The sequence below is a fragment of the Hyperolius riggenbachi genome, chromosome 1, assembly GCF_040937935.1.
Source record: "Hyperolius riggenbachi isolate aHypRig1 chromosome 1, aHypRig1.pri, whole genome shotgun sequence".
Classification (NCBI taxonomy): Eukaryota; Metazoa; Chordata; class Amphibia; order Anura; family Hyperoliidae; genus Hyperolius; species Hyperolius riggenbachi.
The window spans coordinates 656,143,945-656,216,033 of record NC_090646.1 but is presented as its reverse complement, the minus strand read 5'-3'; positions in this window follow the sequence as shown (position 1 = coordinate 656,216,033).

Here is a 72,089-nt window from a genome sequence, read left to right as displayed (position 1 = left end):
GGTCCACAAGGTATTTTCCCAAAAGTCTTGCCAATCATTGAGATGTTTTTTTAGCAAAATTGAGACAAGCCTTAATGTTCTTTTTGCTTAAAAGTGGTTTGCACCTTGGGTATCTGCCATGCAGACCATTTTTGCCCAGTCTCTTTCTTATGGTGGAGTCATGAACAATGACCTTAATTGAGGCAAGTGAGGCCTGCAGTTCTTTAGATGTTGTCCTGGGGTCTTTTGTGGCCTCTCGGATGAGTTTTCTCTGCGCTCTTGGGGTAATTTTGGTCGGCCAGCCACTCCTGGGAAGGTTCATCACTGTTCCATGTTTTTGCCATTTGTGGATAATGGCTCTCACTGTGGTTCGCTGGAGTCCCAATGCTTTAGAAATGGCTTTATAACCTCTACCAGACTGATAGATCTCAATTACAGTACTTTGCTCTCATTTGTTCCTGAATTTCTTTGGATCTTGGCATGATGTCTAGCTTTTGAGGTGCTTTTGGTCTACTTTTCTGTGTCAGATAGCTCCTATTTAAGTGATTTCTTGATTGAAACAGGTGTGGCAGTAATCAGGTCTAGGGGTGACTACAGAAATTGAACTCAGGTGTGATAAACCACAGTTAAGTTATTTTTTTAACAAGGGGGGCAATTTCTTTTTCACACAGGGCCATGTAGGTTTTGAGTTTTTTTTCTCACTAAATAATAAAAACCATCATTTAAAACTGCATTTTGTGTTCAATTATGTTATCTTTGACTAATAGTTAATGGTTTTTGATGAGCAGAAACATTTAAGTGTGACAAACATGCAAAAGAATAAGAAATCAGGAAGGGGGCAAATAGTTTTTCACACCACTGTACTTACCTCTCTGTTGCCGAACCTAGCCTGCCTGACCACTCTACTCACCAGTGGGCCCTCGCCACTGGTGAGGTATTGATTACACCAGCTCCTCTGGTGCAACTGTTTGCTAAACTGTCATTCAGCCTATTACCTGCTCTTATAGGGCATCTGTCATTAAAGTTATATTGTATCTCCTTGACTTCTTTCCAGTCTGGGTCACCCGCCTCTCAGGTGTCCTCGTGCCTGCAGTAGTATCTGAATCACCCGCTCCCCGGGAGATTCAGCCTTTTCGTTACTGTACTTTCCAGCCCGCTGGAACTTACGCTAGAGCACGTACAGTGTACTGATAGTTCCTTACCAGCCCTCTGGTGAGGTCGGATGTTCGCAGTTACTGTTGCACCAAACACTTACACCTGTTACGTGTCCAGAGGTTAGTCTTACTTGCATTATTGGTGATTCTGCAGATCATTGATAATCAGGTATACGTCTGTATTATTGGTGATACTGCAGATCACCAGTAATCAGACACTCTCTGTGTGCAGACACCCATCATTACACTTTCCACTGAAAAGGAAAGTGCTGTGTTAAACAGTGTGCGTGCTGTTCTGCTACCTTTTCTTGTGGAAGTAGGTTTTATGCTGTAGAGCAAATTCTGAGTTTCATACCAAAAAATCTAAAATTGCCTCCAGGAACACTTCACGCACCTTCACTCACCTCCTTCAATTGCAACTTCAGTGTATCAGGATCTTCCTGAACTGTGCATCTGTCTTTTTAAATCAGGTCATCAGCACCTTGGAGATTCTCATCAGTGATGAACAGGCACTCCTCGGCTTATCTGCAATTTGGTTTCTCCTTCTTAATTCTTGTTTGCTTAAAGAGACACTGAAGCGAGACTAAATCTCGCTTCAGCTCTCATATATAGCAGGGGTACGTGTGCCCCTGCTAAAACGCCGCTATCCCGCGGCTAAACGGGGGTCCCTTCACCCCCAAACCACCCCCCGCAAACCTTGGTCGGAAAATGGTCGCTGGTTGTCTCTTCCTGGAGGCAAGGGCTAACGGCTGCAGCCCTGCCTCCCAGCGCGTCTATCAGACGCGCATCGCCGCCTCTCCCCCGCCCCTCTCAGTGAAGGAAGACTGAGAGGGGCGGAGGAGAGGCGGAGATACGCGCTGACAGACGCGCGTGGGGCAGGGCTGCGGCGGTTAGCCCTGCCCCAACCAGGAAGCGCTCCCCCGCATTACGGAGGGGGTTTGGGGGGACAGGGACCCCCGTTAAGCCGCGGGATAGCTGCGTTTTAGCAGGGGCACACGTGCCCCTGCTATATATGAGGTCTGAAGCGAGATCTATTCTCGCTTCAGACTCTCTTTAAGCCCTTGCATTTCTTAAAGTATCCCTAAAGGGGAGAAAAAATTGTGGATCAAACCCATGATGAACTAGATTACCTGCTGCTGACGTTGTTAGTTGTGCTCATTGTCCTCAAAGTCCTTACTGTTCCCTGGTCCTTTAGCATTCGACTGACTAGTCAGTTAAATAAGCTGGTGTAAGTGCCTGTGAATGAGGGAATCTGAACTGGGCATGTGCAAGTTTCGAACTGCACATGCCCAGTAAAAGGAAGCGGTCACGCATGAAAGAAAGAGGGTGTGTACAAACACTTTCTTTCACTGGGCTTGCTTAATTTGGATCTCACTCAGTTCAGAATCTCCAGAGTGCACAAAGACTACCAAAAATATTAATGCCTGGGTGTATTACAGAAGGCAGCTTTTTTACAAAATCTGGGGTTCATGGCTCAATAGAACATCCTTTCTAATGATGGGAACCTCTAGGCTCTCTGGTCTATTGATTTTGCAGGTCCTCTAAATTTCTATCTCCTTTGTTATTGTCATTCCTCTATTACTGACAATTGTCTGCAATAACATTTGAGGTTTCCTTTTTGTTTTGGACTGGAACTTCCTGGAACATTCTGATCTGTTTGAGCTATTGTTGATTTATTTGTTTAATTTGTGGCTGGTCAATGTAATGGTTAAGAGCACTGCCTCTGACACAGGAGATCTAGGTTTGAATCTTCCTATTCAGTAAGCCAGCACCTTTTCAGTTTTAGGAGACCTTGGGCAAGACACCCTAAAGGTGGCCACACACCATACAATTAAAAGATCATTTTTTTTGCCAATTATGATCAGTTTTCCCGAAAAATTGAGAGCTGTTCTTTGTTTTCGATTGATAAATCCGATCGGATTTCCCCTTTTTTTGATTTTTGGAGATTGGACATGTTGGAAATTTCAGACCAACTTTATCAATAATTGTATCAATTACTTGATGTACAGTTCCACTCAATTTTTTCTGAGCTTTCAATTATTTTATTCATGATTGGGGAAAAATTGAACCTAGGTGTGTGTGGTACATTGGTCAGATTTTTGAATTGTTACAATCAGTCAGAAAAAAATGATTGTTATTCTTGAATTGAAGAGATATTTAAAAAACTGTATGGTGTGTGGCCACTTTTACACTTCTACTGCCTACTTATCGCTCCCATGTGGCTACAGCTCTGGCTCTTCGATTCCGCCAGGAGAAAAGCGCACTGTTATTGTTCCTTGTCATATTCTTCAGGTTTTTTTTACATTTTTATATTTACGTTTCAGCAAACTATGTGATTATATTGCAAGCTTTGTCAATAAAGACGTTTTTGAAACTAGAATCTCCTGAGAAATGTTTGAGCTGTTTGAGAAAGCAAATTGAACAGGGGATGGGAAGACCCCCCAAAAAAACCAAGCACCACTAATAAGGTCCACAGCAGAGAACGTAGCCCACCAAGGGTTTAATACAGAAGCTTTTTTTTATCACTTCTAGTGTACTTTAAGTTCAATTACAGCAGCTCCATGAACATTGCCTCTGAAGAAGTGATACATATCGCGATTCGCGAAACAGCTATCAGGCATTCCTGTACCCCCTGATTAATGTGTATACACCCACACTGCAATAAAGGGTTTTTAAGGTAGCCTCGCTGTTCTCTTTTCATATTTCTTTCACCAGAAATTCAATGACAGCTCTTTGTTTAGCCTTAATAATAATAAATATAACATTTCTATAGTTCATAGTTCTAATCATGGCCGGATTTCAGGCAAGGCCACATAGGCCATGGCCTAGGGCACCAGGAAGCCAGGGGCGGGCTGCCGCCTGGCACACTCATGCAGTCAACCTGCCAACATGTGAACTGCAGCAGGTGGGCAAGTGTCTGGAACTCAGGGAGGGAAGGAGCAGCAAACATGGGCAGCTTATTGTCTGTGACCTGAGCTGTCACTCATCACGAGTACAACTCCGCCCTCCACCATCTTCAACCTATCAGAGCTGAAACTATTGATTTGGCCCATAAATGGAATAAAAATTATTAATCATTCCGATCATTTCAGATATAATCGATCCACAAAACAGACCGATGAAACAATTGACAGTTGGTCGTTTGTAGTCAATTGGCGCCATCAACACTGTGCAGTCCAATCAATCGGAAGGTTGATCAATCAGTAAAATTACATCGTTAATAAGCATCTTTAAATACATTGATTACTGGGATCAATAAAAGTGTGTATGTGTGGTAGGACGCTAGCTGTTCGTCAGGGAGTGGCTCATGATCGTGGCCTTGGGCGGTAAAAAGTACAAATCCGGCCCTGGTTCTAATTACCCTATCTAAAAATGAAAAAAAAAACATACATTAGTAGGGCAATACTATCCATAAATACTAGGGATGACTAAATCTAACAAGAACAGACTTGCAGACTACCACATGTTCGACAAAGTTGCAAAATCTGAAAGTGACTACATGGCTTTTCCCCCCACAAAACATTACAGTAACACCTATTTATGCACAAATGTGCACAGTTTTAAAGAGACTCTGAAGTGAGTCTAAATTTAGCACAATAGCTAGTGCTAAAATGCTGCATCCCCGTGGCAAAACGAGGGGTTTATACCCCCGAAATCCCCTGTGCAAAATACACGACTTTCTTGGTCGTGGATTTTGCTGCCCCGGGAGGCAGAGCTTTGAGCTGTAGCTCTGCCTTCATGCGCATCAATCTTCTCCGCCTCTCCCCGCCCCTCTCTGTGAAGGAAGATTGAGAGGGGCGGGGATAGGCAGCGATCAGCGGGAATTGACGCGCGAAGAGGCAGAGCTACAGCCCTAAGCTCTGCTTCAAGCAGGAAGTGCTCCCCGGACTTAGCAGAGCGGATTTGGGGGGTATAAGCCAGATACTTTGTAAAGATAGGAGTGGCTGGCCACATCCAGTTAAAAAAAAGCCTTTATTGTAAATACATTAAAAACAATGCATAGTGTGCAACAGCAACAGTTTACCAGGAGAGAGAGGGACAAGCATGCAAAGAATGTCGACAGCTGTTTCGCACTCAGCTAAGGAGTGCTTCCTCAGGACCCTGTCTCTCCTGGTAAACTGTTGCTGTTGCACATTATGCAATGTTTTTAATGTATTTAGAATAAAGGCCTTTCTTTATCTGAATGTGCCCAGCCGTTCCTATCTTTACAAAGTATCTGGCTTGGTGGAACTGTTTTGGGCTTGGAGCACTAGTCCGGAGAAGCCTAGTGAAGTGGTCCTGTGCATCTTTCTCCTTACTATTGTGGGATTTGGGGGTATAAACCCTCATTTTGCCGCGGTGATGCGGCGGTTTAGCACTAGCTATAGTGCTTAACATTAACGAAAGTTAAAAACATGGATTTAGACTCGCTTCAGAGTCTCTTTAACCATTACATTATCAGTAGCAATGCATATTTATGTACAATAGTAGCAGTAGAGTATTGTACCTGTTAGCCATCAGTAAAAGCAAGACGTTTTAAATCAGGATGATACCATTTATTGGCTAACTTAAAAGCCAGGAAAGTGCTGTATATTGTGGATAGAGATGCGGATTCAGTGGAACGGATTCAGTGGAATTGAAAAACGGAAACCGGAATTCAAAAACAGAAATCGGAATTCCGCGGAAATCCAATTTATCGCAACTCTGTAATTTTAGCCCAATCACTGAAACATTCTTCAAAAATCGGAAATTGGAAAAACAGAAAAACGGAAATTTGGAAATCGGAAATCAGAAAAACAAAAAATTAGAAATCGGAATTTCCACGAAATCGGCAATTGGCATTTCCAACCATCCCTATCTTTAACCTCCCTGGCGTTCTATTAAAATCGCCAGGGAGGCTGCGGGAGGGTTTTTTTTAAATTAAAAAAAAACTATTTCATGCAGCCAACTGAAAGTTGGCTGCATGAAAGCCCACTAGAGGGCGCTCCGGAAGCGTACTTTCGATCGCCTCCGGCAATCGAAAGTAACAAGATAGGCCGCAATGAGCGGCCTATCTTGTTTCGCTTTCCTCGTCGCCATGGCGACGAGCGGAGTGACGTCATGGACGTCAGTCGACGTCCTGACGTCAGAGCCGCCCGATCCAGCCCCTAGCGCCGGCCGGAACTGTTTGTTCCGGCTGCACTGGGCTCGGGCGGCTGGGGGGACCCTCTTTCGCCGCTGCACGCGGCGGATCGCCGCGGAGCGGCGGCGATCGGGCAGCACACGCGGCTGGCAAAGTGCCGGCTGCGTGTGCTGCTTTTTTCAGATTGAAAATCGGCCCAGCAGGGCCTGAGCGGCGACCTCCGGCGGCATACCCCGAGCTCAGCTCGGGATTACCGCCAAGGGGGTTAAGCCTCTTGCACACTGCAAATCTCAAATCCAATTTTCAATTCCAATGTGTGATTCTGATTTTCCCTGGATACTATCAACACGAGAAGAAAAATGCAGAAAAAAATGCAGCATGCAGTACTGATGAAAAAAATTTGCAAATTGGAATTGCATGTAAAATTGCGTCAAAATCGGAATCGCATGTAGTGTGCAAGAGCCCTACAGCATGGTAGTAGTAGAGTATTGCACCGTGTTTTAATAAATGGTATCATCCTGACTCAAAACTTTTTAATTATGTGCAAATGTGCATAGTATTATTTTTTAGAACAATGGTAACACACAATAATGTGTAAATGTGCACAATATTAACCTTTTCTTTACAATAATAACTAAAATAATCAAATGCACACATTAATATATCAGCAATAGCAGACATAGGGCTTGATTCACAAAATGGTGCTAACTGTTAGCACGGCTGTTAGCATGGCTTTTCGAGCGTTTTCATGCGATAAAAATGTTTTTTTGCGTGAAGAACGATTTTCGTGCGCAAAAATTGGCATTCGCTTGTTCACGCAATTTTTTGTGCATTAATGTTCTGCATGAACGTGACCGTTAACACTCGGAAAATTTGCGTTAACGCGTAAATGCAAATATTTGCACGCGAAAACCGGTATCACGCGAAATTTTGCACAAAGCACTTTTCCCAGCTTGCTAACAGTTAGCACCGTTTTGTGAATCAAGCTGACTGCCTATGCATGTGTAGCCTGTGCACAGCTTCCCTTCACACTGACTGACTGTCAGTTTAGTGCAACTCCCACTGTATCTCTCTTTCCCTTCAGCCAGAGTGCAAGCAGGACTGTCAGTGATAGACTGTCGGCTATCACTGTGAAAGTACTGTGATGAAATTATAGCTAGACTTTCATTTGCAGAGTCTTAAAGAGGAGCTGTCAGTCATACTACCTCAGAAAAACACACACACACATATATAAGTAGGTAAATACTTGCTCTACTTACATAACATATGTATTGCACTGTCCATGTTTTTATTTTAGTGATTTTTGTACAGTAAAAAAAAGAGACAATCCTTCTTAGCATTTCCCATATTAGCTGTGGCTACTTTGAATCCAATCCTGATGTCATTTCCTCCCTTAATCTCCTCTGCCTGATTTGCCCACCCTTCACTATAGAAAGTCCATTGCCCAAACACCTATTAGCAACCATGACTATAGTTTGAAACAACCCAGGTAAGAGTGACATGCAGAATAATAATAATAATAATTATAAGAAGAAGAACAATTACAAAAACAACAACCACAACCACCACCACCAACAACAACAACAACAACAATAATAATAAAACAATAATAATATCCAGCTATTACAGCTGTTAGCTGACCTCTCCAGAACAAACAACACAAATACTATGCAAGGATTTGTAAGGGGTTCCAGATCAAGTCCCCTTTTAATCCCTTTTCATTAAATAAATGTTCCCAACTATTTTTTATTGACACTCAAAATTCTATTTTTACTAAGAAACAAATGAACAAATCCAAAACAACCACAAAAATAAAATATCCCATTCTGTAGGCCCGGTATAGATGGCTTCCAGGAAGTAATCTAAGTTTGAGCCTCCAATATCTCTGATGGCTTTCAGAAGATTATCTTCATATCTCTACGAGGACTTAGCTGAGAGGATGTAAAGAATAAGGAATCTCTACTAAGCCAAGCAGTTCCACTTACAGTATAGATAGACCATAAGGTAGAGAGAGTATCTTGGCTTACTATACTGGCCTAAGTGACTAATAGAAGTAAGTTACAACTAAAATATAATTACCATTGTAGTGTTACAGACATCAAAAACAATTTCGAGAAGATACTGCAGTTTTGGAGCAGGTGCAGAGACGAGCAACAAAATTGATACGTGGGATGGAAGGTCTCACTTACCAAGAAAGGTTAGATAAACTGGGTTTATCTAGTTTAGAAAAAAGACACCTTAGAGGGGATCTAATTAATATGTATAAATACATCAGAGGGCAATATAAAAGCTTGGCAGAGGAGCTTTTTGTCCCTAGGCCTTCTCAAAGGACTAGAGGACATGATCTGCGCATGGAGGAAAAACGTTTTAGCCATTTATTTAGGAAAGGGTTCTTTACAGTAAGAGTGATTAAGATGTGGAATGCATTGCCACAGGAAGTAGTTATGGTAAATTATCTACCTTTATTTAAAGGGGCTTAGATGCTTTCCTTGCATTGAAAGACATCCATGGCTACAATTACTAGGTAATGCCCAGTGATGTTGATCCAGGGATTTTATCTGATTGCCATCTGGAGTCGGGAAGGATTTTTTTCCCTTTTGGGGCTAATTGGACCATGCCTTGTAAGGGTTTTTCGCCTTCCTCTGGATCAACAGGGATATGCGAGGGAACAGGCTGGTGTTGTACTTTGTTCTCTGGTTGAACTTGATGGACATATGTCTTTTTTCAACCCAAATAATTATGTAACTATATCAGAAATAGCAGGAACTTTCATGAGCCTTATTTGTCACGTGCCTTATTTCTTACTATACCAGTTATCAGTGCTTACTAATACTCTGTAGAACAGGTAAAAAGGTCCCACTTCCCTTTCCTAGGTTTACTGGAGCTTCTCTGTGATGCATTATGGAAGCCAAGGAAGTAATTGCAGGGGAAGAGCCCCTGCAACCACGGGGTGGCCCAAGAGCCCCAACTACTACTTCACTCCTTCCGATATAGGGGTCCATCTTTTAGATTAGGTGTTTTTGTGGCTACACTTGTTATGGGTATGAAGATTTGTGATGTCCACACTTGTTTTATGACCCTTGTGAGATGGGCCCCCAGGCTGTGAAGGTCACAAAGAGGTTGGCAAGGGAAAGGGTGTGAACATTGGGAGGCCCCATCAAAGTTTCGCTCGGGGGCCCCATGTTCTATAGTTATGCCCCTAATGGGAGCTATGTATTGTCATTGTAAACTGAATATTTCACATGCTGACCATATGGAGACCATAGCCATGTATTCCACAGATGTAAGGAACGGAAAAAAAGGGCAACAAAATCAAATGTTCAACTTAATACACTTTATTGTTTTATGAAATGCCCAGACATTAGGACCGTTACAATAACAGGCACAAGAACAGTCCCTACTCTAAGCTGCAACCCCCCTGCCTCTCATTTTCCCTTTCTCTTTCCCTGCATCCCTCCATTTATTTCTCACCAAGCTGCTTTCATAGCCATGTATTGGGCCATTTTATTATATAGGATACATGCCATATTTTTCAGAATATAAGATGCTCTGGACCATAAGATGCACCTAGGTTTAGCGACAGGGGGGACAAAAAACTAAACTTGGTATGTCCATGGTCCAGGAGCGTAGATGTTCTCCGCCAATTATTTTGTCCCTCCTTGTACCTCTTGTGTCCTCCTGTGTCCCCATGTGTCCTCCTGTGTCCTCATGTCTTCCCCTCTGCCCCTCATGTCTTTTGTCTCCCTAAATCCTCCTCCGCTCCCCTCGTGTTCTGCTCCACTTCCCCCGAGTCCTCTGATTGCCATGGGCTCCAATGGATTTGGTAAGAGATGCGCTGCCGCTGCTTTGATCTGTTCAGGGGTAGAGATGGAGAACACAGGGACAAAACAGGGAGTCCCCGACATCATGGTGGGGTGACGGTTTGTATCAGTAGGTGTTCGTAAGTCATGGGCTCCCTGTATTTGGAATATAAGACACATAAACAAAAGAGAGGGAGCACCGTTTCCAAAAAAGAGTATGCAGCATGCCCAAGGTCTCTCCCCAGTGCCTCCTGGGAAGTGCAGTCCAGATAAAACAGAAAGGACCGGCACCGCTGTCTTGTATCAAAGCTCTTTTAATAGCACCAAAGTGGCAGCAGTGACAGACTGCTGTTTCGGTTTACACCTTTATCAAACTGCTCAAAGCCATAAAAATTGTGACAAGACAAACACATTTAAATACCCCCTTCCTGTATGGGAGGGGCCCCACAGCGGACCTGAGAGGGAACTTCAATGGTAATATGCAAATATGCTCATGTTTCATGCACACTGAAAAAAAAAGAGTAATACCTGAATTAGCTTGTACACCACACCCCCAAGCTGGGATGGATGGATGATCACTTCCAAAAAAGGGAAACACTTTCTCCTCCTGTCCCTCCTCCAGCCAGCCACTCACAGCTGTGCAGGCAGTGCTCTGACAACTTCCAGGTCAACCCGGAAGTAGTCAACACATTATGGTCATTGGAGTGATCAGGTTGCAGTATTACCAAAAGTGGCCACAAGATGGCTCACTAAAGGTCGGTGCGACATTAAAGTTGCACCCTGCAGTAAAAAATGAAAAGTTCAAGATTAAGCCACAAGATGTCAGTGTGTGCAAAAATTCTAATGCAGTCAATAATTCGCATAGACAATGAGTTTAAGTATATTTTAAGTGCGACAAAAACGTTGCATCAAGAATACAAAAAGCAGTGTTGTTCTCCTACCCGGTTCGCTGAGGGTGGACATTAAAAGCAAAATCTGGAAAAAGAGCATAAAATAAACATATGAAAACGTGATTAACTCCGGAGGTTCTGATGTCACTAGATACAAAAACTAAGATCATATTCGCGGTTTAAACCACCCACTCCAAAAGTATTCAGTTTCCTGATCCAAAAGGCCTCCTTTTTAAGTAAGGCCTTGTCCCTATCCGAGCCCCTCCAAGTATCCGGTAGTGTTGGGCGAACAGTGTTCGCCACTGTTCGGGTTCTGCAGAACATCACCCTGTTCGGGTGATGTTCGAGTTCGGCCGAACACCTGACGGTGCTCGGCCAAACCGTTCGGCCATATGGCCGAACTAAGAGCGCATGGCCGAACGTTCCCCGAACGTTCGGCTAGCGCTGTGATTGGCCGAACGGGTCACGTGGTTCGGACCCGAACGCGCTCTGATTGGCCGAACTGTCACGTGGTTCGGGTAAATAAATACCCGAACCACGTCATATCTCCGCCATTTGTCTGTGGGTTTAGCTTTGGGTAGGCAGGCAGGGTAGTTCGCGCTCCAGCCACGCTAGCCAGGGTCCCCCCTGTCATTGTGTCACTGCTGGGAACAGTAGTACACCGCTTGCTCAGCCACACTATATAGCATTCTGTTTACTGCCACTCTGTGTACCTCGCTCAGCCACACTATATAGCATTCTGTTTACTGCCACTCTGTGTCTGCTGGGAATAGTAGTACACCGCTTGCTCAGCCACACTATATAGCATTCTGTTTACTGCCACTCTGTGTACCTCGCTCAGCCACACTATATAGCATTCTGTTTACTGCCACTCTGTGTCTGCTGGGAATAGTGGTACACCGCTCGCTCAGCCACACTATATAGCATTCTGTTCACTGTTCTGTGTCTGCTTGGAATAGTGGTACACCGCTCGCTCAGCCACACTATATAGCATTCTGTTTACTGTTCTGTGTCTGCTGGGAATAGTGGTACACCGCTCGCTCAGCCACACTATATAGCATTCTGTTTACTGTTCTGTGTCTGCTGGGAATAGTGGTACACCGCTCGCTCAGCCACACTATATAGCATTCTGTTCACTGTTCTGTGTCTGCTGGGAATAGTGGTACACCGCTCGCTCAGCCACACTATATAGCATTCTGTTCACTGTTCTGTGTCTGCTGGGAATAGTGGTACACCGCTCGCTCAGCCACACTATATAGCATTCTGTTTACTGTTCTGTGTCTGCTGGGAATAGTGGTACACCGCTCGCTCATCCACACTATATAGCATTCTGTTCACTGTTCTGTGTCTGCTGGGAATAGTGGTACACCGCTCGCTCAGCCACACTATATAGCATTCTGTTCACTGTTCTGTGTCTGCTGGGAATAGTGGTACACCGCTCGCTCAGCCACACTATATAGCATTCTGTTCACTGTTCTGTGTCTGCTGGGAATAGTGGTACACCGCTCACTCAGCCACACTATATAGCATTCTGTTTACTGTTCTGTGTCTGCTGGGAATAGTGGTACACCGCTCGCTCAGCCACACTATATAGCATTCTGTTTACTGTTCTGTGTCTGCTGGGAACAGTAGTACACCGCTCGCTCAGCCAGAGTATATAGCATTGTGTTTACTGCCACTCTGTGTACACCGCTCAGCCAGACTATATACCATTGTTTACCGACACTCTGTGTACACCGCTCAGCCAGACTATATACCATTGTTTACTGACACTCTGTGTACACCGCTCAGCCAGACTATATACCATTGTTTACTGCCACTCTGATTCTGCTGGGAACAGTAGTACACCGCTCGCTAAGCCAGACTATATACCATTGTTTACTGACACTCTGTGTACACCGCTCAGCCAGACTATATACCATTGTTTACTGCCACTCTGATTCTGCTGGGAACAGTAGTACACCGCTCGCTCAGCCAGACTATATACCATTGTTTACTGACACTATATAGCAGACTATATAGCATTGTGTGTACACCGCTCAGCCAGACTATATACCATTGTTTACTGACACTCTGTGTACACCGCTCAGCCAGACTATATACCATTGTTTACTGCCACTCTGATTCTGCTGGGAACAGTAGTACACCGCTCGCTCAGCCAGACTATATACCATTGTTTACTGACACTCTGTGTACACCGCTCAGCCAGACTATATACCATTGTTTACTGCCACTCTGATTCTGCTGGGAACAGTAGTACACCGCTCGCTCAGCCAGACTATATAGCATTGTGTTTACTGCCACTCTGTGTACACCCCTCAGCCACACTATATAGCATTGCGTACTCTGCCAGTCAGTGTGTATATTGCTGGGATCAGTAATACTCCACTCACCGTCAACCACTATATGAGCTCAACATGAGTTCCCCAGAGACCTCCGCTGTGAGCAGCACTCCCAACAACAGCAACAGCCAACGCCCCAGGCAAGCTATAACATCCACCCCAGCAGCCAGTGGTCAGCAGCAGCCCTCCCCGGAGGAGAACGTTGTGTCCATCAGTCCGTCGCCAGAGCGATTAATGAGGGCTGCCATTGAGGAGATGATGGGGCCTGATGTGGAGGAGGAGGTCTGGCTCAGGCCAGCATCCCAAGTTAATGTTGAGGACGATGAGGGGTCTGTGTCTGGGGATGTTGGGGTGGCAGAGGTGGTGGGTGGGTCAGACTCAGGAGAAGAGTTGTATGATGAGGATGATGATCGGGACCATCTGTATGTGCCTCAGAGTCCGACCCCGGAAAACATGTTGTATCGTGTGTTTAGGTACTAAAATCTGCGTTCCCTCCCAGTAGTGTTGGGCGAACAGTGTTTGCCACTGTTCGGGTTCTGCAGAACATCACCCTGTTCGGGGTGACTATATAGCAGACTATATAGCATTGTGTTTAATGCCACTCTGTGTACACGGCTCAGCCACACTATATAGCATTGTGTTTACTTCCACTCTGTGTCTGCTGGGAACAGTAGTACACCGCTCACCCGCCACTGTATAGCATTGTGCTCTGTGTCACTGCTGACAATAGTGGTACACCGCTCACCCACCACTGTATAGCATTTCTGTACTGCCACTGTACTGCTGCCAGTCAGCGTGTACTTTAAGGATAAGTGAAATGAGGAAGAAATCCGGTGAAAGAGGGAGGGGCAAGGGAAGAGGTGTTTCCCCTGACGGTTCACGTACAGGCCACAGGGGAGCACCCAAGAAAACCCACTCAATACTGCCCATGTTGTCCAGGACAACAACCCTCACAGATCCAAAAGAACAGGACCAGATAATTACTTGGATGACCTCTCAAGCGTCCAGCAGTGGGTTAAGCAGCACCAGCACATCACGCACGAGGTCCGAGTCCTCAGCCAGTTAAAGTCTGGGCTTTCTTTGAAGACTGCACTGAGGATGTTACCATGGCGATTTGCAAGGTGTGCAAGACCCGCCTGAGCAGGGGGAAAAGTATTAACAACCTCTCCACCACCAGCATGAGCCGCCACATTCTATCCAAACATCCCACTCTGTGGGCAAACGCGGCAGGACAGGGTACCACCAGCAACACTGCCTCCCTTGGGTTCACCAGACTCACCACCAGACCCGCCTCAGCAGCAGCAGTAGCCCAGCCATTGCGTGGTTCACAACATTCACAAACATCAGACGATGCTGACACTGTCACTTTCCGGACTAGTGCTCTTGAGGTCTCCCAGTGTTCATCAAACACAACAACCAACAGCCCTTCGGTGTGCAGCGCTACGGTTGAGTTGTCTGTCTCTGAGATGTTTGAGCACAAGAGGAAATTGCCAGCAAATGACCCCCGGGCCGTGGCAGTAACAGCCAGCCAGCATAGCCAAGCTTCTGGCCTGCGAAATGCTGCCATATCGAGTGGTGGAGACAAACAGCTTCAAGGGCATGATGTCAGTGGCCATCCCACGTTACGTGGTTCCCAGCCGCTACCACTTTGCGCGCTCTGCAGTGCCTGAGTTGCATGAGCACGTGGTCAGCTAAATAACCCGAAGCTTGAAGAATGCCGTTGCCTGCAAGGTTCACCTCACCACTGACACCTGGACGAGTGCGTTCGGCCAGGGTCGATACATCTCCCTTACCGCGCACTGGGTGAACCTTGTGGAGCCTGGCAGCGATTCCTCACCTGCTACGGCGCGGGTGTTGCCCACGCCGCAAACAGCTGGATAACAACAGCAGCACCTACCTCTCTGACTCCTTCTCCTCCAACGCATCTCAAAGCTGTACCTCATCCGGAAATGCTAACCCAGCACCAGCAGCAGTAGGATCGTGGAAGCAGTGCAGCACAGCTGTTGGCATGCGTCAGCAAGCGTTGCTGAAGCTGATCTGCCTTGGGGATAAGCAGCACACAGGGGAAGAAATTTGGAGGGGAATAAAGGAACAGACGGATTTGTGGCTGGCACCGCTGGACCTGAAACCGGGCATGAAGCTAGACACCTGGCACGAACTGGCAATGTACGCAATAGAGGTGCTGGCTTGCCCGGCAGCCAGCGTTATGTCGGAACGCTGTTTCAGTGCTGCCGGAGGCATCATCACAGATCGGCGTATCCGCCTCTCCACAGAAAATGCAGACCGTCTGACTCAAATTAAAATGAATCAATCCTGGATTGGAAACGACTACGCAACACTCCTGGACCCCAACCAAGTAACATGACCGATGAACATCTGGGATGTTTTAGCGTTTCCGGTCCCTGTTTATTGAACCTCTCATCTGTATTACATTTATGACTGCATGGCGGCAAAAAGCATTGCTGCTATATCCGCACGCTTTTTGTCCTCATGCAAGGCCTGGGTTGTTGTGTCTCACAAAGCGTGGCCTTCTCCTCCTGCGCCTCCTCCTGTTCCATCACGTGTGCTGCTGCTGCTGCTGCTGCTGCTGGGTTACCGTTGCCGGTCCCTGTTTATGGAACCTCTTATCTTTATTACATTTATGACTACATGGCGGTACAAAGCATGCTATCCGCACGCTTTTTGTCCTCATGCAAGGCCTGGGTTGTTGTGTCTCACAAAGCGTGGCCTTCTCCTCCTGCGCCTCCTCCTGTTCCATCACGTGTGCTGCTGCTGCTGCTGCTGCTGCTGGGTTACCGTTGCCGGTCCCTGTTTATGGAACCTCTTATCTTTATTACATTTATGACTACATGGCGGTACAAAGCATGCTATCCGCACGCTTTTTGTCCTCATGCAAGGCCTGGGTTGTTGTGTCTCACAAAGCGTGGCCTTCTCCTCCTGCGCCTCCTCCTGTTCCATCACGTGTGCTGCTGCTGCTGCTGCTGCTGCTGCTGGGTTACCGTTGCCGGTCCCTGTTTATGGAACCTCTTATCTTTATTACATTTATGACTACATGGCGGTACAAAGCATGCTATCCGCACGCTTTTTGTCCTCATGCAAGGCCTGGGTTGTTGTGTCTCACAAAGCGTGGCCTTCTCCTCCTGCGCCTCCTCCTGTTCCATCACGTGTGCTGCTGCTGGGTTAGCGTTGCCGCGTGGTCCCTGTTTATTGAACCACTTATCTTTATTACATTTATGACTGCATGGTGGTACAAAGCATGCTATCCGCACGCTTCTTGTCCTCATGCAAGGCCTGGGTTGTTGTGTCTCAAAGCGTGGCCTTCTCCTCCTGCGCCACCCTCCTCCTGTTCCATCACGTGTGCTGCTGCTGGGTTAGCATTACCGGTCCCTTTTCCTGGAACCTCTTATATGTATTACATTTATGACTGCATGCCGACAAAAAGCATGTTACCTGTGCAAAGAAAACAGACATTTCCCGCATTTAAAAGACAGTTTTCCCTTTGAAACTTTAAAATCGATTTTCTCAAAAACTATAAGCTCTTTTTGCAAAATTTTTTTTCCTCTTGTACCCACTCCCAAGGTGCACATACCCTGTAAATTTGGGGTATGTAGCATGTAAGGAGGCTTTACAAACCACAAAAGTTCGGGTCCCCATTGACTTCCATTATGTTCGGAGTTCGGGTCGAACACCCGAACATCGCGGCCATGTTCGGCCTGTTCGGCCCGAACCCGAACATCTAGATGTTCGCCCAACACTAGTATCCGGGACCCCATCGATTGCCATTATGCGCAATTGTGACACTGCGTGTTTATGCAAATGAAAATGTTGCGCTACCGCCAAAGTGCAATTCGGGTCGCGTATATTCGATTTATGCGACGAGAAACGCTCCTCAAGTCGTTGAGTGGTTTTGCCTACATAGCCAAAACCACATGGGCATTTAATCATATATACGACGTACCGAGAGTTACAATCGTATCGGCCACGTATTTTAAAGGGGACACCCGTTGAGGGATGGCAGAAAGTTTCCCCCTGATAACATGTCCACACATGTGGCATGATAAACAAGGGTACATGCCCCTTCTGCCCATGTCCCCAACAGGGCCCCCACTCCTAGTAATTTTGTCCCGAACTGTTGGTGCCCTTTTAAAGGACATCAACGGGGGATATCGTAGTTCTGGAATCGATGGGAATCCTTCACTCAAAATGTGCCAATGTTTGCGAATGATTAAATGCCCATGTGGTTTTGGCCATGTAGGCAAAACCACTCAGCGACTTAAGGAGCGTTTCTCGTCGCATAAATCCCAGGCGTACTACTCTGGGACATAGCGACCCGCAAGTAGTACAGGTCCCAGAGAGATTCGCCCGGCGAACGGTTCGGGACATCTCTATCACACACCTGCAACAAGCATGCAGACAGTGGAGTCACCCCAGAGCCACAACATCCGATCTGCTGCTTATTCTGGGCCAGTGACTTTTAATATAACAGGCAGAGCTTCAGCACAGCAGAAAGGCAACCGGCATTGTTTTTTAGAAAATGAAGATGGCAGCCTCCGTACTCCTCTCACTTCTGGTTACCGTTAAAGTGCACCTGAGATGAGGCCTTAAAAAGAAAATATACATACCTGGGGCTTCCTCCAGCCCCCTCTGGCCTGATCGTTCCCTCATCGTCCTCAGTTGCCTCCTAGTTCACCTGTCACTGGCCCCGGTAAGTTGTCCAGTCGGGGCCAGTCAGTGTAGGCACAGTCTGGCAGAGCCCACTCCGCTGCAGCGCTCTTGTTACTGGGAGTATTCAGCGCCTGCAGGCACAGAATGCTCCAGGCAATGGGAGTGTGGCTGGAGTGCACATGTGGCTGCAGTGCGCATGCACAGTTGCCCCTGGACCGGAGGGCTTTCAGGAGCCAATTGCTGTAGAATGAGTAGGAGGAGGAGCACAAAGAGAGAGTGATCAGGTTGAAAGGGGCTGGAGGAAGTCCTGGGAATGTGTATTTTCTTTTTAAGGCCCCATCTCAGGTACACTTCGAGGCCTTGTTCACATTATAAATCGCAAGCGCTGGCGATTTAAAGGGCGATTTTGTCAGCACTTTTTGAAGCGCTTATGGAGCAATTTTTGCTTAGAAAAGCGCTTTTGTTGAGCGATGATTTTTGACTGATGTCAGGAAGTGAACTCTTTGACCCGGAAATATATAAACACAATGTATTTATTCATAAAAGTGCTTGGGAAATCGCAATTCAAAGCAATTTTTCAAACGCTTTGCGCTTTCTCTATACTTTCTAATGACAAACGTTCAGAAAATGGTACAGGAGCCGGATTTGCAATTCTATAGAAAGCGCATTGCTCATGTAAGAACACTCACATTGAGCATCATGGCACTAACGCTTTTAAAGGGGCACTACAGCGAAAAACTGTAAAATTTAAAATATGTGCAAACATACACAAATAAGAAATACATTTTTTCCAGAGTAAAATGAGCCATACATTACTTTTCTCCTATGTTGCTGTCACTTACAGTAGGTTGCAGAAATCTGACAGAAATGACAGGTTTTGGACTAGTCCATCTCTTTGTAGGGAATTCTCAGGGATATATTTATTTTCAAAAGCACTTAGTGAATGGCAGTTGCTCTGTCCAACTGCCAAACAACTGTGTAGAGAGCAGGGAAGCTGGCCAGCATCTTTGTATAAATCATTTTCAGGGAATATCTTTATAAAGAATAAAAGCCTTGCTAAGAATCCCCTATGAAGAGATGTACTAGTCCAAAACCTGTCACTTCTGTCAGATTTCTACAACCTACTGTAAGTGACAGCAACATAGGAGAAAAGTAATGTATGGCTCATTTTACTCTGGAAAAAATGTACTTCTTATTTGTATGTGTTTGCACATATTTTAAATGTTACAGTTTTTTGCTGTAGTGCCCCTTTAAGGTGATTTTTTAAAATCGCCAGCACTTAAAGAGACACTGAAGCGAAAAAAATATATGATATAGTGAATTGGTTGTGTACTATGAATAATTACTAGAAGATTAGCAGCAAAGAAAATATTCTCATACTTTTATTTTCAGGTATATAGTGTTTTTTCTAACATTGCATCATTCTATAATATGTGCAGATTACACAACACTCAGCATTCAAAATGAGTCTTTCAGAGCAGTCTGTGAAGTAATGACCTCTCCTCTAGCAGAGGAAAAGTAAACAGTTCACTTACAGTTGAGATAATAAAAGTCAGATAACAGCCCTCTCCACGACTAAGTTAGTCGTAGAGCTTAATGGCTTTTTTGCATAGAGATAACAACTGGAGTTTCTCAACTCTTCCTGCACTGGAAATAATTACACTGATGTATCTGATCTTAATGTTGTATTTCTTAGCTGTACTACACATACAAATCATAATATCATCATTTTTTTTTTCGCTTCAGTGTCTCTTTAACACCCTTGGCGTTATAATTATTTCTGGATTTTAGGGTCTAAAACCAGTGCAATTTTCTTGCATGCTTTTAGATCCTAAAACCTGGAAAAAATCATGCTGCCCGGGAGTTCTGCAGCAGCCCAGCCCTCACTTACCTCCTTGGGATCCAGCCCTGCAGTTTTCCCTTCGTCCTCCGGGTAGCACTGTAACACTATAGTGAGATTGCCATCTGTCTTCATGACAACAGCTGGCGATCTCACCGGGGGGGAAGCAGAGCCTCGGAGGAGAGGAAAAAGAATGGCAGCCGACGTCGGAATCCCCCGGGAGGTGAGTTAAAACGCCTGCTGTAACCTCCCGGCGGCTACCACGAGTTCAGGTTGGGAATATCGCTCCTCTCTCATTTTATCCACCCCGAGCTGAACTCGTGATTACTGCTAAGGAGGTTAAAAAAGAGCGAAACACTCTTAGGGCTCGATTTACAAAACGGTGCTAACTTTAGCACTGGCCCTTAGCACGTCTAAACTCAGTTGAAATGTGAGAAGTAGTGATCGTGCGCAAAGTGCGCGCGCACTGCACAGAGCGCAGGGCGCTCCGCACGAAGTACCCACTAAAGCCTATGGGACTTAGCGCGCACATAGGATCTGATCGAGAAAACCGGTGCTAACCTACTTAGCACCCTGGTTAGCACGCCTAAAGACTTTAGACGTGCTAAGTAGGTTAGCACCGCTTAGTAAATCAAGCCCTTAATGTGAACAAGCCCTAGGTGTAGGAAAGGCGAACTCAGGTTTGCTCCAATAGTGTATGGCACATAGGGGACCCCTATTGTCCTATCTATAAGTCCCCCTTGTAATGCAGTCTTGGCTTTGGCATTGAGGACCTTCTCCTGTTTCTGATGAAGTCTCACGGAGAATATTCTTTTCTGTATGTTCTTCTATCTTCACAAAACAGCCTGAACAGAAACATTCCCATACATATAGCACATTTGTTGCTTATCTGCAGGCTTTGCATGGCATCCTCTTTTAAACATTCTCTCCTAAACATGCTGCAGCATTGTGTCGCAAAGATGCAGTTCCACCTTCTTCTGCTGTGTGGCGCCACTGCCTTTGAAATGAAAGCTAGCTGCCTAGCTCGGAATTTTTGCAAATAGTGTATTTTTTTTCTTTACTAGAAAGGACTTTGAGAATCGAGCAGAAGGAAGATTTTAGAAATGGTGAACGTGGCTATTTTTCAGCACAGAATAAATAATAAAGTTTATACAAGGACGCTGTATTATTATTATTTTTTTTAAAGATGTATTTTTGTCTACAAGGGCATACGCTCCTCTTCAAAGGGTGGTATGGCGACGAGCCAGGGGAGAGCTGAGTGAGTGGAAAGCAATAAAAATAAATGAAATTCAGAACAAATATAGTGAAAGGGTTTCATTTTTTACATCTGTTTAATTCACAAGAATTTGAAATAACATAATAAGTCAGATCAGCTATTCTGATTGATTTATAGGAGTTCTGTGGCATAGCAATAGGGAATGCAGAGGGCCCCTGGACCAGAATGTACCAGGGCCCCTGGACCAGAAGTAGAAAGCTGTCCCCAGTATAGGTAACAAGGTGCCTTAAGTATAGGTAACAAAGTGCCCCCAGTATAGGCAACAAGGTGCCCCCAGTATAGGTAGAAAGTTGCCCCCAATATAGGTAACAAGGTGCCCCCAGTATAGGTAGAAAGTTGCCCCCCAGTATAGGTAACTATTTGCCCTCAGTACTTTGTAACAAGGTGCCCAGTATAGATAGCAAGGTGCCCCCAGTACAGGTAACAATTTGCCCTCCGTACTTTGTAACAAGGTGCCCAGTATAGGTAACAAGGGGCCCACAGTATAGGTAACAAAGTGCCCTCAGTATAGGTAACAAGGTGTCCTCAGTATAGGTAACAAGGTGCCCCCAGTATAGGCTGCTAGGTGCGTGCTCCCAGTATAGATCACAATGTGCCCCCAGTATAGTTAACAAGGTGTCCTCAGTATAGATAACAAGGTGCCCCCAGTATAGGCTGCTAGGTGCTCCCAGTATAGATCACAATGTGCCCCCAGTATAGTTAACAAGTTGTCCTCAGTATAGGTAACAAGGTGCCCTCAGTATAGGTAACAAGGTGCCCCCAGTATAGGTAACAAGGTGCCCTCAGTATAGGTAACAAGGTTCCCCCAGTAGAGATAACAAGGTGCCCTCAGTATAGGTAACAAGGTGCCCCAGTATAGGTAACAAGGTGCTCCCAATATAGGTAACAAGGTGTCTCCAGTATAGGTAGAAAGTTGCCTCCAGTATAGGTAACAAGGTGCCCCCAGTAAAGGTAACTCACCTTTCCGCCACCCTTCAGACCTCCAGATCAGCGAAAAATTAGACCTTGTGCAAGACCTGAGCAACACACAGCAGTCGCGCACATCACTTCAAATGCAGGAAGTGATGATGATCTGATCTCCAGGTCTGAAAGGGAGAGCGGGCAGGCTGAAGAGAGCAGTGCCAGTGCCATGACAATGTGCGCCAGCGCCGCATGAGATTAACGAGAGGAGACTTTTTTTTAAGGGGGATGCAGGCACGGCTTCCATGGGCCTGTGGCACCTATGGCACAATCCATGTCTGCACCCCTGTAGATCCTCCACTGGCAACGATCACCTCTATATGTGCTGTGATTAGTTGTAACCATTAAAAGACTGCTCTCTTTCCCAGCCTACACCTCTCTGACACTGCAGTTGTATTTGACAGGGTTTGGTGCTTCAATTGTTCTGTTTAGAGTGCTTGAGGGGGCCCAATGTAAAAATGGGCCCAGAGCTAGTAATCTACGCAACTTTAGGAGTTATTCACAGTAATGCACCATATGCAGCTGTATTGAGGAGGCTGAAATCAGGGGGAGAAGCAGTGAGGCTATAGTCAAATAAACCAATACCAGAAGTTACTATTGATGGGTTAAAGCAAACCTATGAGATTCAAAGGGCAAAAACTTAGATACTTACCTTGACAGGAAGTAGCCTGTGGGAGGCGCTGGGACCCTGAGAATTTCATGGTTGCTTCCATACATGAACAAGTTAATTACACAGTGGTAGGACAGCTTGCACTTGCACAGCAGCAAGGAGCTGGTGCTCAAGCTCAGCGGAAAAGCCCATTGGCTCCGTGCTACTGCGCAAGATCGAACCATCTGCACCTGCACAGAGCTTCCCTCTATTTCTCCCTTCAGGAACACTTTCACACAGATAACTAGTTGGGATCTAGTTAAGGTATGTATAATTAGATATGTCACAAACATCAACATCAACATCAACGCGAACTTCTGCAAATGTTCATGAACAGGCAAATCTGGTGAACCGCCATAGACTTCAATAGGCAGGCAAATTTGAAAACCTACAAAGTTTGTGGCCACAAAATTGATAGAAAAGTCTTTTCAAAGTGTCAAACACCTGGACTGTGGCATGCCAGAGGGGGTTCCATGCCAAAAGTCCCACCAAAAATTATGGAGTTGATGCAGAGTTGGGTTTTAGTCCCTAAAGGGCAGAAATCACATTGGCCTCAATTCACTAAGCTTAACTCCTGTCTTTAATAACTCTTCTGAGCTGTTTTACAGTTATCACAATTATATCACCATGGTGATAACTGTAAAACAGCTCAGAAGAGTTATTAAAGACAGGAGTTAAGCTTAGTGAATTGAGGCCATTATGTACAACTCTGGGTGTCAGTGGGCTGTGGAGTGTCACACACAGAGAGATACAATAATACTATCAGAATACAGTGAAATAATAATGCACTGGAGTGGTTCTGTGCCTGCAACTTAATGAGGAAACAACAATAGCAGTATTATGTAGAAGCTTTTCAGAGGCGCCAATAGAATAAAAGTCACTCAAACAAGCTTAAAACCGATGGGGCAGTGGTGGACCTATCCCCTCCATGCGGACAAAGCAAACAAAGGAAGGACTGTGGCATCAACAGTCAAACAACAATTTATTTATACTCCACTGTAAAAATAGGCAACGCGTTTCACGGGCTCAATCCCGCTTCATTAGGCCAATCAAAAAGGAGCATACAGCTTATCAGCATCAAAACCACACAGAGGCGCTCAGTGTAGTTTTGATGCTGATAAGCTGTATGCTCCTTCTTGATTGGCCTGATGAAGCAGGATTAAGCCCGTGAAACGTGGGGGGCCCGCCCGCCGCTGCCTTGCAGCCCACCTGACCTCCCTCAGCTCTCACAGGCTGTATGACTCCACACTGTTTACCTGGCCCTGATTTTTAGAGGGTTAAACCTGGGGATGGTTTCTTCTGCCTGAAACATGGACAAGACAGAATTTGATGTGGGTGGATTCACACACAGGTGAGGCTGATACTCTTGTATATAAGAGCAAAGAGCAGCAGGCGCTCCAGCTCTGTCTTGGGCTATATTGCTGTGGGATTTCTTGTGGTGGGGGGATACTTTTTATGATTTGTACACTGTGTGTTCTATTTCCTGACGAAGCTCTTGTTTTATAGAGTGAAAGTAGTCCTAGTCGAATGACACTAGCACTGTAAATTGTATATATCACCCATTTCTACCCCAGCTCTATACCTTCTGTGAAGGCATTTGTTTCATGGCTATAATACTACTGTGTAGGAGCATACAGGTCTCTCTGTGATTGATGGCAGCCTCACGCTTAGCCTCTACCACAGTTATGTTACCATACTCCTATTTTGCCTTGTGCTTTTGCAATCACTTTTAACAGTACTTTGCCGTGGTGGGACTAGCTACACCCCAGTATCCTCTGACTGACTGCCAGTACTGGGGGGGATCAGCAAAGACCTCGCACCTCACAGCAACGTACTTTTCTTTCTTTCTTGCATATATATGTGTATCAGTACTAAAGTGAGACTGACAGTTATGATACTTGTGTCAAGTCTCTCCCCATACTTGTATATATGTTATTTGGAGACCTGTTGATCACTGGTTTACAAGACTATGATCCAGCTGATTGACCAGTGACTCCTTACATCACTTATTTTGTACATATAGGTTAGGTCCCTTGATAAGAATAGAGGGGAGGAGGCACTAATTGTTGCAAAAGAAGGTACCTTTAATCCAGGGTGGTAGGATACATCGGGGTGTACAGTGGGGGTGAAGGAGGCCTGACAGCTATTTCGCTTACAAAGCTTCCTCAGAGGCCAATAGAAGGTTTCTTCTATTGGCCTCTGAGGAAGCTTTGTAAGCGAAACAGCTGTCAGGCCTCCTTCACCCCCACTGTACACCCCGATGTATCCCACCACCCTGGATTAAAGGCACCTTCTTTTGCAACAATTAGTGCCTCCTCTCCTCTATTCTTATCTATGCATGCTTGCCTCTGAGTGCACATTTGGAAAATACGAAGTACGCAATCCGGTGAAGTCAGCAATTCTTTGGTCAGCATCTAGTGCCAGACTTTTTCTTCTTACTATAGGTTAAGTCCCTTGTTGGGACATAGTTTGTGAACAAATATTACCTGTACTCCCATTCGGTTTGTTTATGCTCCTTCAGCTCTCCTCAGTCTCTGCTTCCCTCCCTGCACATGCGCAGTAGCGCAAAACACGGGACACACACAAACCGGTAGTGAGGGGATGGGACACAGAGACAAAGGGGTTAGTGGCAATAAAACAGTAGAAAAACTTACTTATATTTTACTACAGTTTAACCTAACCTTACTCTCACACAGAACCCTCCACTACCAATGCCTAACCTTAACCCCACCCCCCTCTGGTGGTGCCTAACCCTAAGACCTCCTCTGGTGATGCCTAACACTAACCAACCCCCGAAGAAACACCCTTCCTGACGCCTAACCCTAACCGTTCCCTCCTGCACAAACACCCTTACAAACGTAAAATGTATACATACAAACAATAACATATTTTATAACACAAAATGTGTACATACAAATGAAATAATATTACAAAAACTATAAAATTTTTCCAAAACTTCAATCTGGCGCTCAAATTTCTTCTTTAATCGCCGTATAAATGATATTTGCTTTAGCGCCTATTGGGCGCCCAAATCGTCCATTAGCCCAAGGCACCCAAATTTCCGGCTACAAAAATAACAGCATAATACAATGTTCACGTGTTAATATCTGGTAGGAAAGAAGAAACTGCCAGTTTGCTTTTGCATTTCCTGGGTCACTTCTTAGGGTGGTGGTTGGATTGCTTGCCATTGGCCTCAATTCACTAAGATTATGCTGGAGATAATAAGGCAAGAGAAAACTTACCTCCACACAGTAAGAGAGTTATCTTATCTCTTCATTCCTTATGTTACCTCTTCTGTAGTTAATTTACCTCCTCTGTAGTTAAGTTACCTCCTCTATAGTTATTTTCACACGCAGTTAAAGAGAGTCTGAAGCGAGAATAAATCTCGCTTCAGACCTCATATATAGCAGGGGCACGTGTGCCTCTGCTAAACCGCCGCTATCCCGCGGCTTAACGGGGGTCCCTGATCCCCCAAATCCCCTCCGTAATGCGGGGGAGCGCTTCCTGGTTAGGGCAGGGCTAACCGCCGCAGCCCTGCCCCACGCGCGTCTGTCAGCGCGTATCTCCGCCTCTCCACCGCCCCTCTCAGTCTTCCTTCACTGAGAGGGGCGGGGGAGAGGCGGCGATGCGCGGCTGATAGACGCGAATGGAGGCAGGGCTGCAGCCGTTAGCCCTGCCTCCAGGAGCGACCAAGTCTGCGACCAAGTGTCGCAGTGGGGGGTTTGGGGGTGAAGGGACCCCCGTTTAGCGGCGCGTATGCGGCAGTTTAGCAGGGGCACACGTGCCCCTGCTAACTATGAGCTCTGAAGCGAGATTTATTCTCGCTTCAGAGTCTCTTTAATGAACAGCCTGTCTTTAACTCTGGAGTTATTTTAAGGTTTAAAGAGTTAACTTAAAGACAGAAGAGTTAACTTTAGGTTTGCCTGAGGTAAAATATTTCCTGAATACTACATGCCTTATCACCATGGTAACAACTCTAGAAGAGTTATTAAAGACAGGAGATAAGCTTAGTGAATTGAGGCCAATGTGTATGGCAGCATCATTTTACACTCACTCTCTGCACTGCTGTGCTATTCAAATCCTCTTCTTGCAGAGGCGCTCTGCACCTGGCTTTTGAAACCCTTCGGCACTTTATTTGGCCTGAGGAAGTGGGCAGAGACCCAAAAAACGTGTTGACTGTGTTTATTAAAAATGATTTCTACAGTGTAAATATATATATATATATTTATATTTGTTGTTATTTAGGTAATCCACCTCCCTCTTTTTCTCTTTTATTTGGTTTTAGCTCAGTTTTATACACTCCTGGGTGCCTCTTACACCCTTTGTGTTTCCTTACAAATTGCATTTGCTCTTTAGATTTTATAGATACTCTGGGTTGTATCCTTCATTACGGCTTATCCGTTTACAAACTACCTTATAGGTATGGGAATGCGCACAATTAATTGAAGCACTCTGCTTTGCAATTATGCCCTTTCTCATCTCATTCATGCACTTGCACTTTCCTTTCAGATATTGCTCCTTTATTATGTAAACATGCTATTTCACCATTATTTTGATGCATTATACCCCTCTGGATATTTAAGTGTTTTTGTTTTCAATATTTTTTATTGGAATTTCAAATTTTTAACAAATATGCCATTGACATATCATGTACAAAAAGCAGAGATACACTTTATATATAATAACATTCTTTGTTTAAACAAATAATATAAAATAACCTGTACAAAAGATTATATAAATAATAAAAAAAAAAAATAATCTGAATATAAATTACAGAAAAATTACTGTATTATTACCTATATCACTGTCATTAATACAATGATCAGTACTAAAACATTTTGTTGCTCTCTTTAATTATCTGCCTTAATCATATATTTGTACTATATACTCATATAAATTATTTAAGTGTTTTTAATCTTTTGGTTTAATAAAACTGATTTGGTGAAATTTACCTTCATAAAACAGAAGGAAATTTGTAATAATTCAGCTATAAGTGAACATTTGTGGTTACCCACAATGCACCACTACTGAATATGCAAATTATCCCTTTTCGCCCCTGTAAGCGAGACAAGCATCCAGAACCGCTAGTGTATAGCAGTGTTTCTTGCGAATTTTCGCCTAAGTCATTTTCGCATTAAAAATCCCATTTTCAAATTCGGTGAATTTTCGCAAAAATCTTCAGAAATATTTGCGTTTTCGACCAGCAGCGAAAATTAAAGGAACTTTGCTGTATGCGGACGCTTATGCCCTTATGCGGAAAAAATTCGCATTAATCCGCCGTCGGCGGACGCTTATGCGGAAAATTTTCTGCAATAATCCGCTAAATATGCGCATGTGTGAACTAATACATCCGTACATTCCACCTTCCAATGCGGAATTGTATATGTATAGAGGCAGTTACCGCACGCGTAGTTGACTTCGCAATACATACGTCAACTACGCATAGCGGGACTACGACTATGCGGAAAAACGTACGCTATAAACGATGTATTTAACGTGAAAATAACGGGCATTATGCGAAAATTTACGCTAAAATTTTCGATCAAAAATTTGCCTGTCGAATTTAAGAAATTTGTGCTTTCTTCGGCGAAAATTCGGCGAGAAGAATATTTGCATTTTCGCTCATCACTGGTATATAGCAAGCTTTAAATATTACATAGCCACACCAACCCCACATGTAGACAGCCTGTTTCAGGCTTTTGGCCCTCATCAGTACATGGCAGGGATTGATATGGCTGTAAGGGATAGGGGCTTGGACCAGTGCAACAGAGTAACCAAGCAGCTCAGGGTGACCCAAACCATTTGGAATGTATAGGGGGATAAAAGACACAGAAAAGCCCTGCTACTAATAAGCAATGCTTGGTGGAACTTGCCTTCTTAAAGCAGAAGGAAATTTGCAATAATTCAGCTATAAGTGAACATTTGTGGTTACCCACAATGCACTGCTACGAAATATGCAAATAATTCCTTTTCACCCTTAGTAAGCCAAGCAAGTATCCAGAACTGCTGGTGTATAGCAAGCCTAGAGCTTTAAATATTACACAGCCACATCAACCCCACATGTAGACAGCCTGTTTCGTGCTTTTGGCCCTCATCAGTAGGGATGGTCACTGGATTCCGCGGAATCCTAAATTCCGCGATTCCGGCCGGAATTGGGCCAATTCCAATTCTGGCGGTCAGAACGGAAGTGCTATAGCTGTAAAACAAAATTCTGCGGAAAATTGTTTAATTCCGCGGAATTTTATGGAATTCAAATTTCTATCTGTGTTCACCTATCTGTGTTCTCCCTTCCTCTCTCCTCCCGGAAGGGAGGAGGATCTCATCTTCCAGGGAATTGTAGTATTTCAAAAGCTAGCTTACATACCATGGCTGGGAACTGAACCAAGGTCTCAGTGTGTGGTAGGTAACTCACTTAACCACTATACCACCAACACTACATGCTGAAGCCAGCCTAGCATGTACCATTTATGATCAATCCAAGAGAAAATTAGGTTGCTTAAGGATTTGTAGCATGTCAAAAGCCAACTCACATTGGCTGGGAATTGAACCTAGGTCTCAATGTGTGGTAGGTAACTCACTTAACCACTATACCACCAACACTACATGCTGAAACCAGCCTAGCATGTACCATTATGATCAATCCAAGAGAAAAATGAGCTCTCTCTCTCTCTCTCTTTCTAGGACTTCATGCCATTGAACTGAATTTTCAGCTTAAAACCATCAACGGATACCGGCAGAATTTCACAGACAATTTTGGAATTCCGCCAGATTGAAAAAGCATTTCTGTTCCGACCAAATGGAACGGAATGACCAATTTCCACCTAAAAATTCCGGAAAATACAAAGCGGTGACCATCCCTACTAGAGAGAGAGAGAGAGAGAGGAATCTACCTGGCTATCTGGGGTTCTCTTCGGACAACTGTTGAACACAAAAGGCAATACCATACCTGGCTACAAATCCTTAAGCAAGCTAATTTTTCTCTTGGATTGATCATAATGGTACATGCTAGACTTGTTTCAGCATGTAGTGTTGGTGGTATAGTGGTTAAGTGCGTTACCTACCACACACTGAGACCGGCGTTAAATTCCCAGCCCTGACTGGGTTCAATTCCCAGCCAATGTGAGTTGGCTTTTGACATGCTACAAATCCTTAAGCAACCTAATTTTTCTCTTGGATTGATCATAAATGGTACATGCTAGGCTGGCTTCAGCATGTAGTGTTGGTGGTGGTATAGTGGTTAAGTGAGTTACCTACCACACACTGAGACCTGGGTTCAATTCCCAGCCACGGTATGTAAGCTAGCTTTTGAAATACTACAATTCCCTGGAAGATGAGACCCTCCTCCCTTCCGGGAGAAGGAAGGGAGGAAGAAGGGAGGAAATAGGGACTATGGGCCACCATATAAGATAAACAAGGATACTTTAGTGAATTTTTCAATTTCTCCCACGGAATCCGGAATTCCGAGGAATTTCGTACAAATCCGGCGGAATTTTCATAGCGACAGAATTTAACAATGATGGAATCCGTGATTTCCGGCGGAACGGAATTTACTCATTCCGATCATCCCTACTCATCAGTACATGGCATGATGGCAGGGATTGATATGGCTATATGGGATAGGGCTGGGACCAATACAACAGAGTAACCAAGCAGCTTGGGGTGACCCAAATCACTAGGAATGTATAGAGGGATAAAAGAGACCGAAAGCCCTCCTACTAACAAGCAATGCTTGGAAAACTGATTTGTGATTGATATTCCTTGGTCTGGTGTGGTCTTGTGGCTCACTTTTTGGTTGTTTTTGTACTGGTCTCCCCAGGCCTTTCTAAAAATTCCAAGGTGTTGATTTACCTACAGCTGATCTTTGATATAAATATATTGGATGTGGTGCTTGTGCAATTGTTTTCTGTTAAGAATAATAACATCTATATTGAGCTTTTCTCCTGGCGGAGTCTATGCACTTGAGCTGCGGCCACTAAGATGTGCTCAGTAGGCAGTAGCAGTGTTAGGGAGTCTTGCCCAAGTCTCCTTGCTGAACAGGTGGTGGCTTACTGAACAGGAAAAGCTGATTTTTGAACCCTGGTCTCCTGTGTCAGAGGCAGAGTCCTTAATCAGTACACTATCCAGCCACTGTTCAGCAAACAGGACTGGTGGACAGAACTGAATGACTGACAGAAATAACTGGATGGGACAGCATGGGAATACGCTGTTGCTGTGAGGTAATCAAACAGCACTCAATGCTGTTTGGCCATGATTGAAATAACCCCGGACTTCATGCCAGTGCTGTGGCTCAACCACCTTCTCTGCAAATAAGATGTAGAGAGAGCCATGTGCATGCTTCCAAGTTCCAACGACCACACCCGGTGAGCAGGCATCCACAGCGCCCTAGAGATAGCCTGTTGATAAAAGTGGAGGACGTTGTGAGACTGAGCCCTCTTGCAGATGGACGACTAAACTGCACACTTGCCAAGCAATTTGGTGTCCTGTCTGCTTCCCACCAGTACAATTTGGATGCCATTTAACGTTTTTCATCTGTGATCCTCATTGTACCTGTTTTTCAAACACCTTATAAAACCGAAGATGGCTCCTGAAAACACATAGGACACATAATGCCACCTAGGACAGCAGCATTACTAAGGGGGGCAGGCTCAAGGGGGCATAGTGATTTCCAGGGGGGGGGGGCACAGTGATCCCCAAGGAGGTAGGGCAGTGCCTCAGCTGGCCCCAGTGTGAAGCCGCCACTGCTTTGTTATGTTGTTCTGATTTCAGTGACTGCGGTGCTAAAGCTTAAGGCCTAGTTCACACTAGTATCCCTATGCAAAGCAATAGGATCCATTAGTCCCATTCCGACAAGTGGAACTCAAGTATGTGCGGTCCGCCATTTTACCAGAAGAAGCAGATGTTGACGGATGCCAGAATCAATGGGAACCTATGAGAACGGACAGTGTTCATTTTTTTACTAGGCTGGTCCCACATATATTTTGCACATTTTTACTCACCCGTGGCTGTCACATTCCGGTCCTCTGCCGCTTGGGTCCACTGTGTGGGAGAAGCGCCAATAAACAGACCTGAGCCTCAGCAGAAGCATCAGGGTCCCATTGGATTGTAACAGACCAATAAAAAAAAAATCAATGGCGGCACTACACTGCGGCCAGCTGGGGCACTGGCCCCCCTTGGAATGCCCCCCCCCCCCCTTCCTGCTCAGTAACATACAATTGCTTCCAGGCTCCAGTCTGCAGCAACGCTCTGCTACAAAAATAAGGAATTCCACATTCTGGTGCAGCTGTCACTTCTCCCTTACTTCCCTTGTTTGTCATAGGTAGCTACAGGTGCCCCTTAGAATTAGGTAGTTAGAAGTACCCTCAATATTTCATAGCTAGGGGTGCCCCTAAGTATTAGGTAGCTAGAGGAACCTCAGTATTAAGATGCTAGAGGTGCTCCTGACTTAAGGGAGAGCTCATCAGTGGAATGCAGAGAGCTGGATGAGTAACCTCTCATTTACACTCTCATCAGGACTCTGTATAGGAAAGGAGAAAGGGAGGCGCTCTAGGAGGGTAGTGAGCTGCCTTTCCATCATCAGACGCCTGTAGGCACGTGCCTACAGTGTCTTATGGTAAATCCGGCCCTGCATGCAGCCACAGACATGGTGTTTATCTTCCTCTTGCATCCTCCCTGCTTCCTCCCTGCTTCTCCCTCCCCTTAGCTCAGCCTGTAGAGCTGTCAGACACAGACTGGGGGCTGGAATGACTGGTCTGTGGCCAGTTCACAGGACTGTGTGGACACACTGAACAGCAATATCACCAATTAACCACTTCACCACTGAGGGGTTTTACCCCCTGACCACCAGAACAATTTTCACCTTTCAGCGCTCCGTCCATTCATTCGTCTATAACTTTATTATTACTTATCGCAATGAAATGAACTATATCTTGTTTTTTCCGCCACCAATTAGGCTTTCTTTAGGTGGGACATTATGCCAAGAATTATTTTATTCTAAATGTGTTTTAATGGGGAAAATAGGAAAAATGTGGGAAAAAAATTATTATTTTCAGTTTTCGGCCATTATAGTTTTTAAATAATGCATGCTACTGTAATTAAAACCCATGAAATTTATTTGCCCATTATTCCCGATTATAAAACCGTTTAAATTATGTCCCTATCACAATGTTTGGCCCCAATATTTTATTTGGAAATAAAGGTGCATTTTTTTCAGTTTTGCGTCCATCCCTAATTACAAGCCCGTAGTTTATAAAGTAACAGTGTTATACCCTCTTGACATAAATATTTAAAAAGTTCAGTCCCTAAGGTAACTATTTATGTTTTTTTTTATTGTATATATATTTTTTTTTTAAATTACAAAAAAAAATAATTGGGGAGTGTGGGAGGTAATGAGTTAATTTATTATGTAAAACAATTTATTTGTATGTGTAAAATGCATTAGGGTGTAGCTTACTATTTGGACACAAGATGGCCACAGTGAGTATGTTTACATGCGACCTGTAAGCGACCGGAAGGACGCTTACAGGAAGCAGTAGGAGGCTGGGAGAATCACAATGATCGCGCTGTTTCTGAAAGAAGCAGCAGATCATTGCGGGGGCTTAGATCAACGAACGGGAATGGATTTTCCCGTTCATTGATCTCCGGGCAAGCGGGCAGCGGCGTGCACGAGCGGCGGGTGCGTGCGCATGAGCGGCGGTAGCGCGGACAGCGGCGGGAGCGCGGAAGGTACGGATTTCTCCGTCCCTGGTTTTTTAGGAGGGAAAAAAGGGACGGAGAAATTCGTACCGCCGGGGGTAAAGTGGTTAATAATATCACAAGATCAAAGCAGAGCCTTTAGAAGGGCTCTTGGGGTTACGTAGATGGTGAATTGGTACTGTAGCAGCCAGGGCTGGCCTTAGGTTTCACAGCGCCCTGAGCGAAACCTGATTTTGGTGCCTCCCCTTCATCTTACACACACAAACACACACACACACGCTTTGCACCACACATAATAGCTGTGGTCCACCCCTCCAAAAAAAACACCCTCAGACTCAGTATAGGAAGGTAGGTATCCAGGTATAGGTGCCCTCAGTATATGAACTCATGTGTAGGTGCCCTCAATATAGTAGGTAGCCAAGCATAGGTGCCCTCAGTATAGGAAGTTAGGTGTAGGTTCCCCCCCATAGGTAGCCAGGTGTAGGCCTCAGTATAGGTAGCCAGCTATAGGTGCCCCCAGTATAGGAAGTCAAGTCAGGTGTAGGGGATCTCTGTATAGGTAACCAGCTATAGGTGCTCCCTGTATAGGAAGTCAATGTGTAGGTGCCCTCAGTATAGGTAGCCAAGTATAGTATAGTTGCCACAGTAGAGGTAGCTCATATAGTTGCCCCAGTATAGGTAGGATATTTGTCCCAGTACAGGTAGCTAGTATAGTTGCCCCCAATATAGGTAGTATAGTTGCCCCAGTATAGGTAGCTAGTATATTTGCCCCACTATAGGTAGCTAATATAGTTGCCCTCAGTACAGGTAGTATAGATGCCCCAGTATAGGTTGCTAGTATAGTTAGCCCAGTATAGGTAGCTAATATAGTTACCCCCAGTATTGGTAGTATAGTTGCCTTAGTATAGTTGCCCCCAGAATAAGTAGTAGTTTCACCAGTATAGGTAGCTAGTATAATTGCCCCCAGTTCCCCCCTTCTGCGATTCCCCCTTCAGATAGTGTCAGCAGCAGTGGGCAGGGAATTACTCACCTGACATCCACATTCCACACTTCCAGCGCTGACGTCACTCTTCTCTCCATGCTTCTCCCCGCCTCCGCTCCATCTGTAGTTAGACCAGGGTTACAAGAACATGGCCGCCGATGTCCGCATTTGTGGACATCAGCGGCCATTTTCTTGTAGTCCTGCTCGAATTACAGACGGAGCGGTGGCAGGGAGAGACAGAGCGAGGAGGCGAGCGGCGACACTGTAGTGTGCGCCCTTGTAAGCTGGCGCCCTGAGCGACTGCTCTAGTTGCTCAGGTCAAAGGCCAGCTATGGTAGCACCAAGAAACTCCACTGGGGACACAGAACACAGGCCTAACTAACGCTTTCCCTATCTGCAGAAATGCTCTGTCTCTAGCCTCCTTCACAGCAGCTACAGTCAGAATGTAAAATGGCTGCTGTGCTGGCTTTCTGATAGGTGGGGGGCGGTCCAGGTGGGAGGGATAGCTGATTGGCTGCCATGTGTCTGCTGACTCTGGGGTTGTTATAAACTGTTCTTATCACCTTGCTTCGACACCATCGTCTCACAGACTGTGAGATCACTTGACTCTCCACACAGCAAACAGTAGATAGACTTTCTCAGGCTTCTTCAATGTTTACGTTATTTATTCAGGACTACAGAAATACAGATAGATACATTCATCATATCCTAGCCATGCCAATCTTCATGTTGCGTTACAAGCTCATGATTAGACTCCCTACTGAAGTCACTCAGGCACTTCTTGCTAACCTACGTTCCACTAAACTACCTATGTACAGCAGACATTATATCAGATTACATAAAGGAAGAACATGCTTAAAGAAATAATTGGGTTCCAGTCAGTATTGCGAGCTAGTGCGGAAGGAAGAAGCAGAAGTGAGTTCTCCATTGCTCGCTCCAGATTTAATACCGACTAGGAAAGAGTTAAATATGACATCATCTTCGCCACCCCCTATATCAGTCTATTGGTGGACCCACTCGTGGTGTCATCATACCCGCCTACTCGATTAATAATCAATGAGGCACTTGACCCAGATGCAGGCATGTGGATGTTTAGTAAATATGGCCAATGTTTACTGTTCCTGTCCTGTAAGTGAAGGTCAGAGTAAACCGATGGCCTTCTTTAGGAACATGTTCTCAGTATCTGCGTGTATCTTCTGCTACACGCAGACCCTGAGATGCCTCTGCCTGCATCACCAAACCTCTATCTATTTTAAAGGCATACACTGCGGACAAGCCTTTTACATAAAACTCAGGCCAAGTAACTGAGGCCTACTTAAATTATAACAATCCCCCCTGAAACGGCTTGACCCGCAGATCCCAGCGTCTGAACCTCCCAGTACCTGGTTTCTTTCTTGTATGTTTCACTTTTCGATGTTCGTGCTCACACAACTTCTCTGCTCTAGGCGGTTACCCCTGGAAGAGAGAGAGCAAGACCTCTTGGTCTTCCTGTAACCAGGCTCTCTGGGGATGCCCTACTTCTAAGTCCCTCTATACCACATGCTCAGCATTTGCGTCACTTGCGTATCACTCACAAACTTGCATGACCACAGAAAAGTGAAACTCGTTTGGTTGTTACAAAACGGAGCAGTGCCAGGTGCCTTCTAAAAGAGCGCCTTTATACAATCAGCTCCATCACAGGTACTACTAAACCTATACCCGTAACCTTGTATATCCCTTAATTTAAACTATTGGTTCAGGAGATTGTTTATGAGGCACCAATCTCTGAACCAGGTTAATTTGTTTTACGTAATTTTAACACGCAACCTCACCTGGATAATGATGCCTAAAGTTGTCATCCCCATCCAGACGACCAGTGGGTGTAGAAAGAACTTTGGAACTGCAGAGGCCCAGTCCGAGTGTCCCTGGAACATCACCGGAACCTTTGTCCACCAGATCAGACTGGAACTCACCTGCTCATTTTTGTATTCTACCTCGTGAAGATCACCTGTATCATGGTGAAATCTTACCTCTAACTTAGTGTACTGTTTGTTTAACCTTTGTAACAAAATGTGGTCGTCTTGGATCAAAACCTGTTCCCCTTTGTCCCATGTCATGTTCTCTTTCAGGACGGGAACTACCCGTGAAACTTTGCACTTTAGAGTTCTCTTAACAATTTGAGAAACAACGTCATCCCACCTGGATGACTGGATCCATATGGGATCTCCGCTCCCACCATATGTTCCCCTTGGAAACTCCCCCTTATCGGAACAATTATGAGAATATACCTTGAATGTATCATTAGAACTTATGTTAAAAAACCAAACCTTTCCTTCAGCCACCGCAACTATCGGTTGGGCTTCAGGGTGGATCTTTTGAATGGTAGCCTCGCATTCTGCGTTATTGAGCCTGCAGGCTTCTTCACTAAATTTGACTTGCCCCGGCCAACGCAGGTACTTCTGCAAGAATTGCCCGCATGAGGACAACTCTACTTGCTTCACCTCCCCGTCTAGCACCAAAAAAGGTTGACCTCTCAGGTCCTGGTGTGAGACACGGGTTGAGGTGGGAACCAAGGAAGTGGCGGTGCCTAAAGGAATCTTGCACCGTTTCCCTTTGTTCACCCAAACATCTCGAAGCTGCCATGCAAAAGATCCTTCTCCAGAAAAATTAATATATCTCCCCTTGTCCAATCTCAGTTGGACAGGATCTTTAAGCATCTCCCTGACAAAATATGCCCCCAACCGTCCTGATTGGACCTCTTCCCCCCTTACGTCCTGAAGCACAATATGTACCTGAGGTCGGGAAGACAGTATTCTCTGCAATCTTTCAATTAAGAGTACCTCTTCACTTACCCAACTATCATGAGGATAAGCTGCTGCATATGGACTGTGTAATATCGTCCCCTGTTGTGACCCGTGTGGTGTGAATGGGGTTCCCTGTGTGGGCTTTCCCTCCCCCGGGACCGCTCTCCCCACCCTCTTTGTCACCTGGAAATGTGGCTTGATCTCGATTTTTACTTCTTGTTTCGAGAACCACCCACCCTCGGCTTTCCAGCCTTTACGTGTGTAAAGTGGTTTCAGAGGCACTCTCTGTTGGTAGCTCCAGAGTGTGATGTTGTCCCCTGCGTCTCTCTGGTAAGAGAATTGACGCCTCCTGCTCGTTCCTCTCCAATCTGGAACCATCTCACTCTGCATAACCAAGACAAGGTACCCCCGAATCACACACTCCACCTTTTGCATGTACCCATTGTACTGCAATGTACCTTTTAACAAACCTTTGGATCGGTGCATCGATTCTGGGAGTGTGGCATTCAATAGCAGATTTACACTGCCATTAAATTCCCACTGCCCGCACACTTGACCCTTCAGACCTTTCACCCACCTTGTGCCATGAAATTTGCTTTCTCCTGGCACAAGTGCTCTTTTCCTCCGTCCCTGCATGGTCCATCTGTGCCAAGCGGAGGGAGGTGTGAAAGGATTAGTACCTTTGTCACCAAACATTAACATGCTTGGGCCTTGTATTCTCATTAACCCCTTATTATACATGAGAATGTCCTCTCTTCGTTCTCCTAGGACGAAATGGCAACCTAGGATCACCATCAGCACGGTACTCTTCATTATAAAAGCACCACCTTGGGAAAGAAAAACATTAGCACTTTGCATTATGCTTTGCTCCGACAGTTTTGTTAGTCTCTTTCCGATCTCCGAAATCTCGTGTTTTAGTCTCTTTCCAATTTCAGGAATCTCGTGTTTTAGTCTCTTTCCGATTTCAGGAATCTCGTGTTTTAGTCTCTTTCCGATTTCAGGAATCTCGTGTTTTAGTCTCTTTCTGATTTCAGGAATCTCGTGTTCCTCCAAGCTTAGATTGGCATCTGGAACCTTTCGCTTATCCGACTGATATCTCCATCTTTGCTGCCAGCACTGCAGCTGTCTCAATTCCATATTGCCAAACACCTGAAATCGAAATACAAACAAATCAATTCTTATTAATGATTTGGGATTCGCCCTGCGGCTTGTACTCTTTACACTTTAAATTGATCAATATATACCGTAATTGATCTCGTTGCTTTATGGTTCTCATGAACTCTGTTTACTCTTATTGGTAGATTGGAGTTAAACTTCACCCCCCTACCTCAGTACTATCCTCAGTACTTACCTGTTTACAATATGCTCCCTCAGACTTCACCTATGGAAGCTCGCTTCACCTTTGGAAGCTCTCACCCCATTGCAGCTCACTCCACATCCCCCCTTATCTGTCCATGCGCGGCCGTCGCATGCACAGATTACGGATGCCACACCTGATGCTGCTTTGCAGGTGAGCCTGCAATGCTCTTACTCATTATCGCATTTACTTATCTAGAACTTCATCGCGATACCAGCTCTGCTAGAAGTTCTGTGTGTTGTACCCTCTGACCAATGTTTGCCGTGCCACCACCCCCAGACTTCACAAAAAAACGGCTGCCTCCCTGTAGGAAGGAGCACTTTGCACTTAAACTACACAGGGTGCAGGGCTAAGCATACCAGCGTCGCATGCCTGTATGCAGATCCCTGAATGCCCACATGGTAGGTAGTCACATGGCAAACAGCGTACTGATACACTGTCACTCTGTAAACGGCAATTCTATCATCTGTATAATTGCCCCATGAACTGCTGTCAGTCCTTGTTCTTTGTGCTACAATTGACAGGAGCTGGAAAAAAACACCTTTGACCAATCAGTGGACGAAAAAACCGCACCAAAAAACAGCCCCAGCCCAGCATAGACCTCTCAGTCAAGCTCTGGCCCTGTCCACGACAAAAACCGGAAAAAACGTCACCGCTCTGCAGCAGCGGCGACGGATTGGTCAACTCCCTTTTCTTCCAACTCCGGCACCCCCCCTGATGCGCTGTCCCTCCCTATACGCTATTGGGAACTCATGCTGCACCACCCATTAAGGTGCCCCACTTACAGGAATAATCCCATAAGCAACTCAGTACAGACCCTTTCCTGATCTGCACTGCTACGTGTGTCCCTGCACCTAGCTGGGAAACACTTCCTATTCTGGCATTCCTTTCCATGGACCCAGGGAAAAGCTCTGGGGAAATACTTTGAGAACCGAGACACACAGGAGAATGTCTCTGTATTTCTACCCCCCTTCCTTTCAGCTGCTCTGCCCAGAGCCGCGAGCACAGCCTGACGTGACGTGGATCCCCCAGCCCCTCCTCCCCCCCCTGCCATGACGTGTGGGGGCCATGACTCTCGGGGGCGGGCTCTCTCCACTGCCGCCATTTTGAGTCCTGGACTGCCAGCTAAGATGGCTGCTCCCATAGCAGCCTCTCGTTTCCTATATCTTAGGAGAAAGAACAAAATACACACAGAACAAACATTGTTATGCATAGTTACACACAGCATCGATACCTTTTACCGAGAGTCAGCCTTCCGCTACCTATCCTCTCTGGGATGCTTGCCAAACTTGAGACCAACCGCGTCACACCTGCAATGCTAAATATTTTACATCCTAGCATCACCCAGGAACGTGGAACCCTCTCTCTCCTCACAAAACATCTGCAGTTTATCTCTGCCATAACTCAAACTTACTCAAGTTTAACTCTAAACCATATTAACAGCTAATACTGCTGAAACGCACAACAGACAAACTGGCTAAACAACATAAAAGATACAGATATTTACAAGCATGCTAGCAGCTCTGACTGGAAATACGAGAAACTTGCAGAACATCTCACAAACAGAAAGACACTCGATTTCCTCTTCTATCCCCTCTCCCTCCCATCCAGTACTAACAGAAGCACCGCTGGCTTATCTCCTGCTGCGGGGGACCCCCCCCCCCCCCTGCTCTATCTGGACATTCTTCCCAGCCTCTGTAGAGACGGGGAGAGAAGAGAAGAGAAAAAAAACCCAATCGACTTCTTTCCAGCAAAAACATGCCTGAAACAAATGCAGAAATAACCACCACGTAAATATGCAACACAGGAAACTTGAATCCGAAGAAACCAAACAAAACACATAAACTCTGACAACTGCACCCTGCATTTACAAGATGCGAAGCCCGCAGCCTCCACGCTGCAATTAACACAGAATAAAACAACATAAATCAAACTTGCCTGAGCAGCAGATTCTTGGCCATACATCAGCATTCCCGCAACTTCACCTGCGAAACTTCCATGGACTCCGGAACTTTCTGAGCGTTTAATCACCGTCATCTCCGTCCCCACACTGGACTGGCTCAGTGGTTCGACATCTCCCACAGCGAGTTGCGAGCTGGCCCCGGAGTGTCCCGTTCGACCCATATTTCGGCTGGTGACTACAGTGCACAATGTAGTCACAGTGTAACGTCCAAGAGTTTCGCCGCTGATTTCTCGAATCGCTGCCGTGTGCTTGGCTCCCACACACTCACACCAGCTTATCAGTATCAGCTTGATAAGCTTTACAGTCTATTCCGCTTGTTTTGCTGTGGAATATCTTGAAACCAATTTCTTCGGCCCCGGCCCCGTCTGCCTGTATTGCTAGGCAGGGAAGGATTTCAGGCACCACTGTTATAAACTGTTCTTATCACCTTGCTTCGACACCATCGTCTCACAGACTGTGAGATCACTTGACTCTCCACACAGCAAACAGTAGATAGACTTTCTCAGGCTTCTTCAATGTTTACGTTATTTATTCAGGACTACAGAAATACAGATAGATACATTCATCATATCCTAGCCATGCCAATCTTCATGTTGCGTTACAAGCTCATGATTAGACTCCCTACTGAAGTCACTCAGGCACTTCTTGCTAACCTACGTTCCACTAAACTACCTATGTACAGCAGACATTATATCAGATTACATAAAGGAAGAACATGCTTAAAGAAATAATTGGGTTCCAGTCAGTATTGCGAGCTAGTGCGGAAGGAAGAAGCAGAAGTGAGTTCTCCATTGCTCGCTCCAGATTAAATACCGACTAGGAAAGAGTTAAATATGACATCATCTTCGCCACCCCCTATATCAGTCTATTGGTGGACCCACTCGTGGTGTCATCATACCCGCCTACTCGATTAATAATCAATGAGGCACTTGACCCAGATGCAGGCATGTGGATGTTTAGTAAATATGGCCAATGTTTACTGTTCCTGTCCTGTAAGTGGAGGTCAGAGTAAACCGATGGCCTTCTTTAGGAACATGTTCTCAGTATCTGCGTGTATCTTCTGCTACACGCAGACCCTGAGATGCCTCTGCCTGCATCACCAAACCTCTATCTATTTTAAAGGCATACACTGCGGACAAGCCTTTTACATAAAACTCAGGCCAAGTAACTGAGGCCTACTTAAATTATAACAGGGGTGAGGGGTACATTTTTGGCTACATTATAATGTACATGGGGCGTAGCAAACACGCCATATGTTCGCGAACACGCATTGTACGCCGTGAACTGTTCGCCGGGGGAACAGTTTGCGCCATCTCTAGTGTCAAATTGAGACGGCTATTGACATATTTATATCCAAAGCTGGTAATTACTTCCCAGAAGCTTGTAATCACCGGGCTCTGCCATCAAATACTGTATGTAATTTTGTTCCCTCGCCTTCCCTACATTTCCAACATGTGCTCACAGTTTCTGACTGCCTGAATTTTTTCATACAGGTCGGGGTTAGGTACCAACGTTTCATCATTCATCACCTTGAATTGCATTAACTGTAGATTTGTGATTGAGTACTTCCAAATCTTTGTGTACATTGTGGACAAGTTTATTTATTTTCTAGAGATTTCAGTTCATTTTCCCATTTCTTTTGACATGGGAACAGCTGTCCATATAATATAACCAGTGTTGCTCTCCACGGCCTCGTGATCACGGGTAACCTGTGATCAATTCATGAGCTGTTTTTCCTGATCATGAGGTCAGATTCCGAATGCGTGATCGCCTCTCGATCACAGATTCAGTTCCGATTGCGCTTGTGATCATGGTCGACATCCAGCTCGTGATCACGGCCGTGATTATAACCTGAAAACCCGTCGACTATAGTGGTTAATAGCAAAGCCCCCTTACATGATATAAACACCACATTTGCAGGATCTGTTAAGTAGAACAGTGGGAACAAGGGGAAAACTATTTTCAAAAAGACTTTAAAGTTTTTTTAAAAAAATCGATTTTAAAGTTTCAAAGGAAAATATTATACATTTAAATGCGGTAAATGACAGTTAATGTATTTACCGCTTTTACATGTATACTTTGTTCTTTTGAAACTTCCTTGAAAACTTTAAAATCAATTTTCTCAAAAACTATAAGGTCTTTTTGAAAAAAAAAAAATTCTCCTTGTTCCCACTGTTCTACTTAAAGAGAATCTGTATTGTTAAAATCACACAAAAGTAAACATACCAGTGCGTTAGCGGACATCTCCTATTACCCTCTGTCACAATTTCGCCACTCTTCGCCGCATTAAAAGTGGTTAAAAACAGTTTTAAAAAGTTTGTTTATAAACAAACAAAATGGCCACCAAAACAGGAAGTAGGTTGATGTACAGTATGTCCACACATAGAAAATACATCCATACACAAGCAGGCTGTATACACCCTTCCTTTTGAATCTCAAGAGATCATTTGTGTGTTCCTTTCCCCGTGTTCTCATGCATTGAAGTTTCAGGCTGCTCGTTTCTTCCTGCAAACAGCTTTGCCCTTGTCTGTAATTCCTAAGTATGTGAAAGCCCAGCCAGCTCAGAGGACGATTTATCCAGCTTGTAAAAGATAAGAGAGAAGCTGCTCTAATCTAAATAATACACAGGCAGTGTGCATAGAGGGGCCTGAAAGGGGGAGATGCATCACAGAACCACAACACTGAAGAACTTGGCAGCCTTCCAGACACAGGCCGACAAGTCTGACAGGGGAAAGATACATTGATTTATTACAGAGACTGTCATAGTAGAAAGTGCTGCAGTAAGCAAGAACACATTAGAATAGCTTTTGGAACTTGTAGGATGATAAAAAACAGGATGCATTTTTTGTTACGGAGTCTCTTTAACCACTTCACCACTGAGGGGTTTTACCCCCTGACCACCAGAGCAATTTTCACCTTTCAGCGCGCCTTCCATTCATTCGTCTATAACTTTATTATTACTTATCCCAATGAAATGAACTATATCTTGTTTTTTTCGCCACCAATTAGGCTTTCTTTAGGTGGGACATTATGCCAAGAATTATGTTATTCTAAATGTGTTTTAATGGGGAAATAGGAAAAAATGTGGGAAAAAATTATTATTTTTCAGTTTTTGGCCATTATAGTTTTTAAATAAAGCATGCTACTGTAATTAAAACCCATGAAATGTATTAACCCATTTGTCCCGGTTATAAAACCATTTAAATTATGTCCCTATCACAATGTTTGGCGACAATATTTTATTTGGAAATAAAGGTGCATTTTTTTCAGTTTTGCATCCATCCCTAATTACAAGCCCGCAGTTTATAAAGTAACAGTGGTTTACCCTCTTGACATAAATATTTAAAAAGTTCAGTCCCTAAGGTAACTATTTATGTTTTTTTTTTATTGTATTTTTTTTTTTTTTTAATTACAAAAAAAAAAAAAAAATTGGGGAGTGTGGGAGGTAATGAGTTAATTTATTGTGTAAATGTAATGTTTGTATATGTAAAATGCTTTTAGGGTGTAGTTTACTATTTGGCCACAAGATGGCCACAGAGTGTTTGTTTACATGCGACCTGTAAGCTTCCGGAAGGACGCTTACAGGAAGCAGTAGGAGGCTGGCCAAATCACAATGATCTCGCTGTTTCTGAAAGAAGCAGCAGATCATTGCGGGGGGCTTAGATCAACGAACGGGAATGGTTTTTCCCATTCATTGATCTCCGGGCGAGCGGGCGGCGGCGTGCACGAGCGGCGGGAGTGCGGACAGCGGCGGTAGCGCGGAAGGTACGGATTTCTCCGTCCCTGGTTTTTTAGGAGCGAAAAAAGGGGCGGAGAAATCCGTACACGTGGGGGTAAAGTGGTTAAAGTGAATGGGAACCGCATTTATTAAAAAAAATGAAGCAAATACTTATCTAAGGAGATGGAAGGCTCTGGGTCATATAGAGCCTTCCGTCTCCTCTCTCGGTGCCCTCTATCCTGTGCTGGCTCCCCCCCGTTTCAATCCCCCACCGAAAGGGTATTTGGAAGTCTCTGGGAGCCGTGTCCTCCCAAAGACGTGCGGCTCCATACTGCACAGGCGTGAGCGTGCAAGAGAGCGTGCTTGCACAGGCGCAGTACAGGGCCGCCCTTCTTCAGGAGCACTCGGGCTCCCTGAAGACTTCTGAAGCCTCCTTCAGCTGGGTAAAGCAGTATTTGACTAAATTAGTCAAATACTGCTACCGGGTGAGCCAGCACTGGAACGAGGGGGCCAGGAGAGGAGCGGGAAGGCTCTATAGGACCCAGAGCCTTCCCTCTCCTTGGGTAAGTATCTGTCTCATTTTTTTAAATGCGGTTCCCATTCACTTTAACATATCCCGCAAATTTGGTGTTTATATCCCGTAAGGGTGCTTTGCTATTAACCACTAAAGTCGGCGGGTTTTTAATCACGCATACTTTTTTTATTTGAAACTTTAAAATTGATTTTATTAAAAACTATAAAGTCTTTTTGAATTTTTTTTTAAGTGGTAGCCACTGATCACCTTTATAATCCATGCAATTTTGGTGACTGTAGCATGTATGGCTTTACTATTAACGTTAAAGTCAAATCCGTGATTACGGCCATGATGACAGATTCTACATGTAATCACAGCTAAAAATTTAGTCGAATTCGGAGCGCCGATTCAAATTGGGATTACGATCACGGTGTATCCGGATTTTGATTCTGCCGTGGCCGGATTTACTCGAATTCGTGATCCCCCTGATGAGTCACTGTGTGACGAAATGCATAGGGCAGAGCAGTAGTATACGTGACCAGAAGTGGACGCTGGAGACGCGAGGAGTGCAGCTCTGATCGGGCAAATAGGAATCTGATGCGGCATCCGCAGAGTGGTCTCCCGGGGACCATCGCTGTTTGCAATATACGCTTGATTGTCCTTTTGCTTGTGAGTGCACAATCTTTTTATTGATTATAATAAATATACAGTTTTACACTATATTAGTGTGTTTCAAGTTCAGTACCACCGGAAACTGGGCCAGTGATTGAAGTAGAGAGATTACTGATTGCGTACCCCATATGTGATTAATCTTGCCTCCGGAGATTTTGGAGGATGTTAGGAGTGAGTGCGGGCACATTGGGGGGTGTCCTGGCACAGGTGGTTGGAAGGTGATCTTTAAAGAGACACTGAAGCGAAAAAAAAATGATGATATTATGATTTGTATGTGTAGTACAGCTAAAGGTTCATACACACGTCGGATTTCCGCGAACAACGGGTTGTTTGATTGTCCCGTCGTTCCGTCGTTCGCCCGCTAAATCGGGCGTGTGTACAGACTATCGTTCGTTTGATAAGAGTGAGTTTGAGCGATCCGCCAGGCGGATCGCTCAAACTCACTCTTATCAAACGAACGATAGTCTGTACTCACGCCCGATTTAGCGGGCGAACGACGGAAGGACGGGACGTTCAAACGACCCGTCGTTCGCGGAAATCCGACGTGTGTATGGGCCTTATGAAATAAAACATTAAGATCAGATACATCAGTCTAATTGTTTCCAGTACAGGAAGAGTTCAGAAACTCCACTTGTTATCTCTATGCAAAAAAGCCATTAACCAGTTAAGGACCGCCCCCAGCCGATGGGCGGCGGCAAAGTCCGGGCCCAAACGACCGCAATACGCCCATCGGTGGGGGTGGCTGCGGGTGTTGCTATGCGGCGATCGCGTCATTTGTGACGCGATCAGCCGCCGGGGACTGGCTCCGCCCCCCGTTCGCTGTAACCCGCCGGCCGTTCGGAAGCACCGGCGGGTTACTAGCACCCGGATCGCTGCATGTACTTTGTATAATAGGCTTTGTAATGTATACAAAACCTATTATACTGGCTGCCTCCTGCCCTGGTGGTCCCAGTGTCCGAGGGACCACCAGGGCAGGCTGCAGCCACCCTAGTCTGCACCCAAGCACACTGATTTCCCCCCCCCCCTGGCCCCTGATCGCCCACAGCACCCCTCAGACCCCCCCCTGCCCACCCCCCAGACCACTGTTTGCACCCAGTCACCCCCCTAATCACCCATCAATCACTCCCTGTCACTCACTATCTGTCAACGCTATTTTTTTTTGTCCCTAATCAGCCCCCTACTCCCTCCTGATCACCCCCCCACCCCTCAGATTCTCCCCAGACCCCCCCGCCCCCAGACCCCTCCCCGTGTACTGTATGCATCTATCCCCCCTGATCACCTGTCAATCACCTGTCAATCACCTGTCAATCACCTGTCAATCACCCGTCAATCACCCCCTGTCACTGTCACCCATCAATCAGCCCCTAACCTGCCCCTTGCGGGCAATCTGATCACCCACCCACACCAATAGATCGCCCGCAGATCCGACATCAGATCACCTCTCAAGTGCAGTGTTTACAGCTCTTCTCTCCTCTAAACACCCACTAATTACTCATCAATCACCCCCTATCACCACCTGTCACTGTTACCCATCAGATTAGACCCTAATCTGCCCCTTGCGGGCACCCAATCACCCGCCCACATGCTCAGATTGCCCTCAGACCCCCCCTTATCAATTCACCAGTGCAATATTTACATCTGTTATTCCCTGTAATAACCCACTGATCACCTGTCAATCACCTATCAATCACCCATCAATCACCCATCAATCACCCCCTGTCACTGCCACCCATCAATCACCCCCTGTCACTGCCACCCATCAATCAGCCCCTAACCTGCCCCTTGCGGGCAATCTGATCACCCACCCACACCAATAGATCGCAGATCCGACATCAGATCACCTCCCAAGTGCAGTGTTTACATCTCTTCTCTCCTCTAAACACCCACTAATTACCCATCAATCGCCCATCAATTAGTGTTGGGCGAACAGTGTTCGCCACTGTTCGGGTTCTGCAGAACATCACCCTGTTCGGGTGATGTTCGAGTTCGGCCGAACACCTGATGGTGTTCGGCCTTTTAAGTTCGGGTTCGTCCCGAACTACTGAATGGCCGCTGAACAGGGCCGAACAGGGCCCCTGTTCGGCCGAACAGGGCCCTGTTCGCCCGAACATGCCGCAATACGGCCCCCCTATGGGGTCGCAGGCATAAGGGGGGAGCATGCCCCGATCGCGGGGGGGGGGTCGGAAATTCCCCCCACCCCCTCCGCTAGCGCTCCCCCCTCTGCCCGCTTCCCCATACAAAAGTTTAAGGCAAGTTAAATAGTACTTGGTGGCTGGCACTGGCAGTGGAGCGAGGAGGAGGAGGAGTCCGAGTAGCAGAGTGACGCGTTGAGGCCGGGGAGCGGGCGGTTCAGCGGTAGTACCCTTGTGGTACTTCCGCCCTTTCTCTGACCTCACGTCCTCTGCATACGAGGGTACGCGTCACGCGTACCCTCGTATGCGTCATCACGTAGAGGACGTGAGGTCAGAGAAAGGGCGGAAGTACCACAAGGGTACTACCGCTGAACCGCCCGCTGCCTGGCCTCAACGCGTCACTCTGCTACTCGGACTCCTCCTCCTCCTCACTCCACTGCCAGTGCCAGGCCAGCCACCAAGTACTATTTAACTTGCCTTAAACTTTTTTTTATGGGGAAGCGGGCAGAGGGGGGAGCGCTAGCAGAGGGGGTGGGGGGAATTTCCGACCCCCCCGCGATCGGGGCATGCTCCCCCCTTATGCCTGCGACCCCATAGGGCCCCCAAAATGGGCATGTTCGGGGGTCCCATTGACTTCCATTGAGTTCGGCGTTCGGGCCGAACATGCCGAACATCTGGCCCATGTTCGGCCTGTTCGGCCCTAACCCGAACATCCAGGTGTTCGCCCAACACTACCATCAATCACCCCCTATCACCACCGGTCACTGTTACCCATCAGATTAGACCCAAATCTGCCCCTTGCGGGCACCCAATCACCCGCCCACACCTCAGAACGCCCTCAGACCCCAGCCCTGATCACCTCGCTAGTGCATTGCTTGCATCTATTTCCCCCCTCTAATCACACCTTGAGACACCCATCAATCACCTCCTGTCACCCCCTAGCACACCTACCCATCAGATCAGGCCCTAATTTGCCCCGTGTGGGCTCCTGATCACTCGGCCAAACCCTCAGATCCCCCTCAGACCCCCACCTCCCCAGTGCATTAATTGCATCTATTTTCCCCTCTAACCGCCCCCTGAGACACCCATCAATCACCTCCTGTCACCCCCCTAGCACTCCTATCCATCAGATCAGGCCCAATACATCCTGTCATCTAAGAGGCCACCCTGCTTATGACCGGTTCCACAAAATTTGCCCCCTCATAGACCACCTGTCATCAAAATTTGCAGATGCTTATACCCCTGAACAGTCATTTTGAGAAATTTGGTTTCCAGACTACTCACAGTTTTGGGTCCGTAAAATGCCAGGGCAGTATAGGAACCCCACAAGTGACCCCATTTTAGAAAGAAGACACCCCAAGGTATTCTGTTAGGTGTATGATGAGTTCATAGACGATTTTATTTTTTGTCAAAAGTTAGCAGAAATTGGATTTTTATTGTTTTTTTCACAAAGTGTCATTTTTCACTAACTTGTGACAAAAAATTAAATCTTCTATGAACTCACCATACCCCTAACGGAATACCTTGGGGTGTCTTCTTTCTAAAATGGGGTCACTTGTGGGGTTCCTATACTGCCCTGGCATTTTAGGGGCCCTAAACCGTGAGGAGTAGTCTAGAAAACAAATGCCTCAAAATGACCTGTGAATAGGACGTTGGGCCCCTTAGCGCACCTAGGCTGCAAAAAAGTGTCACACATGTGGTATCGCCATACTCAGGAGAAGTAGAATAATGTGTTTTGTGGTGTATTTTTACACATACCCATGCTGGGTGGGAGAAATCTCTCTGTAAATGGACAATTGTGTGTAAAAAAAATCAAAAATGTGTCATTTACAGAGATATTTCTCCCACCCAGCATGGTTATATGTAAAAATACACCACAAAACACATTATACTACTTCTCCTGAGTACAGCGATACCACATGTGTGACACTTTTTTTGCAACCTAACTGTGCTAAGGGGCCCAAAGTCCAATGAGTACCTTTAGGATTTCACAGGTCATTTTGAGACATTTGGGTTCAAGACTACTCCTCACGGTTTAGGGCCCCTAAAATGCCAGGGCAGTATAGGAACCCCACAAGTGACCCCATTTTAGAAAGAAGACACCCCAAGGTATTCTGTTAGGTTTATGATGAGTTCATAGAAGATTTTATTTTTTGTCACAAGTTAGCGGAAATTGATACGGATTGTTTTTTTTTTCACAAAGTGTCATTTTCCGCTAAATTGTGACAAAAAAAAAAATCTTCTATGAACTCACCATACTCCTAACAGAATACCTTGGGGTGTCTTCTTTCTAAAATAGGGTCACTTGTGGGGTTCCTATACTGCCCTGGCATTTTAGGGGCCCTAAACCGTGAGGAGTAGTCTAGAATCCAAATGCCTCAAAATGACCTGTGAATAGGACGTTAGGCCCCTTAGCGCACCTAGGTTGCAAAAAAGTGTCACACATGTGGTATCGCCGTACTCAGAAGAAGTAGTATAATTGTGTTTTGTGGTGTATTTTTATACATACCCATGCTGGGTGGGAGAAATCTCTCTGTAAATGGACAATTGTGTGTAAAAAAAAATCAAATAATTGTCATTTACAGAGATATCTCTCCCACCCAGCCTCTGTATGTGTAAAAATACACCCCAAAACACATTATACTACTTCTCCTGAGTACGGCGGTACCACATGTGTGGCACTTTTTTGCACCCTAAGTGCGCTAAGGGGCCCAAAGTCCAATGAGTACCTTTAGGATTTCACAGGTCATTTTGCGACATTTGGTTTCAAGACTACTCCTCACGGTTTAGGGCCCCTAAAATGCCAGGGGAGTATAGGAACCCCACAAATGACCCCATTTTAGAAAGAAGACACCCCAAGGTATTCCGTTAGGAGTATGGTGAGTTCATAGAAGATTTTATTTTTTGTCACAAGTTAGAGGTAAATGACACTTTGTGAAAAAAAACAATTAAAATCAATTTCCGCTAACTTGTGACAAAAAAAAAATCTTCTATGAACTCACCATACTCTTAACGGAATACCTTGGGGTGTCTTCTTTCTAAAATGGGGTCATTTGTGGGGTTCCTATACTGTCCTGGCATTTTAGGGGCCCAAAACCGTGAGGAGTAGTCTTGAAACGAAATTTCTCAAAATGACCTGTGAAATCCTAAAGGTACTCATTGGACTTTGGGCCCCTTAGCGCAGTTAGGGTTCAAAAAAGTGCCACACATGTGGTATCGCCGTACTCAGGAGAAGTAGTATAATGTGTTTTGGGGTGTATTTTTCCACATACCCATGCTGAGTGGGAGAAATATCTCTATAAATAGACAATTGTGTGTAAAAAAAATAATTGTCATTTGCGGAGATATTTCTCCCACCCAGCATGGGTATGTGTAAAAATACACCCCAAAACACATTATACTACTTCTCCTGAGTACGGCAATACCACATGTGTGGCACTTTTTTGCAGCCTAACTGCGCTAAGGGGCCCAAAGTCCAATGAGCATCTTTAGGCTTTACAGGGGTGCTTACAATTAGGCACCCCCAAAATGCCAGGACAGTGAACACACCCCACAAATGACCCCATTTTGGAAAGTAGACACTTGAAGGTATTCAGAGAGGAGCATAGTGAGTCCGTGGCAGATTTCATTTTTTTTTGTCGCAAGTTAGAAGAAATGGAATCTTTTTTTTTTTTTTTGTCACAAAGTGTCATTTTCCGCTAACTTGTGACAAAAAATAAAATCTTCTATGAACTCACCATGCCTTTCACTGAATACTTTGGGATGTCTTCTTTCCAAAATGGGGTCATTTGGGGGGTATTTGTACTATCCTGGAATTTTAGCCCCTCATGAAACCTGACAGGTGCGCAGAAAAGTCAGAGATGCTTGAAAATGGGAAAATTCACTTTTGGCACCATAGTTTGTAAATGCTATAACTTTTACCCAATCCAATAAATATACACTGAATGTTTTTTTTTTTATCAAAGACATGTAGCAGAATAACTTTTGTGCTCAAATGTATAGGAAATTTTACTTTATTTGAAAAATGTCAGCACAGAAAGTTAAAAAAGTCATTTTTTTGACAAAATTCATGTCTTTTTTGATGAATATAATAAAAAGTAAAACTCGCAGCAGCAATCAAATAGCACCAAAAGAAAGCTGTATTAGTGACAAGAAAAGGAGGTAAAATTCCTTTAGGTGGTAGGTTGTATGACCGAGCAATAAACCGTGAAAGCTGCAGTGGTCTGAATGGAGAAAAAGGCTCTGGTCCTTAACCCTCCTGGCGGTTTGCTAAAAAATCGCCAGGGGGCAGCAAATCTTTTTTTTTTAATTTTTTTTATTTTTTTTCATGTAGCGAGACAAAGTCTTGCTACATGATAGCCGCTGCTCAGCGGCATCCCCCCAGCCCCTCCGATCGCCGCTGACGATCCCGTTCAAAGAACGGGATCTCCTGGAGGGCTTCCCCCGTCGCCATGGCGACGGGGCGGGATGACGTCACCGACGTCAACGACGTCGTGACGTCATAGGGGATTCCGATCCACCCCATAGAGCTGCCTGGCACTGATTGGCCAGGCAGCGCACGGGGTCTGGGGGGGCGGCTGCGGCGCGACGGATAGCGGCGGATCGGCGGGTAGCGGCGGCGATCGGGCACTGCACGCAGCTAGCAAAGTGCTAGCTGCGTACAGCAAAAATAAAATTATGCAAATCGGCCCAGCGGGGCCTGAGCGGTGCCTTCTGGCGGCATAGCCCGAGCTCAGCTCGGGCTTACCGCCAGGAAGGTTAAGGGGCGAAAAGACTGTGGTCCTCAAGTGGTTAAGCTCTACGACTTTGAAAGTCGTTGAGAGGGCTGTTTTCTGACTTTTATTATCTCAACTGTTCCTGAACTATTTACTTTTTCTCTGCCAGAGGAGAGGTCATTAGTTCGCAGACTGCTCTAAAAGAATCATTTTGAATGCTGAGTGTCATGTAATTTGCACATATTATAGAATGATGCAATGTTAGAAAAAACACTATATACCTGAAAATAAAAATATGAGAATATTTTCTTTGTTGCTAATCTTCTAGTAATTATTCATAGTACACAACCAATTCACTATACCATTTTTTTTTCGCTTCAGTGTCTCTTTAACCACTTAAGCCCAAATGGACGAGATTTCTCGTCCAGTTGGGCTGCGCGCACTCCCGCGGGTCGCGCGTGCGCCCGCGGGCCCCCCCGTGCGCGCCCCCGCTGCTGGCCGCTAGCCCACCGATCAGTGAAAGGGATTATAAATCCCTTTCGCTGATCGGACCCCCCCGGAGAAAAGACGCTGCGGCTTTTCTGAGCTCTGGTCTCCTTTCTTCTGCCTGGGAGCGAGATCGATCGCTCCCAGGACTTTTTGATTCTGGCCATCTTGTGGCCAAATAGCAAATTACACCTACAAAAAAAAAGTTTTAAGAATTAACCTATAAATATATTAAAAAAAAACCCTGTTTACCTCCCACACCAAAAAATACCCACATACAAGTTTAAATTAAAAAAAAAAAAAAAATTACAATAATAAAAAAAAAAAAAAACATAAATAGTTACCTAAGGGTCTGAGCTTTTTAAATATTCATGTCAAAGGAGTATATCAATATGATTATGACAATATTAAATTATGGGCTTCTAAACAGTGATGGACGCAAAACGGAAAAAATGCACCTTTATTTCCAAATAAAATATTGTCGCCATACATTGTGATAGGGACATAATTTTAACGGTGAAATACCCGGGGCATATGGGCAAATACAATACGTGAGTTTTATTGTATTATTTTAAAACTATAATGGCTGAAAACTGAGAAATAATGAATTTTTTCCATTTTTTTCTTATTCTTCCTGTTAAAATGCATTTACAGTAAAGTGGCTCTTAGCAAAATATACCACCCACAGAAAGCCTAATTGGTGGCGGAAAAAACAAGATATAGATCAATTAATTGTGATGAGTAGTGATAAAGTTATTGGCAAATGAATGGGGGGTGAAAGTTGCTCGGATGTAAAAAAATTTCAACCCTTCGGGCTTAAGTGGTTAAAGGAGCACGGTGGAAAATCTCTCAGTGAAGGACTGATTCGATAAAAGCAGTATTACGCTATGTGTTTTTTCATTTTGTTTTTTACATACTAAGGTGATTGTCCTGGACTAAGGAGCCAGATATTCTGGATTACGGTGGACTCTGAGGAACCAGTCTGAGGACTTTATTGGCAACTTAGTGTGAGACTGTATACTCCTATGTTTGTGAGACAGAGAGCGTGTGGATAAATCTTATGTCAGTATTAACACTATATCTTGTTGTAAACCATGAAACTACTTAGGCGGGAATTTGGAATTAAAGACTAGTACACACATCAAACTTTGGTTGCATGCCAAAGCTTCCCCTCTGACTGACTATAGTGATCTTTTACCGGTGATGGGGTTTTACCATAGCATGCCTCGATAAGAAGCATTCATCGACACCTTACATGTCAGGGATGCGTGGATGAGGAGGGCAGTGTGTGTGCCAGGAAGGTGGGCAGGAGAGCAGGGAGGAGGCAGGCGCAAGGTGGGCCAAACATGATTAGGGTGGCTTCATGGTAGGTCCGCCCCTGCACACTTGTTATTAAAGAAACTGTAACAAAAAAAAGTTCCCCTGGTGGGTACTCACCTCAGGTGGGGGAAGTATCCGGATCCTATTGTGGCTTCCCCTGTCCTTCTGTGTCTCACGGCAGTCTTGCTGTGCCCCTCCGAACAGCGGGGTTTTAAATAATTACCTTCCCGGCTCCGGCGCAGGCGCAGTATCCCCTATCCACTCGGAGATAGGTGGAAATAGCCGATCGCTGTCGGCCCACTCTCCTGCGCCTGCTTAGTAGAGCGGACCCAACAGAGATCGGGAGAGCCACAACAGCGCCCCCGCTGGAGCCAGAAAAGGTAAATATAAAACAGCCTGACAAATTGTCGGCTGTGCATTCCACGGGGCTGCAGCGAGACCACCATGGGATGGAGGAGGATGGGGGAAGCCTCATTAGGATCCAGTAGCTTCCCCTTACCGAGGTGAGTACCCCCCACTTTTTTTGTTACAGAGGGCTGTTACTTTAAGAGGGCTGCACTTGTTATAGAGGGGACATAAGGGCTCCCATGTGGCAAAGGAGGACTGTGGTGGCCACAGTTATTGCATACCAAAGGGTAAGTTATCAAAGAACTTTCAGTTAGCTAAGCTGAAGCAGTTTTAGAGCAGTACACAGGCCATGTGACCAACAGTTTTGAATCTGCAAAAAGATACTCATACAATATTTACTTATGAGGATGTGGGCTATTTTACCAGTGCAAGTGTTAATAGTTACTGAGTTTTTTACTGTGATCTCAACTAGGGATGGTCGTAGTCAGCCAACTTCGCTACGCTGGAACTACGCCTAGTTCTACGCAATTACGCTTCGCAAACTACGGTTTCTAAATCAGAAACTTCGCTACATTTGCATTTCGTAGACTACGCATTAAAATACGGAAGCTTCGGGTAGTGCGAAGCGTAGTGTATGTGGACGCTTATGCCCTTATAAGGAAAAATGTCCGCAATAATCCGCTAAATATGCGCATGGGTGAACTAATATATGCGTACATTCCACCTTCCAATGCGGAATTGCATACGTATAGAAGGGTAATAATATATCTGCGCATGCGCAATGATCCCCACAGACGCAGTTACCGCACGCGTAGTTAACTTTGCAATACATATGTCGACTCAACTACACGTAGTGGGCGAAGCTTTGAATGGCGGTACTACGACTACGCGGAAATATGTACGCGATGTTTTTAAACTTCGTCTATGAACTACGATGCGTAGTTGCGGACTACAATGCGTAGATTCTCACTGACGTAGTTTACGAGTAACCCTGATCTCAACATGCTCCACAAAATACAGGTTTATTATGTTTTTCTTAAAATGCTGCAGTACTATTCATACTGTGGCAGATAAAAAAACCAGGCAAGTTTTACTATATTAAAAGTAAACAATACAGATTTGGACTATCCTTTTCCTCGTGCTACAGATTTCATTCATTATTTGAATACAATTTGTTGCAAGCAGAAACACACGACCCTCTAATTACTGCAAAACAATTGCCATGCAGAATAAAAATATTCTCTATGCCTTTGTTGGGGTGTGAGCGGATTAATCTGCCGCTGTTTACTGTTCTCTCCAGGCTTTAAAAAAAATAAAAAAAATTCCCCTATGCCATATTTATCAAAAAATCTCTTCTGCCTTTCTTAAATCCCAGTCGAAAACTTAAGTACTTGAGAAAGAAAGTAAGTGGATTTGCATATGCCCAGGCGTACCGGGTCTCATAAGCTGTAACCGGTTGATCAGTCAAAAAACGGTCTCGCTTTACGCTCTTATAACTCCGTTGTGTGACCTTTCGATTATAAACCTTTTCAGGATATCAGCTCTTAATTCCCAGCACTACACTACATCCCTGTATTATCATACATCAGAATATCTTTACATAAATATACATTCCAGCCCGGTGTGCATAAATATACATGGAGGTACGCTGCAGTCTTCATTCTTCTGTCCGTTATTATTAACTGTAACTGTGCTTCAAGGACCCCTGGATTGGGGAAAAAACCTATTGAATAAAGTCCATGGTGGGGTAGATTACTTTTCCTTGGGTGCACTGGTGCTGTTTGTTATCCTGCGGGTCCCCCTATTCCCTGTCCCCATCCTGATTTTCTCCTGCCTCCCAGAAGTTGTTCCACGCGTTGCAGAGCCATTCTGAACTGCTTAGGTGTGAGTTTTGAGCTACGTAGGTTTGAATTTAGAGCTGCATTGGTGTGAGTTTTGAGATGCATAGGTGTGAGTCTTGAACTGCGTAGATGTGAGTTTTGAAGGGAACAGGGAACAGGAAAGCATACATTTGGAAAAGCCGCAAGTTGAAAAGGGTGCAGGATAGTGGTAAGTTGGTAACAGAACAGAATATCAGTAATGCTAATGATATTTGACTACATTGATATACCGGTAGTAAAATATCTGCAATATTTACCAATATTTTACTTTGACCTAACCTCTTCCTACTCTCACACAGAACCCTCTCCTGGTGGTGTCTAACCCTTAACCTCCCTTGTTGGTGCCTTACCTTTTACTCTCCCTTGGTGGTGCCTAACCCTTAATCCCCCTTGGTGGTGCCTAACCTTTAACTCTCCCTTGATGGTGCCTAACCCTTAATCCCCCTTGGTGGTGCCTAACCCTTAACCTGCCCCTCTTGGTGGTGCCTAACCCTTAACTCCTCCTTTGTGGTGCCTAACCTCTAACCCCACCCCGGTTGGTGCCTAACCCTTAATCCCCCTTGGTGGTGCCTAACCTTTAACTCTCCCTTGATGGTGCCTAACCCTTAATCCCCCTTGGTGGTGCCTAACCCTTAACCTGCCCCTCTTGGTGGTGCCTAACCCTTAACTCCTCCTTGGTGGTGCCTAACCTCTAACCCCACCCCGGTTGGTGCCTAACCCTTAATCTCCGCAGCGGATAATAGCGGCTACAAATTGTAGCCACTGTTATAATGGGTGCCAGTGTAATAGTGTGTGCGGCAAGATTTCTGTACAGCCGCTAAAATCAATAGCCACACCCTTTTAAATTTCAGTGTTTTTATATGATGCTACAGGAAATGGAATGCAATGGCCACTGTGAACATAGCCTTGCTATTATACATAGATTACTTCTTAGGGATATAGCTAAACATTTATTTTAAGTACTTTGCGTAAAGCAGAGATTACATTCATTACATTTTGTGTGTGCTTTGCGAAATTGGTAAAATGTATTTGACGCAGATGTAATGTATCCATCAGATCTCCTATGCGCTGCCAACCCTATCCCTTTCCCTAGCACTGAGTGAACCCAATCACTCTGTCCCACTTTTTTCCCCTTTTGTCCCTCTCAGGACTGATATACAGATCAATGTAATACAGTGTTTTATGCGCCTGAAAAATGTTTTATATTGACTCTAAACTTTATTCTCATCCTTTAAATATATTTCTTACTTTTAAATGTTATTGTGATATAAAAGTAATGATGATAGCTAGAACCAATGTGTTTTGAATGATAAAACAACATCTTTTGCTGTTGAATTCTTTGTGATACGCGTGACTAGCGGTGTGGCTGGGCGTGACCAGAGGTGTGGCAGGGCCATCTCTTTAAGTGTTCCCTCTTTTTTTTCTCAAAAAGATGAGAGATATGTAAATGTATAATCAGCCAAGACCACGTAGCACAGTGTATTGTCAGCAAAAATCAACATGTTTTTTTTCACACTACACTCGCTATCATTACCACCCAAGTGTACCCCAAGTTGTTTAAGGAAAATTCTGTAAGTAATTATGTTGATTAGTGTAAACTGTTGGTGTTACCTTTTGAAATGAGCTTTGCAAACTGAGAATTTCTTTGTGTAGCTGTGGTTATTTGCATATATACAGAATCCATGCAGGCTAAAAACCTCCAAAACTTCTTATTTCCTGTTACCAGAGGTAGTCTTATACCTACTTCCTGTGGACTATAAAGCATGCCTCCGCAAAGCAGACACATTAGTGCCTGATTTATTAAGGGCGCTATAGTGGGTAGGGATGCCACAAATGATTCAGCAAACCTGGACTGGTTTTGAAAGAAAAAAAACACATCCACTGGCGTAACAATAGGGGATGCGACCCCTGCCGTCGTGGGGGGGCCCCCCTAGGGCCTACTCGGGGACTTTTTGGGGGCAGGAGGGGTCACAGCATAAGAGGAGAGTTGTGGCCGCAGATCAGTGTGGAGGGGGGAAATTCCCCCCCCCCTCCCTCACCTCGGGCACTCCTCTCAGTGCTCCCCTCCTGCAAGCAATCATTGGTGGTGCTCGTAGCAGCAGCGGCGGCGGCGGCAGGCAAGCTGTGCACATACCTCCTTCTGGCCGGTCTCCGATCACTAAGTGCTTTATGGAACTTCCTGTGTAAACAGGAAGCTCTATGAAGCACTTAGTGATCGGAGACCTCTGGCCAGAAGGAGGTATGTGCTCAGCTTGCCTGCTGCCGCCGCTGCTGCTGCCACGAGCACCACCAATGATTGCTTGCAGGAGGGGAGCGTTGAGAGGAGAGCCCGAGGTGAGGGAGGGGGGGAATTTCCCCCCTCCCACTGATCTGCGGCCACAGCTCTCCTCTTATGCTGCGACCCCTCCTGCCCCCAAAAAGTCCCTGAGCGGGCCCTGGAGGGGGAGGGGGGGGCAATATTTTTTTTTTGCAGGGGGGCCCGGGGCTTTCTAGGTACGCCCCTGAACACATTTGCTGTTTTTGTTTGTTGATAAACCTCAAAATAAAACTTCAAACCCGTTGGCCCCGTTTCCATTTCTGCAGACACTCAACCCTGAGATGCCCAAATAATGTCATTTAACCACATTTAATTTTCCTATAATAACGTTAAAATCAATGTTGACAAAAACTACAAGATCTTTTTGAAAATGTCCTCCCTTTTTTCACACTATTCTTCTCAACATCTGTAGCAAATCTGGGGATAACAGCATGTGAGGGGGGTTTGCTATTAACCACTAGTGTGAGGGATAAACATCACAAAAGAATGTTTGTGGACTGTTCATGAATTTTATCACAGAAACTTGCAATTTGCATGTTCGGGGCAAGCCCTATTGACTTTAATGGCAGGCAAACGTCTAAAACTTTCAGGGCTTCTCTTCAGCCACACTTTCTTTAATAAAGGTGTACAAAAAATTAAAAAACCCTGACAGTGTCAAGGCGTAGGGGAATCAATGGCAAAATATTCACCATTTTTTAAAGAGATGTTAATGGCGGCAGACTTTAGCGGTTAACAGCAAAACCCCATACATGCTAGAATGTCCAAATTTGTAGGGTATGTTAAGGACAACAGTGGAACAAAAAGAAAAAAAAACAATCAAAAAGACCTTGCAGTTTTTGAAAAAATGGAATCAAAAATACCTTGCCGGTTTTGAAAAAAGAGATCTTAAATTTAGGATAGGAATTTTTTTTTTTTAATGCGGTTAAATGACATATAATGTATCAACCTGCCCAGGGGCATCTTTTTAACCATTTCACCACTGAGTGGGTTTTACCCCTCGAGCACCAGAGCAATTTTCACCTTTCAACGCTGCTCCCTTTCATTCGCCAATATCTTTATTACTACTTATCACAATAAAATGATCTATATCTTTTTTTTTGTTTTTTTTTCGCCACCAATTAGGCTTTCTTTGGGTGGTACATTATGCCAAGAATTATTTTATTCTAAGTGTTTTTTTAACGGGATAATAAGAAAGTAATTGGTCAAAATCATTCTTTTTCAGTTTTCGGCCATTAAAGTTTTTTAAATAATACATGCTATCATAATTAAAATCCACATACTTTATTTGCCTATTTGTTCCAGTTATTACACAGCGATTATGTCTCTAACACAATGTCTGGCGCCAATATTTTATTTGGATATAAAGGTGCATTTTTTAGTTTTGTGTGTCTTACTATGTAAATGCCCATAATTAAAAAAAAAAAAAAAAACAGTAATATTCCATCTTGACATACATATTAAAAAGGTTTAGTCCCTAATGTAATTTATGTATTATTTATTATTTATGCATTATTTGTATTGTATTTTTTTTGTATGCAAATTTTTTTATTGGGTACTATGGGAGAGTGTGGGAAGGAATGAGTTAATTCTAAATGTAATTGTGATTCTTTTGATAAAATAAATGGTATGTAGGTGTAATTTTATTTTTTGGCCACAAGATGTGGCCTCAAGATGATTTTTTTTCAATGCGTCCTGTATGCGAACACTGTATGCTTACAGTAACTGAACCGTGGATGTGTAACTTTTTTTTTCAGAATGATTGCGGCTTCTCATAGAAGCCACCGATTATTGCAGCGGGGACCTAATGAATGCGTTCCCATTCATTGATCTCTGGGCAAACAGGCAGCGATCAATGAATAGGAACCTCCATTCCAATTTATTGATCCCTGGGCAAACGGGTACAAATGTGAACCCCAGCGGTCGCCCACACACGAGCGAGCAGGAGCACGGACAGCGGTGGTGGCCCAGGGATAACAATATCTATGCCCCAAGTGCGGAAGGGAAGTCTAAAGGGGTGTAGATCTACACCCCTCTAGACTTCACTTCCGCACTTGGGGCATAGATATTCTCATCCCTGGGCCACCACCGCTATCCGCGCTCCTGCTCCCTGGGCACCAAAGTGGTTATATTCCTTCTAGTGCAACCAGTGGGGGTAAATGGGGGCATTTTAAAGGTGATCTTGGGTTTGCTATACTTACTGTATATCTACCAAGTCACTGCGCTACTCATACCCAGAAGCGCGTCTTGAATCACTGCATATCAAGCCTCTATTTGTCAGCCAAGGAGAAGACCCATACGTAAAAGCAGATTCCAGTTTAATATTTAACAGGATTACAGAGACTGCACTTGCTCCAGCCGCGGACAAACAGAGCAGCACATTACCATCCGCCTTCCTTGCTTCCTGGTGTGACGTCAGTGCGCACCTCCGACTTCATGTAATGTGCTGCTCTGTTTGTCTGCGGCTGGAGCAAGTGCAGTCTCTGTAATCATGTTAAATATTAAACTGGAATATGCTTTTACATATGGGTCTTCTCCTTGGCTGACGAAAAGAGGCTTGATATGCAGTGATTCAAGACGCGCTTTTGGGTATGAGTAGCGCAGTGACTTAGTGGATATAAGCAATTGAGGTGAAGTGACCTTTCATTACTGCGATCCCCTGACAGTGAAATTTTCCAGTGGAGCGCAGTATATTTTCTTGTATTTGGTATACTTAGTATAGCATGTCCAAAGCTGAGGATGGTTTTGATGTGTGTGGCGCTGTTGTCGATCATCGGAGCAGGGATGTAAATATGTGGCATTCTCCATCACTCATTGATGAGTATATGATGTGGGATAATTGCTGAGGATACTGTCATATGAGTAACAAAAGGTAAGTATTTATGGTTAAGATTAATAAAGGACTTTTTTCATGGTTGCCTTTTATTTAATTGTAACCCCTCAGTATGTCCTTACCCTTATACTCATTTCCCCTGGGGAGGGTCTCTTGAGGTCCCCTTCTTCCAGAACCCCTACCCCATACATGGACCATATGGGGCAAGTATTGCTCAGGCTGCGGAGCCCCACGCAGTCCAGACTTCACATTCTGGCTATCCCAGCCTGCATGGGTGACAAGGGGTCAAAGAGGCTCGGGAGGGGGGACCTCACATTTTTTTTTGTTTTAACTTTTTTAATGGCTAAATTATAGCTAAATTTGTCATGGATCCTTATACCGTAATTTTGTGTACAGCAATCCCTGGCCAAAGCATTGCAAATTCCATTGGGCTTCCAGGTGGTCATTACGCCCTGCGTACTGAGCTCCTGGAAACTCCCAACCTAAAATTCACTGCTCTTTCTTTTGATAAATTTAAATTTACGTTATTAATAGATTGATACATTTTTAGGATGTTTATAGCTCTTGTAAGTTGATTGAAACAATAAATGGTCTACTTCAAATAAGATTCAAAAAGAAAAATAGGTTGGCACTGTAGCTTAATAATGTGCTTGCAAACATACAATTTATTGTCTAGTGCATAACAGCAGTTGCAGATAAATAACCAGGCAGTGTACTTATCGCTGGCAGGTCTGCTGAGGAGAGGGGGGGCAGCTGTGGGTGCCAGGGGGTGCACGGCCTACCTCAAATAAGAATGGAACAGATACTTATTGGACACATGGGCCTTACTCGCTTTTTAAGGTCTATATAACAGTGTTTGTTGAGAGAAACACTGTAGACTTGGGAGTGCCTATACTAGAGCATTTAGAAGCAAAACAGGGGACATTTATGCATAAAAATTTGGTGATCAAAACGGCTCAAATCACCACAAGATTGAACCTAAAAATTGTGCCAGCTCATCCTTAAGGTGGTCATAAACTATACAATAAAATTATCTGATTTTATGGAATTTCAATAAAAAAAGATCGGATTTACAGAAAAATTGAAAGCTTTTTTTTATTCAAGCAAAAAATCTAATCAGATTTCCCGTTTTTATGCGATAAAAGTTGATCAGGAATGGTGGATTTTTTTTTAGATCACTTTTTATGAAAATGGAATGGTGTGTGGTAGAGTGTGAATTTATTAATATACTGTATGTACCCAAGAAATTTTCTTAGAATTTTCAATCATATTTATCATACTTGAGAAAAAAATTAAACATATGTGTGTGGTACATTGGTTAAAATGTTTCAATCAGTCAGAAAAATTGATTGCTTTTCTTGATTTGAACAGATGTTTAAAAAATTGTACGATGTGTGGCTATCTTCAGAAGGGAAACACCGGCAACAAGAGGGGGCCATAATTGGCCCCAGAAGATGCATGAGCAGTTCACGTGATGTGGGGACTGCTCAAGGGGAGGCAACTACCCTGTTAGCCATTCTACCTCAAAATTTCTACCTGCCAAAGCTGCCCATTTATTATCAAAATAAATTAACACAATAACATTAAAGTCAAATAAAGGGCAGGTCTGCGGGGATGTCCAAACTATATAAACAATAAAGTGCAAATGACACTGCTGCACGGCATTGTAACAGACCCCCTGACAGCCAGCGTAATCAAACGGTCCCACCAGACAGTGCTGGGCCGAAATTACGCATGAGCGTAATTACGCATCGTAATTCAATGCAAATTTACGCGTAAGCGCTACGCGTAATTTATAGTCTTACGCGTAATTATTTACGCGTAAGCAGTAAAGTGGTATCGTAATTACGCTGTCTACCGTAATTGCTAGGTATGCGTAATTTTACGAAGACTTACGCGTAATTTTACGCGTAATTACTAACGTAAAAACTCCCCTTTTCTAAGAGTAGCCAATCAGTCAACATCCTAAGCAACCAATAGTATCTTCTCCCGCCCTTCAGTATATAAGCGTACGTTTTGACGCATACGAATGATCTGTACGCAATAGCTGTCACATTGACGGCTATTGCGTACACATCGTCCGTATGCGTCAAAAAGTACGCATTAATGGGTATTACGGCACTACGCGTAACATCGTAGCGTAAGTGCCTACATTACGGTATCCTTACGCGTAACTGCGTAAGTTAACGCGTAATTACAGCGATGAACCGTAGATAATTTCCTACGCAGTAACCGTAATTGCGTAATGCGTAATAGCGTAAAATTACACGAAATGATCCGTAAGCATAGATTTTTCCATTAACGACCAGCACTGCCACCAGATGTAACCATTGTGGGCGAACCTGCACCAAGGCACGGTCGATCACTCAATCCACAACAGACCATCACCAACCCATTGCCCGGAGACCTGCCCCGCCAAAGCTGCAATGACAAGGAAAATAACAAAACCCATCCATCAACTGCCAAATACCAAACAAATAAAAGAACATTATGTAAACCTGGCCATTCCAAGTGCTAACCACGGGCACTCCTAACCTACCCAACTCCTAACCACTTATTAAGGGCGGGCAAGTGAGGAGCGTTGCCGTGGCTTCTCGACGAGTGATGCTGTAGGACCACCTACTGCTGACATCACTTCCTGGCTGATGTCACCCTCCTCTCTCCTGCTCAACTCCGCCCCTCCGGTTTGACTCCAGTCTTGATGAAGCCTTGTAACATTCCTCCTCCCCTCAACTGGATACCCCTTCATGCCATCCCTCCCCCAGGTGGTCACCAGGCTGAAGTTGGAGAAGACCAGTGAGGCTACTCAAGGCAGCATCACTGTCAGAACAATTTTTGAAAGGGGTGCAGGTATCCTTTAACACAACCTGTTTCTCTTTTCTTTGCCGATTTTACTTTCTTTTGTCCCCTGTACCGGGTGCTATCTCAGTCTATTTTCTATTTTATTCACCCAACTAAAGATACTTTTTTGTTGAACGGGCAGATTTTACTAAAAAGAAAAACCTTCGCAAAACAATGTAATTGAACAGCCGAACTTCCCAACTCAAATGAGGTCTTAAAAGATTTTACGGAGCTTTTAAAAAGAGAGTCCTTCAACGCTCTGCTCCATATTAGGAGTAATTTTATGTATACCTAATTGTCTTCTAAATAGACCTCATTGTAACTACACAAATTATGATTGACTCGCCAAATGGCTGGGGCGCTACGTGGGCGATAGATTCAGGAGAACGGTGGAAATAAACACCCTCAATCTGCGAGCATAAAAGGAAGAGGAAGAAAAGTGTCATTAATAAAAGCCTGAATCTTCGGAGTAGACAGCTGGCTTGTCTAAAGTTAAAACATCTCCCGCTGCGATCAGTTATTTGGTGGATATATGTGCGGTCTGTGATGGTGGGCGGAGATTAGTTGCTAATGGAGAGCTCAAGCTAAAACTCTTCGGAACAATAACAGCTTAAGTATATAAAATATATATTTTTTGATTTGCGCTCCTATGCAAAACTTCAACTTATGATTCTTTTTCATGAGTACCAATTAAAAAGTACTTCCAGTGAAAAGACAGAGGGCTTGATTCACAAAACGGTGCTGTTAGCATGCTGTGAAAAGTGCTTTTAGCGAAATTTCGTGTGATAATGGCCACCGCGCGCAAAAATTCGCGGTAACACAAATGTTTTGCTCGTTATCGGTCGTGTTTGAGCGATAAATTTGCATTAATGAACGAAAATGCGCGAAAAGCCGTGCTAACAGTTAGCACCGTTTTCTGAATCAAGCCCAGAGTCTGTCATGTCTGGCTCTGTCTCAGTGCTGCAGGATTGGGGGGGGGGGGGGGGTCTCAGGGTTAGCAACTAGAGCTGCTCAAATCCGGAACCGGGAGATACCCGGATAGTTGCTATCCGGATATCTCCCAGTAAACCTGTGCGGGGTGGGCGGGGGGGTCAATCTTACCTGTCTGACGTCTTCTTCGTCGGTCCCTCGGCGCCTCCCATGATGCGTTCCACGCGCGTCACGTGATTACAAACACTTCCTCTTTCAACACAGAAGGAGGAAGTGTTTGTAATCACGTGACCGCCGCTTGTACCGCATCGTGGGAGGCGCCGAGGGATGGACCGAAGAAGACGTCAGACAGGTAAGATTGACCCCCCCGCCCACCCCGCACAGGTGACTGGGAGATATCCGGATAGAACTATCCGGATGTCTCCCGGTTCTGGATTTGAGCAGTCCTGTTAGCAATCTATCTGATCACCTGTAATTCATTAGACAGGCGATGGTTGTAAAATTGTAAAACGGAGAAACAGAAATCAGAAACATCGAAAATCGAAAAAAATGGAAATAGAAATTGTCATTGGTGGAAATCAGAATTTTGGCGGAATCGGAAATAGGCATCCCTAGTGGCAAGACAGAAAGTGGGCCAGAGCGGCCCACAGGAGCGGCAGAGAGCAGCGGTTTTGGCAGCTACCTGGTCCACTCAGCCCCCCTCAGATCAGGTAGCAAAGCTTTTTATTTTATTTTATGTGCCCACCTCGGGCTCTCTTCAAGTTAATGGACATGAAAATCCATGTCATTGACTTCAAAACGCCATGGGAATTTTAAGGCAAAATGCCCAATTTGATTCACATTTTCTGTGTTTCCATTGACTTGCATTGAAATACAAATCACACATTGCACACGAAGAAAGCAAACCTCCCTTTCAAATCTTAAATGCAGCAGAACTTGCAGACACAATTTCGCACACAATCAGAAATACAGTGCAGTGCCATTGAAATGCATTGCATAAGTGGCAACCACATATTGTTATTATATAGTATTTATATAGCGCCGACATCTTCCGCATCCCTGTACAGAGTATATTGTCTTGTCACTTAATTGACAATCTAGTTCCTACCATATATGTCTATGTATGTATAGTGTAGTGTATGCATTGTAGTCTAGGGCCAATTTAGGGAAAAAAACAATTAACTTATCTGTATGTTTTGGGATGTGGGAGAAAACCCACACAGCCAGGGGCGTAACAATAGACCCTGCAGGGGGTCCCAGAAGCCACAGGGGGCCCCGTCCTGAGAGACTGACAACTAAGGGCAAGGAGAGAAAAAACGTTCTGCTCTCTGCACAATTGTTCCAATGACAGCATCTGCTGAGCCACTGATAACAAATCATACAAAGTTTTGTAGACAAAGATTTCTAGACAGTCCCTACTCAGTGTGCAGGGGAGGGGGCAACATTCAAAGTTTTGCACGGAGGCCCAGTGATTTCTAGTTACGCCCCTGCACACAGCCATGGAGAGAACATACAAAACCCATGCAGTTAGTGCTCTAGCTGGGATTAGGACCAGGGACCCAGCGCTGCAAGACAAGAGTGCTAAACACTATGCCACCGTGCTGTATTCACAATTTTACCTCCACCTTTCCAAGTTTCCGATTTCTACTAATACTCACAGGCAGGAGTCAGGTCTCTTTCAGATGGGCAGCTGAAGGCGGTGAATTCACCACCTGTCAGCTGCTCTTGTGGACGGGCCGGGGCGCAAGTACTTGCTGCGATCCGCAGACGGCCCTTCCCATAGAGTTACAACTGAGGACGGTCACAGCCACACTCAGATGAGACAGGGCAGGGTTTTCTGCTGTGGGGTAACATCACCGCATGTCAAGAGCTGACAGACACCTTGTTGCAACTGCTGCCATTTGGCTGCATTTAGATTGCACTCGAATGGCGCTTGTGGGCGGGTAGCCGGTAAGCATATTGTCCATGCATTGTGTCACATACAGTGAAGCATACATGCAATGTGAAGTATGTTTCACTGCTACTGTTAAAGTGTGCATTTTGTAGTAATGCACTGAATTCATAGCGCAACCCTCTCACAACCAGGTATGCATACCTCCCAACTTTTTGAGATGAGAAAAAGGGACACTTAAGCCACACCCTGCCACACCCCTGATCACACCCCCATCACACCCTTAGTCACGCATACCATAAAGATTTAATAAGAAAAATAGGTTGTTCTATAATTCAAACCACTCTGGTGCTTCCTATCCTGGTTCATTTTCCTTCATATTAACATTTTAAAATTAGTAATATATCAATTTAAAGGATGGGAATAAAGTTTAGCGTCAATAAAACAATTTTTTTGTATAGAAATATATATATATACATAGAAAGAGGGACAAAGTCCTGAAAGAGGGACAAAGGAGGAGGAAAGAGAGACAGAGGGACAGGACTCCCAAAGAGGGACTGTCCCTCCAAAAGAGGGGCAGTTGAGAGCTATGAGTTATGCAATATTCTATTTTGCAGGGCCATACTGAGATAATACACAGACGTATAGCACTGTGGAGGAGAGACAGGGCATGACGGAGAGGAGAGGATAAACCAGGGAGAGAGGGCAAGAAATACTAAGGGAGAGAGTGAGACACCCACTTCAGTGAGGAATAGAAGTCATTAGATTTAGGAGGGCTATCCCATGAGCAAAAGCAACAAAAGTCCTTGCGCTCCTCTCTGGAGGCTGCAGTCACACAAACACAACAGTGGGTCTTTTTTTGCTTAGAAGGATAATGTACTGTGCCGCTCCAAATTAGGGTGAAAGGAGATATCTATAAAAAGAAATGGAGCGCACAATAGTGCATTACCTATGTATATTTTTATTAATGAATTAAAAGTTGTACTCACAAGAGTTCAATGTTAAAACGCTTTCTCAGCGGTGGGGCCAACCGCTTGTATCCCAGGCAGGGCGGCAGCAGCGCACTGTGGCCAGCAGCGCGGGACCCGATGGTGGGGGAGAGCCGTCTCACTGTCGGGATGGGCGTGGCTGCAGGTCAATAGGCGTGCAGCGTCATTACGCGTTTCGGCGCTCTGCGCCTTCGTCAGATGACGCGTGCACGCAACACGGAAGGTTTTAAGCTAACCTCCGTGTGTTGTCATGGCAACAATGAAGCCATGACGTAAAGGAGAAAAACTTTATTAAGCAAATACTGGGGCGGACAAACCAATTACTTAAAAGCAAGGATTAAAGGGGGATCTCATCCTGGGCGGTGCTGGCTCACAGGGCGCTGTACGCTCTCGTGTGGATGAACAGCTAAATACATGTTTGACATACATGGTGAGCAGAGCAACACTCAAATCAATACAAAAAGCAAAGGGACCCCTTCAGTAGCTAATAAAAAACACAAATTGATGCTTCAATTATTACAACTCTAAAAATTCCAAAAATTAATCGCACATCATAAAGGAGATTAAAGAAAAAAAGAGAAAAAGAGAAATAGAGGAGATAAAACATAAAAAATGAAAAATAAAAACTAGAACGTATAAAATATGAAATATAAACAATATGTATATATATATATATATATATATATATATATATATATATATATATATATATATATATATATATATATATATATATGAAATATAAGTGGTTCATACCGTATGGTGAACTTAGGAAATGCGCTCACATAAAACCAATAAATATATGGAATATAAGTTGTTCATACGGTATGGTATACTTATGAAATGTGCCCACATAAAACCAATAAGTACAACCAATATATGATATAAACTGGAGTGTGTGATTGTAATATATAATGTATAATATTAGCTGGGGGTGGGGCGCCTTAGTATCCAAACAGGTAGCATGGTTCTAGAATCCGTGTAGTAACAACATGAGGGGCCACTGTTCTGGTGGTGAGCCTTGCCCCCCTCTGGGGTAAATAACCTTTCGTGGGCATTCAAATATGATCATAAATGGGTGCTGCCCCTAGAAAATCTAGAGGACAGCATGACCGGCTAAAATACAAATATATGATCGTTAAGGCATGGAAGGTGTTTAGAGCCAATGGCTGTAAAAGTGATCCACACTTAGGTGGCATAAGTCGTATGATAATGGAGGATACTAGCTAACCCGTTCTTCAAATGCTCATAAGGACGGGTGGGAAAGGAATTTAAGGGGGGAGGGGGGAGGGGGGGAAAGGGGGGGGGGGAGAGGAAAAGGGGGGAGGGAAGAGGATGCAATGGGGGGGGAGGAAAGGGGGCTTTTGGGAATGTGGGAAGGAAAGGGAAGGAACAGTCCGTAGAGCCATAAGAGATCTTACATGTGGCCAAACAATGATGGGTGGAACCAAATTCTGAGGCATCAAAAGTATTAGGATCTCTAAATCTTATTTATATTAAGTGAAAATAACAAGTGGCTTCAGCTCGATGGCTAGACATTATTCATAACCTACTAGGGCCAATTCCTATCCTATGTAATACTCACCACCCTCATCTAGTGCGATAACTGCTAGGGGGTAGGGGTGCTGTAGAGAAAAGGACAAAAAGGAAGAACATTAAACGTTAGTCCAACAGTTCTCAATAAATTAAAATCGTACAAAGTTTTTTTACAAGTATGTGGATATCTCAAGACTCTCGTTTAAACCATTGGGGCTGAGCGCATTCATTTTAAATATCCAAAATGTCTCGCATTCACATAATTTTCGAAATCTTTCTCCTCGATGTAAATTTTTTGGAATTAGTTCAAGCCCCATAATTTTAAGAGTGGAGACGGAGCTTTCATGATGTTCCTTAAAATGGCGGGGGACACTATGTGTCTCACTTTCGTCTAAGATGTTGCGCTTGTGTTCCCCAAGCCTCTGTCTGAGGGGGCGAGTGGTGTGGCCTACATATATCTTTGGGCAACCACAAGTCAAGAGGTATACAACATGGTCGCTCCCACATGTTATAAAGTCTTTTAGTGCGGAAGTATGCTGCTTCCCATCAGTAATCTCTTTTGCTCGATGTTGTATAAAAGGGCAACAGCCGCATCTCTTAACATGGCATTTGAAATTCCTTAATACAGCAGGGAACATGCTTTGAGGTTTTTCTACAATCCTTCTTATATTACTGGGCGCGATTGTATTTTTGACAGATCTGGCTTTTTTAAAAATAATTGTGGGACGATCAGGGATGATATTTTTCAAAAGAGGGTCTTGTTTTAGAATGGGCCAGTTTTGAGTTATTATGGATTTGACTTTATTGTGTCCCACCGAAAAGGGGGTAACAAATGATAGGCTGGGTTGGTGGATAGTCTCTATATCTAGCTTATTCTTACGGGTTGGTTGTCCCTGAATTCATCCTTTGTAGTCTGTATATGCTTTGAATTGTATCCTTTGTCCAAAAATTTTTTACTCAACCATTCCCCTTGATTAGCATAGTCAGTATCTGAAGTGCAGTTCCTTCGCAATCTGCAAAACTGACTCCTTGGGATGTTTTGGATCCACTTTGCATTATGACATCTAGTAGCATGTAAATAAGAGTTCCCTGCTGTGGGCTTGAAATGTGTTCTAGAACAAATCTGCCCAACTTCATTAGGGTAAAGTTCCAGGTCAAGAAATACAATATTACTCTTGGAAATTACATGAGTGAAGGCTAAACCAAACGCATTAGTATTGCACATTTTAACGAATTGTTCAAAAGTGTCTGTGTCCCCATCCCAGATAATTAAAATGTCATCAATAAAAGAGTATAAAAAACTAAATGCTCTGCAAAAGGGTTGGATGACCATATATGTTCATTTTCCCAATATGACATGTACAGATTAGCGAAACTTGGGGCAAATCCTGCCCCCATAGACGTGCCACAGATTTGTAAGTACAGTTTGTCCATAAAGCTAAAGTAATTGTAAGTCAAAGCATATTGTAACAAATCCAAAATAAACTGGCCCTGTAGAAAAGAGAGTGATTCATCCTGGATCAGGAAATATTGGACAGCCTCTATACCTTTTTCATGTGGGATAGTGGTGTATAATGATGTTACATCTAATGATGCCCATAGGTACCCCTTGTCCCATTTATAATTTTGTAGCATGTCCATAACATGTGATGAGTCACGTGTGTAGGCCTGGGTTTGTAAAACAATGGGTTGGAGAAAAAAGTCCACATAAGAGGAGATGTTAGCGACCAATCCCTCCATCCCTGCCACAATCGGTCTTCCTGGTGGATCTGATGCGTCTTTATGGATTTTGGGTATATGGTAAAAATATGGTATGGAAGGATGACTAGGTACCAAGAATCTTTTCTCATGGTCATTCACAATGCCATTGCAGAATGCTTTATCTACTAGGCATTCCAGATCACTTGTAAAACCTGGTGTAGGATCTTTAGATATTATTTTGAATGTTAATGAATCTGAAAGTAATCTGAGTCCCTCATCTTGATACTTAACATAGTCCATTATTACGATTCCACCGCCCTTATCCGCCTGTCTGATGACAATTTGTTTGTTCTCTGTGAGTTGTTTAAGGGCTATCTTCTCAGCAGGATTTAAGTTAGAATAGGCTTTCTGGGAACCTTCTTTACATACATTTTTAAACTGGTCTAGCACCACTTGATAGTAGGTGTTCAGGAATTGGCCCCTAGAATGGATTGGGTAAAATACCGACTTGGGGTGAAAACTGGTGTGTTGGATATTAGCATCCGGCACATACTGTAGCCAATCGTCCTCACTAGTAGTAGGATCAGCAGTACATAGCTCATCCTCTCTCTCATTCTGTATGGAAGAATTTTCTGTGAGACTGGGCAATTCAATTCTTTCTTTTTCTTTTTCTTTTTTGGATGCATAGAACCTTTTGATGGTCAATGTTCTGATGAATCTGTGTAGGTCTTTGTATAATTGAAATTCATTTGGCTTGGCTGTAGGGGCAAAATTAAGGCCCTTGTTTAACAATGAGGATTCACTAGCCGTGAGTGTGTGTGATGATAAATTAAATA